Source organism: Cupressus sempervirens, chromosome 7, assembly GCF_028749045.1.
Source record: "Cupressus sempervirens isolate cs-2001-9-10 chromosome 7, ASM2874904v1, whole genome shotgun sequence".
NCBI lineage: Eukaryota > Viridiplantae > Streptophyta > Pinopsida > Cupressales > Cupressaceae > Cupressus > Cupressus sempervirens.
This window is the reverse complement of record NC_143124.1, coordinates 316,647,622-316,719,710: the sequence shown is the minus strand read 5'-3', so window position 1 is coordinate 316,719,710 and position 72,089 is coordinate 316,647,622.

Here is a 72,089-nt window from a genome sequence, read left to right as displayed (position 1 = left end):
AATGTTTAGGCAAAGTATGTTGCAACAAAAAATAATTGTAATCAAGTAATATGGATGAAGGAAATGCTAAAGGATGTTAGAACTATGTTTGAAGAATCTATTATAATTTACTTTGATAATAGAAGTATAGTGAGTATGTCTAAGCATCATGCATTGCATTCTAAGACTAAGCTTATATCTATTAAGTATCATGTGTTGAGAGAGAAATCTATTGAAAAGGAAACCAGATTGGAGTATGTAACTACTGAAGATTAGATTCTAGATATCTCTATAAAGCTTTCTCCTAAGGATACTTTTGAGTACTTGAGAAGTGAGCTTGGGATTATGACTATGCCTGCTTATGAGTAGATGATGTAGAGATTTCATCAACCCATTGGCATAGAGTACTATTGTTAGCCTAGAGTGAATGTTGATGCTTCCCATATGGGGGAGTATCTATGATGATCTAAGTCACTAATAATTCTTTGTATTTGGTATTGAATAGTTTATTTGGACACTCAAGCCGGTTGAGGACTTGGTGAAGCATATCGGAAATTGGTATTTAACAATTGGTATATTGTAACATTGAAATTGAGGTCCTTTATATTGATGTCAACCAATGAGAATATGCATGAATAAAAAATCTCCTATGTATGAGGGAGAGATATCTGGTAAGAGAGATTTAAAAAGATTAATGGAAGGAAGAAGGAATGTACACATGATATATTGTGAATTATTTAGTGTAAAGTAAACAAATGATATCTATGAAAAAGGAGTATGCACCTATATGTATATGTTGTATTTGAGATTATTTTTAGCATGTGCACAATTGATGCTAGACAATAGCATTAGCAGTACACTATTTGGTATTCTTGGAACATAGATTTGTTTTCGTATGTGTTTCCATTAATGCCAAAGGGGTAGATTGTTAGGATGAATTCTAATGATACTACTGTTGGGAATATCTCGAGCATTGGAGAGCATTGACATGTTGCATTCATGAATGTGTTTCTCATTGAAGTCAACATAGGACAGTTTCTATAAAGACAAGTTGAGGTGAAGAAATATATCTTGATAGTGTGAACAATGGTTTGATTCTCTCATGATGCAAAGTTATGGACATGTTCGACATAGTGTTTTGATGATGCAATCAAGTGCACATATTGTAAGTAGAAGATGTATGAAAGTTGTAATGAAGAGATATAGTATTGTGAGAGAAGTTCTGGATGGTTGTTGGCTATCTTAAATCTAAAATGTAATGAATAGATGTTTAGTCAAGTAGTTATAGAGAATAGTTATTTGATGACATCGGTGAACACACAAGACTTAGTATCACATTAGTAATGTTTTGTGTAGACTATGAGTAGATAGTGCTATTGTAATTATAACTATTTAATTATCATACTATAATTTGTTGGGTGATGTGATGCACTCCCCTACTCACAAGTGGTTAATTATGTGGTGTTCCATGTTCACTAACAGTCATGGCTTTTGGTGCAATGGAAAATGGGTCGTACAACTGGTATCAGAGCTTGGTTTTGGCCTGGTCATGGGTTCAAATCTCCTTGGTGCCTTCTCGACCCGCTTATGCACTTGGTATGCTCATCAAGGGGGAGATTTTTGGGTGATGCGATGCACTCCCCTACCCACAGGTGGTTAATTATGTGGTGTTCCATGTTCACTAACACTACGGATTTTGGTGCAATGGCAAATGGGCCCTACAAAATTAATTGGGAAAGCCTCAAGGCCAACTCAAGGAATTATTATGAAGATACAGTATAAATGAAAGATGTTTTCCTTGATTATAAAGTGTGTGTTCATGTATTGTGATCATTTTGAAGTGCAAAGTATGAGAAGGAAAAGAATTCTTACCGAATGCATTTAAGTGATCCAAGGGATTATTGGATGTGAGATTTGTGATCTAGTTATAATATTTAAAGGAATAGAGGTTTGGTTTTAAGGATAGAGAAAGAGGAAGAAATAGTATAGTACATGTCTATTATTTTACAAGTAATAATATAGTGATTATTTAAACAATGGGTTCATTGGGATTTCCCTTAAATCTATTTGGGTAGTGGGTCGAGCTATCTTCTACAACTCCTAACAGTATTGGCACAACTCCTAACAAGGTTGAATTCTTGTAATGGGGATTCAAAGTCTTATAAAAAGTACTTATATGTACTAAATGCATTCATAAACTCCTAATAGGGTTCATCCTCTAACAAGGAATATTTATATTAGTACATCATCTTGTGGGTACCATCCCAACAATGGTTTTCCCTCTAATAAAGGGTTTCCCTAGTTAACATATCTTGTGTTATTGTCCATGTGTATCTTATTATGGTTTTAGTTTAAATATTATTTATATTGTTAAGTTTGTTTAAGGTTGATAGTTGTGATATGCGTTGGATAAATGATTCACCCCCTCCCTCTTGGTTTTATCAGTGGACTGTATATTGTAACTATGCTAACTAGAGTATAGATTATTGTTGCATCAACCAAACTACTTTAAAGATATAAAAAATTGATGCAAATAAGATAGAGCTCATTTCATATGAATTAGAACATCAGGTACAATATGCAATCACTATGTCAAGTCTTTGGCATTTGATGTCAAAGAGGGAGAGAATCCTATAATATATTCATTAAGGAAGAATTAGAGATAGCAATCTACAAGAGGGAGAACATGATCTGATGGATTTTTATGATAAGATGGCATAGGGATAATCTTAGAGGGAGTTCTCATGGATGGATGGAGAATTAGAATAAAACTAAGATATTATAAAATCTTACAAATCATCCTAATTTCTCTAAGTTTTCTTTTCTTAATGACATCTTGTGTTTCCATCAATGTCAAAGAGGAACATAATTTATATAAATTATTCAATTGTATATTGTTGTTGATGTTAAAAAAATGTTATACTCTAACTAAGTACTACTAGTTTGAACCAAGTTTAGAAGATTCTATGATCAGTTAAGCATAAGTTTAGAAGAAGTGAAGTTCTGGGAGTTTAATACAAATTGAGTCAAGTTAGTTACCAAGGAACTTAGTTGTAACTGATTTACCCAATTTTAGTTGACCTACTATATATTACTTTAATCTATTACTTGGTTTATGCAAGCTGACTCAATGGATTTTATTTAATTATTTGAAAGGGTATTCAAGCCGACTTGAAATTGGGTTTCATATATATTGAAGGTCCAGATTTGGTTTGAGAAATGAGAAACTAGAGAAAAAGATAAGACATGAATAGAGAAGGATATCTCATTAAGAGAAGAGTATTGAAGGAACTGCAAAGATTATTCCAATCTGAATCTAAAATTTAGTTGCTTCATTAATCAGGCAAATCATTTTTACTCTCTAACAATTGTATCAATGAAGTAATCTCTTAATAGATCTGAATTAATAGTCATAATGTAAATCTTCTAACTAGGTGAAATTTCTAGATTGAAGTTTCTTAAGAAATCTAACAAGGCAATGCATAATAAGATGATTTGATTAATGTAATAGGGTCACCTAACAGTGTTTTTTGTAACCTTTAACAATGTTGGCTCCTAACAAGGCTCACTTCAAAAGAGTGCAAAGTCGTAACTAGTTGCATTGGTGGTTTTCCCAAATTGGGTTTGAACATGTTAAATCTTGGTGTCTCATGTGTTCATGTTATTTTCTTATTGCTTTATCTTTTTACAGCTAAGTTTTAGATTAAAGTAAAAGGAGCATCTGAAGGGACCCAAAACCCTTTAAAAAAAAACAAAAGATTAGCATTAAGTTCTACCAATTTTTACAAGAACCTGAAACCTAGAGTTAAGGGGGAAAAAAATCATTTTTTACGAGGATGTAAAATTGAAAGTTTAAACCAAACACACCTAAGTTTTATAAGGACCTAGAACTTACACTTTAAATAAAAGTTGGAAAATAAAAATAGAACTATCAATGCCACATGGATCAACAAATAGAATATGAGAAACCATGACCAAAAACTAAAACAAATCTTTAATGATCTTCTCCACCTCCTTACCCGCTTCTACAATACTCGGAATAATATCAACTATGGTAGAATCTTGAACCTTAGGAGCTTCAATAATATTTTTCCTCATGCTCTACCTATTTCTCTTGCTAGGCCCTCCTCAACTCCTCAACCCTATAGTATCTAGAGACATGATTTATTAATTTCTTTTCTTGCCCAAACTAGCCACTATTGTACACAAACTAAAAGTAACCTGCTCCATTCTATGCCTATTATCATTAATTAGTTAAAATATTTCCAAATCATAATCCTTAAATTTGTTAGGGATGTTTCCATCTTGTTTTTCTAGGTGAGCTCTCATAGCATAGTCATGGTCCAACTATTTCTAAATAACCCCATCTTTTTTCTTAAGCATAATGATTTCATTGTAGAGCCACGAGTATGCTTGTAAGGATGCCTCCACTTTTAGCTTAGCATTATGAAAGAAATATAGCTTCACATGGTGAGAATCATCCCTAAACCCTTCATCTATGCTAATAACAGTGTTAATGGTATTGTTATTGACCTAGATATTGGCATTTGTGTCTTGCTCCTCATTAAGCTCCTCTTTCTTCTCCTTACATGGGTTGTACTCTATCATGACAAGGACTTTACCATCATTATTATTTTCTATGTCCATGTCCATTTTCTCCTCACTATAATTCCTTTTGGGAGGGAAAGGTGATCACTTTGTTTGCCTTGATCATCTCTTAAAGCTTGAGAGACCCTGCATTAATTTTAGTTTTCCTATCTTTAATATCCTCCACATAATCCTTACTAATTGGCATGCCCTTGATCCAAGAGTAACCTTCCAAGTTCAAGTTGAGGTCCCTCATTTTGGTTTTATTATCATCCTCGGTAGAATTTTGAGAATCCATCACTTCATCTATATTTTCTTTTTAATATCTCATTTGCTACCCATTTTGGTACTCTTACTATCACTAGTGTCTTCCTTAGTTTTAGCCTTTTACTTTGGGTGACCTTCATTACTAGACACTTTCTACTTCTTCTCCACAATTAGAGAGAGTTTAGAAACCTTTATTTTGTAATACTTATCAATAACTAAAATTAAGCCCTCATGGAGCATAGGTCATGACTACTTCTTCCTATGTGCTTGGAGACATTGAATCAAAGAGTACTTCAAGTAAAATGGGAAAGATATTCTATATTTATACCTAAAATGATTTAGAAACATAAAATGAATTTTTTGTGCTCTCTTGGCTCTACCATCAAGCATAAAATAATCACGAATTAATGATTAAATATCTCTCTAGATTACCTTAATCTGGCAAAAATCATAGAAATCACCATTCTTCTCTAACTTTTTGTCATATTTGTTAATTTTAGGGAATTTTTTGAAGGTTTCATTCAAAATACTAGTTTCCTTATTGAATTTGAGATCCTCCATCGGAATATCCATAATCTTAGTAATGAATTTGTCCAAGAACTTCACAATGACCCCATGCAACATAACCCTATCTTCAATCCAATTTTTGAAGGACTCTATAATATAGGGGTTATACCCTTGAGATTTCTCAATATATCCCATACATTCAAATTCACCTTTAACCATTCTTTGCAATTATTTGACTCTTGCATTCTTGGTTCCCCTCCCATCTCATATTCAGCTATGGACCTGCAATTAGTTTAATAAATGGTAACCAAAAGGAAAAGTAAAGTTTTATTGATCTCCAAGAAACCTTTAACCTTGCATGCATACCAAGTACATCCATCATTATACAAAGGTACCAAATAGAGATACTAAAAATATCTTCCATAAACCCATCACTTCCCTAAATAAATTCCTTGATCTTGCATATATTTCCATCATTAGCATGTGTCATATCATAATTAACAATTACCATCAACTCCACTTTCTTGCTTAGGTCATCTTGCCAACTAAACTTTGTTTTCCTATAGGCCACTTGATTTACAAAATAATTAGTAGCTTTGTTGCCCTCTGAAAAAAATGAGAAATACAAACATTATCAAATTTATTCATAAGGTCTTTTATTTCCATTATACTTCCCTTAATACTCCATGTTATTTCACTCTTTTTAATCATAATGTTAATACTATTAACAGAGCATCCTTCTAACAAAAGATTATGAAAACTAGATTCCATTGCCATCCTCATAGTGAACAAAGCAATAATCACCTTTAATTTATGACTAGTAGACTTGTCAATAGGTATTCTAATAAAATCCAAAACTCTACTATAGTGGACTCTTGAAACACCTCCACATATAGCTTTTCCATATTCCCTTTAGTTGAACCATCAAAATTACCTTTAATCCATTCCATATGTGAAAATAGCCACTTTATATTATATCTTTGATCCTACTATATTGTTCTAGTGCCTTTAGCATTCATAAGATTACTTATTTGAATCTCATCAAAAAAAGTTTCTTTGAGATTTGAAGTTATCTTTAATAAATATGATAATATTTTGGTCTGCAACCTAATCATGAGTCTCCTTAAAATTCTATTATTCCTCTCATTCTAGATACCCCACTAGAGATGAGGGAGACAAATCTTCCAAAGAAAAACAATATCAACATCCTTAGTTGGACATTTCCAGCCCTAAAAACATTGATCAATGTCACTATGTTGAACACAAGCTAAATTCTAATAGTTAAGGAGGTGACTGCATACATTATGGCTAAAACTATAGTTTTGAAAAGGTGCTTCCTATTTTCAAAGTCCATATAGACTACATGTGTTGACCAAGTAAACCCCTCTCTTTTGCAAGTTAACTAGAGTTAAAATTTTGTTTTGGAGCAATACCCAAAAAAAATATTGATTTTAGAAGAAAGCCCTTTAATCCATGATGTAGCCCACATACGAGTATTTCCTTTTTTCTTTGATCTGAAAGAAAAAAAGTCCTTGAAACATCATCTTGGTTCAACCCCTAAGACAAAAATGTATTATTTTTTATGGTAAACGTTAACAACATTCAAGGACAACTAGATGCTGGGAAAACCTTGACTAATCAAAGCAATATTAACCCATTTACTATGAACTCAATAATTCTCCACAAATTTACCATAACCCTATTTACACCTATCAACAAAAGTGCTATTATCAAAATCCTCAATGAAAGGATGATCAAAAATTTATTTATCATCCAATAACTAGATCTTGCTCCCATTACCAACTTTCTATTTACATCCTTTATTTAAAATATGTTTAGTTTCCTAAACCACATTCTAGATAATAGAAGAAGAAGGAACAATAGGGTAGGAAAGAAAATTAGAAATGGAATGAGCCTCATAAATTTATATGTGTTTCTAGATACAACTTCATTCCATGTTCACTATTATGATAGACTTTCAAACCTTATTTAGCCAATAATGCTTTGTTCATACTTCCAACAGATGTTATGCCCAATCCACCTTCTAGGTTTGGTTTACAAATATTTTCCCAAGAAATGAAAGCCATTCTCTTATTTTCCATTGTTTCAAACCAAAGGAAATTCATTTGAATTTTATCAATAGAATAAAAAAAATTTGCTAGGATACTAAAGATTCTCAAAGCATGTATATGAATAATCTAAAGAAGAGCTTTGAGGAGAATGACTTTACCATCATGACTTAGCATATTTCCTTTCCACCCTATCAGTTTCTTATTGAATTTATTACCAAGATCCTCCCAAAAAATCTCTGAAGGGCTCAACCCCAAGGGTAATCCAAGATAAGTACATTGGAAATATCCTATAGAGAAACAAAGGATATTAGCAATCATCACCTATCTAAATATTGGAGTGTTAATAAAAAATAAAGAGCTCTTGATCTAATTAATTAGTTGTCTAATTGTAGAGGAGTAAAGGTTAAGTTCCTTTTTAAGATTCCTTGCCTCTCTAACATCAACTTTTTTAAGGAAAATGGTATCATCCACATTTTTTTTTTTTGTGATCAAATAAGAGGATAAGATGAGGGTCTCAAACCTTGAATTTACCCTTTTGAAAAATACTTCCCAATATATCTCCTCAAAAAATCAACTATCATTGTAAAAATAATCAAAGATGAGTGATCACCTTGTCTCATTCCCTTAGATGGTTTAAAAAATTTAGTAGAGCTCAAATTGACAAGAATAATAACCAATGTTGTATAAACCATTTGGATAATAAACTTAATTGCATTGACACTAAAGCCAAAAGACATTAGGATCTTGTGGAGAAAAGAATATTGAACTCTATCATTAGCTTTGGCTATATCGACTTTCTTAATAAAACCTTAATTGTTAGAAAGCGAGAAGAAGTGTATTTTCATAAACATAAATTATAGAGTTAAGGATTTTTCTACTAGGAATAAAACTGTTATGTTTCTCACAAATCAAGATAGGAAGGATATTCAAGAATATAAAGGTAAGGACTTTTGAGAGGATTTTATAAATCAAGTTGCAAAGACTAATAAGTTTGAACTAGTCTAGTGAATTGGCTCCAATCTTTTCTGCAACTAAGTTACTAAAGGTTAATACACATCATTATCTGAGTATTCCTTTATTAACATAGTTATATTGAATATCTAGTTCTAACCAAGTTGTGAACAAGTTTGTATTAGTATTGAATATATTTGGAATTATTTTAGTGGTAACTGATTCACCCCTCCCCTCTTAGTTACTCTTCTTATATTTCCAATAGTAAAAAATGTTAGGATGACATGTCTAGTCCTATAGTTTAGTACAATTAGTATGAAACAAGTTATGGATTAATTAAAAATAAAGTTAGCGTATAGGACATAACAGAGTGTAACAAGGAAAAGATAATTATGAGTTAAGTAATCATTTTGTTCATGAAATAATTACCTAAATAATTGGGTTTGATATCCTAGATATTAACTCTAACTAAGAAAGAGCTATTTTTTTAAATTTTTCCAAGGGCGTGAAAGCTTGAAGACTGACCCAAATTTCTTATAAAGTCTAAAGGTATAATCAAAAGATTTTGATATTGGATTTTATGGAAAAATTGCGAGTGATATGAGAGATTGTTTGAAATTTTTATATATGATATGTAGTCTATATGTGATGTGAATTCTAATATATCATCATAGGTATGCAAAGATAAACAAGTATTATATTAGATATTGAAGATATCATTAGCAAGGAAGAATGTTATCTATGTATCTATTTGTATCAAATAACTATATGGGATATTGCATGTTTGGGTAGTGGACTTAGCTTGCATACATTTTGTAATTGTACATAAAAATTCTTAATAGGTTTAAGGATTTTAACAATGTTTAGTCCTCTAAAAAGGACCAAGACACTATCTGCATGTAACACACTCCTAATAGGGTCAATATTCTTACCTAGATAGTTTTGATTAGTGGATCATTTTGTGGGTACCATTCCTATTGGGATTTTCACTTGGCTATGGTTTCCCTAGTTAAGAAAATATGGTGTTATATGTTCTCCTTGTATATGGATATGTTTACTATTCAACATTATTAGTTTACTTCCATATGTAAGTTATAAGGCAATTAATAATATCCAATTTTTGGCTAAATTTTCTAGAATATCAATTCATCCCCCTCCCCTTGCCTAGACACCTCTTAGTATTCCCTTTTCTAACATTAATATCCTTAAGAAACTACATAATAGTGTGGCTAAAGATGTGAAATCTTGTTGGAAAGGTGGAAACATAGCTTGAGAACTTGCTTGGTAAGCTAGAACCAACCGTGTAAAATTATGAATTATGAAAAGATATAGAGAGAGAAGGTGAGTCAGATCTAATCTGATTCCAAATTTCATTGATACAAATCTCACCCTTATGTAGGAAATTAGGTTGTGGTGTGGACTTATGACTACTACAATACCCCAAAATGAGACCATGAGAGGGATGTACACCTTTATATGAACATGCACAAAAATATGAACAATGCACACAAAAGATCACAACTAGGTCTCTTAGTAAAATACTACTAAATACTAGGAATTTGCATGAAATAGGAACCTATATACTCAAAGGGGAATAAAAAAGTCCCTAAAATTTTGAAAGAATTAAAATTGACGGGTTAGGACAACCCAATGTATGCCAAATGGCCCAAATAGAAAACTTGACTTTTAGTCCTAGTAGCCTTGATTAGCCCTACCAAAGAGGAAATGAGGACTTGATATGAAATTAATCAAAAAGACCTAGAAAAAAAGGTTGATATCTAGATACCCTTTTTAAATATGCTTTAGACTACTAGGTTTTAGACTCCCAAATAATTAGAAGACAACAAAACCAAAAATGTGGCAATTAGTCCTATTACACCTAATTGATTGGGTTTGTGAAGGAAGTAAAAATTGGGCTATTGATTAGGCTTGGACATAAACTAAGAAACTAGGAGGGATATATGAGAGATTCTGATCTACCATCAGATAGGTTTTATCTATTCCCAAAGTTCCTATGACACTTCAATGCCTATTGTCCTAAACTAAACACATGGACATGTTTGGCCTAGGACTAGGTTACAAAATTAGGAAACTTAATCCACATTTTTCATACTTTTGGAATCTTGTAGTACACCCTCCTAACCTTCATTTTGTTGAGTGGCATGAAATTCCCATGTTCAAAAACCATGTTAGGGCATCTTTTCCAAGACTTGTCAATGAAATAAATGTTTTGGTGCACCGCAGGAAGAATGTTAAATAAATTTTAATGTTGCTCACTTTAATCCTTCAAATTAATTTCATTGTAATTAAAAACATCATTTTCTCCTCCCAATCCATACCTATCCATATGCACATGTTGTAATATAATTACAAGGAAAATTGTGAGATTTTATTGATTTCAAATGTAAAATTACATATTCTATTTTCCACCCACCTAAAAGGGCTATTTGAAGACCTCCCCCAAATAATTCAACTAATTTTCAAAGATTGTAACCATTGGTAGATAATTAAGAAAAAATTGTCAACTTTTTGCAAAAGTTATCAAATAACTTTTGTTGTAAAGTGCCATGTTTTGCATTTTTTGTAAAATGCATATTATAACCACACTAAGACCTTCCTTTAGTTTCTTGTTGGCTTAAAACATTTTAAGAAGCCTAGAAACACACATACCCTTTCCTAGGACTCATATGTTTCCAATGACCATATTCAAACCCCATGGTTTATATAGAACACCAATGGTGATTAGGCCTTACAAGTAGCCTTATTTGAAACTAGAAAACTACTTCTACTAATTAAAAATGACTCTTAGGAATAAGTAACCAAGAGTAAAACTCATGAGGAGTTTGATGTAGTGGATTCCTTACAGAGTGTAGGAATAGGTGCTCTTGTACCAATCATCTTCAAAGGTTGTCTAATCTTGTTACAAAGCTTTTCTCATCTCTCCTACTTGAACTAGAAATCAACCCTACATTATTTTCCTAAAAAAAATCAGAAAATATATTTATGTGACAAAGAATTCAATAGGTGGAGATAACCCAAAATTTCTACTAGAAACTTTCCAAAATTCACACTAAGTTATTTTCAAGGTAAGAAAACACTACTAGGAGGATCTCTACCAAATTTGAGAACAACCCAAATAACTATTTGCTCATAAACTAAATTTTAATGTACATGCCAAAACCAAATATATTTTTTTTATAATGGCCATATTTTACAAAACTTAAAATATCTCATACTCATTAATATCTATTCACATTTTGCATGCAAAATATTTTGACATGAGTCCAACAAAATATGGTACTTGTATCTTTCAATAAAAAAATGTCTCCTATGCATCCATTAAAAATCTAAAAGTTTTGAGGATGAAAGAGGTTATTTTCAAAATTTAAAATATTTCATCTTATGATAAATTTAAAACTTTGTATTATTTTTCAAGTTTACTTGAAACTTCTCCTCCTAACTCATGTTTGAATAAATGAAATTTTAAATCATTTAGAGATTCCCTCAAAAGTAGTTGGTCTAATCTTGATTGACCACCCTATGGGCACATCATGTCATCACTAGATTGGTAAGATCTACCTAGATTTCTATCCTATCACCATGCCACAAAAGCATTAAGCATGACCAACATGTTATTTATCAGAATTTCATATCTTTAGAGGATGATTGGAGATTGGGCATCGAATCATCGTGAACCTAAAACTAACCTCTAGTTGTAAGTGCAACATTGAAACTACTAATTTTTAAATGCTCATGACAATAGAAAATTCTTGTCTAACATGAGAATAGCCTTGTGACCATTTGGAATAGCCATGATCTAATTTTTGTGATGTTGTGTTGATTGTGCACACAAATTAACAACTCCTTTGAATGAGATCACCATTTGCCTCATAAAATTGTGTGGTTATTATATCTGTCCATCCTACCTATTGGGTTTCCTCATAATTTATGAAAAATTTCACTTCTTGGTTGGTCTATCAAAACCCTTCCTTATAATCATGAGCAAGGCACACATGCACATAGAGGTTCCTTTTTTTCCAAAACCCCAACCAACTTTGAGATTCATGATAATGATTTTTTGTACTTAACACCTCCAAAATATCCCTACCTCTAGAAACCTTTGGGTAATTCACTTTGATAAAATGCACACACTCCTACATGCTAAGAAGAAAATGGTTTTCCCATTTATTTCATGCCCAAAAAGTGCTAAATAAAATTTCAATCTTCATAAACAAATACATAACTTTTCCACATTTAGATCTGGTATGATTACTATAATCATGCACCACCGTTGCATTTTATCAAACACTTTGGCCTACTAATACCACAAAATACTCAAATGTATACTTCATGTACAGAGAAAAATGCTTCTCCCTATTCAGGAACTCTCCCACTAACATAGAGTATATAACACATTAACTCATGATTAAAGTCCTAGATCATAGATTAGGCATTCCATATGATGGATAAAAGACTAGATCAATTCATTTTACCTATGTATTCATATAAAGAATAGTCATAAGTTTTATATGTACTTAGTCAATGATTTTTTCCAAGGCCTACAATGGGATTCTAATTACATCATCTTTTAATTGTGCATAGTATTTCGGACCTTGGCTATCATTCATGAGTATTCCCGATTTTGAGTAACCCATTTGTGCATGGTATCACAAGTGTCCAAATTTTACCTATACTACTGATCAAACATATGGATGTTTACTTGTATCTAGAATACTTTACTTCTAGTGATAAATGTACCTCATTTTGTCAAACCAAAAAATCATATAACAAGTTCGTATAACATGTCTCCATGAACAAGTTACAATTCTACTAGTTCAAGTAATCAACCACTATAGAGTATTGCCCCTTGTCTATTAATGGTAACTTGTTTTTCTTACATATGTATCAACTAAGATGTGTATATTTTGTTGGGAAACAATAAAAGAGACCCTTTTATTTTGGCCAATTTTTTAGCTCCTAATAATGGAATCCTAAAAGTTAAAACATTTTCCAAAATTCATGATGACTTTGGATGCAACATCACAATAATGGGAATGCACAATCGCTTCTTGGGTTTGAGTTTCATTGCTTTGATAAGGAGATAATAATATAATATCATATCACGAAGGTTTTAGAGTGTAGTTTAGCAGGATAAGACAACATTGAAGGCATCTCATGATTGCCAAGCATCTCACATTAGTTGTGAAAATATTCTAAATATTATTTTTTTAAATGTGAATCTTAATTTATTCCAAGATCTTGTGATAGGAACCACCTATAGTAATCTAATGAAAATCTCACAAAATATTATTTGATGAGAGATATTTTAGATGTCAATCTAAAAGGAAATATGATTGTTAAAATATACCTCAATAAATTTAACCCTCGGGGCTTGCCTTTATATGTTAAATTCCTCTCTTTACTTATTTTGTCCTATAAAACTGCACATGTTTCTTTGATCTTGAATGATAATATGTGCATTTTTAAAAAAATTTAATGATTGCGAGTATTATAACCATTTTTAAACATCTTCAAACCTCACAATTCCCTAGTATTCTTATGCAATCAATTAGTCCCCATAGTAGGTCCCACTAGAAAAAAATTAAAACTCAAAAGCTAAACTCTCAAACTAATCTATTAGTTTACTAAACCATAAACATATTGAACTTGATCAAAGTTAAGCATTAATTGGTTACCTAGAATATAAATTCATTTCAAAAATATTACTTATATCTAGACTAAAAGGAAGTGGCCTCTTGGTGGACTTTTAAAAATAACCAAAATAGGTGACAAGGCCTTGCCACCTTATAGACTTGATCTAATCCATAATAATTCAACCTAGAAATTCTTACTTCATGATAATATTCCACTCAAAATATTATAATCTTGGAAGTTACCTCTCTTAAAAAAATCCCATAACAACTTGTTAGAAACAATAATTTGCATATGGATTTGAATTTACAAATGAGTCAAACAATATCTTGAGAATCTAGAACTTAAGTAATTAAAATAATTTTATTTGAAGATTACTCAAGTAAATTACTAGCTCATGAAAAATAGATGGGCATGATTGGTAAGCATATAAATTGGGCTTTTAAAATTTATAGAATTGAAAATGGAAAAGCTCAAATTGTTACAAACATAATGGATCTAGGAAAGTTCTCAAACTGATTGGTGAAAACATTCAAATTCGAATGGTTAGACTATTTTTATTGTACAATCCAAGAAAATTATAATTTTTGGCTCATCTTTCACTGATTCAATTTTATGACATCTCAAACATGCCTTTTGATCATTCTATAGATCTGTTTATCATTAAAAGTTTAAAAATTACAAATGGAATCATGTTTGAAAACTAGTGAAATAGATTTGTCATAAGCTCAAATTTCAAATATAAAATGTCTTTGACCCTTATAATACAATGTTGAAGGTATGCTCATAATTTAGACAACAATATTTATTTTATACTTGTTGAAAAGTATAATTGGAAGAATTGTTATGTTGTCATTAATGTCAAACCTTATTGGTAAGAAAGTTTTCTATTTGATTTGACTATCATACCTAGATGATTGATCAAGGGGATTTCAAAATAAGTACATAAAAAATTACGTAGAGGAAAGGTTGAGTTATGAGAAACTACAATGTGTACTTGATTAGTTTGACATTGAGAAGATAATATGATTGTTTAATCTTGCTACAAGTATAGAATATGGTTGTACTAAAGCCTAAAAGAAGTAATGAAACAATGACCAAATATGTAGGCTTGACCAATAAAAGTAGCATAAGATTAAGGAGCTTGAATTTTATGGCAATTGATGCTAGTATTGACCAAGCACCATTATAGATAGAGAAAATATAGTGTTGATCAAGTATCAGTAGTAATCAACACTAGTACAAAAATAATAATATGTGACTAAAAAACTACTAAAATTTGTATATATGTGACTAAACTTAGTCACATGACTAATATCAGTTAATATCTAATCATTTATAATAGTAATAAATTTACTACTAAGTAATTTTAGTCATTTATTTGATCACTAATTTTGATCATTAGTTTGGTGGTATATTTAGTAGTATATATAGTATTATATTTAGTAATTGATTTATTAGTTGATCTTAATAGTATATTTAATCACATGGGTAGTCACATATTTAGAAGTATATTTTATCACATAATTAGTAGTATATTCTATAGCTGATTTAGTCACATATTTAGTGGCATATCTAATAGCATATCTAGTAGTATATTTGATCAAATACTTAGTAGCATATCTAATAGTGTGTTTTTTCATAATGAGGCACAATGGAGTCAAACCACCATCCATCTTCTTGTAAAATAGGTGCTCTTATATTGATGCAGAAGCATCCTAGGCTTGCTTGAAATCCTACATGTTTGGAGAAATTTTTGTTAAGTGTTGAGGATCATTGAGCTTGAATTTTGGTGGATTTATTCTTTCATGGTTAGGGATGTATTGGAGACACATTGGGGAACCTTTCCTCATGATTGCATAGAGATTGGATGGATTGAGTTTAAGTTTCAACTATTTTTACCTTGCTGGTGGACCTATATTTTTCAGGTTCTGGAAAACTATTGCAAGCTATATAACTAATTTTTCATAATCAATGAGAGGCTACACACTTTAGGGATTGAATAAGGCCTATATTAATTCATTGATTCCAAGGAAAAAGTTCTAGTTCCTCATAAGTTGGGAGATATGGAAATTCTTATGGAGTATTTATTTCTGGCAGTTTTGTGCGACAATTTTCTGTGCTTAACTTTTGGAATGGATGCACACTTGTCCTTAAAGAATCAGCCTTTTCACATTTAAGAGGTTGCAAAGGACCTAAATTTATATCTATGGTTTGAATCATGAATTCTAATTCAATTGGATCTAGGAGATATCATGATTTTACTCAAATATTAATTTCTAGACATCTAATTGTTGTTGCAAGTTGACTTGTGGCCCTTCATGTATTTAGTTTTAAGTTTTATTTAATTTTTAATTTTGAGGCCAACTTGTGGGTTATAGCGGTATAATTAGGGGTCTTGTGGAGTATTATTTTCATTTAGTTGGGACGGAATGAAGGATAGATGCAAATTTGGAGAGCTAGAGTTGCAACTTAGGAAATAAAGGATCTCTTGGTTGACCTGAGGGTACAAGTGTGGATACTTCTTGATATTCTTATCTAGTTGTGTATCTAAACTAGTTCAGAGTAGTTTTTAAAGTTGGATCTTGTAGAACTGATTTTGTAATTGGTATTTGTATTTGGCCCTAACCTAGAAGGCCTTATAGCCATGTATATTGTATGTAATTAGTTATATTTTATGAACAACTTATTGTTATTTGGTATCAGATCTTGCATTATTTCTTCTTGCTATTGTGTTTCCAATGTTTTTTTCCTGAGTGTATTGATAGATCGCTAAAGCTGAGGTAGTTTACATTGGGATTTGCAAAGAGGGTTGATCTTGTGGTTGATTGATCTTCTAGATTGGTGCATTTGTTTCTTAGGGTTTCCTAAGATTTTGGAAGATGCCTCCAAGAATATTGGACCCTAGGGAAATTAATCATCTCAGTGATGCTATTGAAGAATAGATCTTAGAAAAGGTTAAAGAAGATTTTAGATCTCAGATGGAGGAGGTTAAAGCTAGTTTCAATTCTTAGATAACATTGATGAAGAGTGACATTGTTACTAAAATTGTAAGTGCTTTAGGTTGCATACCTAGGCATGTGGGTACTAAAGGTAGTTGTGAGGAAGTTGTCAAAGAATTTGAAGTTTTTGGATCAAGTAGTGAGGATAGAACTGATTGTGTGGAAAGATCTATTTGAATTAGGGCTGGTTAGTTTGCTTGACTTGGATCTCAATTGAAGTTGAACCATAAGATGGAAGTTTCTAATTTCTTGGGTACTTTGAATCCTAAAGTCCTAATTGATTGGATTGGAAAATTAGAAGAATACTTTGAACTTGAAGATATTGAGGATCCACTCAAATTAAGGTGTGCACAAACTAAGCCAAAGGGACATGCTACTCTTTGGTGGAAAGAACTAGAAAAAGAAAGAGAAGAGTAAGGTGAAATGAAGATCACTAGATGGAGGTTGATGGTGACTAACTTGAAGGATAAGTTCATTTCTACTAATTATGAACTTTAGTTTTAAAGAATTTGTGTAATCTAAAAGAGAAGAATATGACTATGAAGGATTATGCTAAGAAGTTCTACAAGTTGACTATTTGGTTTGGGCATATAGAATTGTCAAAGGAGAAGGTAGCATGGTACACTAATGGTTAAATAAGATTAAATATTCAAGATGAGGTTGGTATACTAAATATTTCTTCAGTTGAGGATTCTTATTAGTATTCTTTGAGAGGAGATGAGAAGCTAAAGAGGAAGAATCAAGGTAGTTCTTGAGGGAAGGAGAAGCAAGATAGTTCAGCCCAAGCAAAACACAAAGTAGAAGGTGAACCAAAACCTATTGAACAAACATAAAGGACAAGTGGAGTTGGGTTCAAAGGTAATTGTTTCAAGTATATTCAAGAAGGGCGTAGATCTTTTGAATGTCCAACTAGGAGGATTACTATTATTGTGAATGAGGTTATAGTCTAGGATATTCAAGCTAACCAAGGAGAGAGTTTGATGACTTGGTGAGTATTGGTTTGTGAGAGGAAACTAGATTCCTATCAGAGAACTAGTTTGCTTAGGACTTGTTGTAAGTTAGGTGATAAAGTCTACAAGTTGATTATAGATGGTGGTAGTATGGATAACCTTGTTGCTAAGGAGATTTTTTAGAAACATGGTTTGAAGAGAATCAGACAACCTTATTCTTAGAGGATTGGCTAGTTGTATGGTGAGCATGCTTTATAAGTGAGGGAGCAATGCCTTGCTGATTTCTATATTGGGTAGTATAAGAATCAAGTGTTGTGTGATATTGTGGATATGAATAGTTGTCATGTATTACATGGTAGACCTTGGTAGTTTGGTTGCAATGTTGTGCATGATTGCATTAGGAGTATGTTTACTATTGAGAAAGGCGGTAGAAAGTTTACCCTGATTCCTTTGCCAAATGAAGAGCTTGGTAGGAGGAACCTGAGTATTGGCACCTAAATTAAGTTGGTAGATTTTGAGAAGGTTGGAGATAAACATGGAAAGAAAACCTATGGAACACATATGGTGGATATGAAGAAGAAGAAGAAAAACAAGGGAAAGAGTGAACAAGTTGAAGACTTGGAGGAAATGTATGTGAAGAACCAATTTGGGACTCATGTGTTGAATCTAAAAAGATGTTCTTCTAGTTACTAGAAAATTTTTTTGAACCTAGGGTGTCTAATGTAGGAGCATCCTAGGCTTGCCTACAATCTTTCATGTTTGGAGAATTTTAGTGGAGGAGCATCAAGCTTGGATTTTGGTGGAGTTATGATTTCATCGATAGGGATGTGTGGGAGACAGATTTGGGAACCTTTCCTCATGATTACATAGACATTGGATGGATTTAGTTCAAGTTTGAACTATCTTTACCTTGTTGTTGGAACTATATTTTTCTGGTTTCTAGGTTCTTATTGTAGGGTATTTAGTTAATTTTGAGGAATGAGTAAGAGGATGTGCAATTCAATAATTTAAAAGAGACTAGATTAATTCCTTGTATCCAAAGAAATTTTTCTAATTCCTTATAAGTTGGGAGATATGGCAATTCTCCTTGAGTATCAATTTTTGGCAGTTTTGTGTGATAGTTTTTTGTACTTAACTTTTAGTATGGATGCACACTTATTCTTAAGGAAAAAACCTTTGCATATTTAAGGAGTTTTAGAGGACCCAAATTTCTACCTGCAGTTTGAAGCACAATTTCTAATTCAATTGGATCTAGATGATAACAGAATCTTTCTTGTATATCAAGTTATGGACATTTAATTACTATTGCAGGCTAACTTGTGGCCCTTTATGTATTTGATGTTAAGTTTTATTTAATTTTTAATTGCTAAAAAAACTTTTGGCTTAGATTGGCATAAATAGAGGTCTTGTGGATTCTTTTATTCATTTCTTTGGGATGGAATGAAGGATAGATGTGAATTTGAAGAGCTAGAGCTATGACTTAGGAACTAGAGGATCTCTTGGTGGACCTGAGGGTACAAGTGTGGATTTTTCGTGATGTTCTTATCCAGTTGTGCATCTAGACTAGCTAGGAGTAGTTTTGTAAGTTGGATCTTTTTTGATCTTGTAGAACTAATTTTGTAATTATTTTTTTTGTTTGGCCCTAACCCAAAAGGCCTTACAATCGAGCATATTGCATCTAATTAGTTATATTTTATGGATAAATTATTGTAATTTGGTATCAGATCTTGTATTTTTTCTTGTTGTTGTTGTATTTCTACTATGTGGTTACATAAGTATTGTTAGAATTATTTAGAATAATAGAGAGGGGGGAGGGGGGGGGGGGGGTGAATCAGTTATCCAAGGTCCAATGATGTCCAATAAAATTTTTTCTGCAAATTCTTAATGGCACATAACTAAAATTATCATGCATGCAATTAAACATTTAAACAACCATGAAAAACAAACATGCATCACATCATAATTCTAAGTATTTGATAACCCAAAAATCCTCCAAGAATAAGAAGGTAAAACTGGAGTGGGGATGATACCCACAAAATAACTACGCAATTAATTTCAACCACTTTTGATGGTCTACCCTATTAAAGGTTACAACACATTGTTAAATGTGACCTTGTTAAAGGATTTAATAAGATTCAACTTGGAATTTCACCCTGTTAAAGGATTTAAATAGAGTTGTTAGGCTCACCCAAGTCTTATGGGATTTGTAATCACCTTCTTAAAATAAATTTTCATCCCTGTCTAAGGATCTCCTATCCTCATCCTAAGGATCTCTTATCCTTCTCCTAAGGATCTCTTTATCCTTCTCCTGTGGATCTCTTTGTCCTTCTCCCAGGGATATTATATTCTTTTCCTGAGACTTATCCACTTAGCTGTTAAGCTAACCTAGCAATGTAGGGTTTTCAATATCTAATGCAATGGTAAGAAAGTATTAGAAGGGTTTTGACTTGATATAGATTTGAAACCCTCACTGTGTAGATTTCATATCACTCTTCAATTCCTTTCTTTGCTAGGCTTCTCTTCCTTACAGTGTGGATAGCTTGTTCACTCTTCAAGATCTGTCTCCTTGAGTTCTTCCACTTGTTATGCCAATGCACTCTCTGGTCAGTTGATCAACTTAGAGTCTTCATGCTCTATTCTTAATCCTCCTGGCTTCTTCACATGATCACACTTATGACCAATTCCCTCTCATGCATGCACATTTGATCTCTGACCTATAACTCCTTATAAAAAAATTATGTTCTTGATTTCCCACTCAAATCTCCCTTTTCCAACTTTAGGGTTTCAATGGATTAGGTAGGATACAATGTATCTATCCCATATCTTGTTTCTATCTAGAAACTTCATGATAAATCCATTAGCATTCACTTTGGATTGGTTTGCATGGATTACGTAGAATTATGTGACATCTACTCATCATTCATAACTTCCAACTACTTCACAAAATTTGATGTAACAACCTTATCACTGCTAATCTAGCAAATCTTGTCTTAAAAAATAATGCAGCAACTCAACATTATTGGTTTACTGATGCTCGACACCTTCTATGTTACTCAGCTTCTTAATGTTAGTTATTGGTGCTTGACACCTAAAGCATTTTGGCTTTTCTCAGCACTTGAAAAATTACATGGAATCCATTATCTTTTTCTGCTACTCAATAGCTGAAGGATTTTGTGTTACTCAGCATGTGAGTAATCACTCGGCTTATACTAAAGTTGAACTTTCTCAGCTTCAATTGAGAATCTATTCGGGTCTAAATAACTTGCTTGGCTCTTTCTAATGAACTTTGTTAATCCTTACATCTTTGATATGTCTTAGTGTGTCCACTTTCTATGTCTTAGAGTATGTCGTCAATACACTCTTTCATTAATGGCTTAGCTGATCCTTAGACTTCATTACATCATCATAACTTTAACCTTTCTCTAGGTACTCTAATTACATCTTATTGAATGCCACCTCCTTGTCAATCAACCAATTGATTTTATTTGAATCAGTAAAGCAATTTCCATTCCTACAAGTAGCAAGTTTGACATCAATGACAAAAAAATGATTGAAAACATTCTTTACTAGTTCCATTATCCTTCATTCTTGATCTTTTCAATCATTTTCAACAATCTCCCTCTTTGGCATTGATGGCAAACTAAATTGATCAAATGATTAAGCTAATAAACTTAGTTACCACCAAAATCTGAATCCTTTGTTCTGCTTTTCCCTTTGTATTGTTGCATCCTTACTCTATTTTCCTGATCCTTCATAGGTTCTTGCTAAATCTTATTTCTTCTAAATCTCCCTCTTTCTTATACATCTTTCATATGTATCTCCCTCTTACTTTATATTGATCAGTTTCTCATATATCTCCCTCTTTGACATAAATTCCAAAGATGTAGCATCTTTAACATGCTGAATAGAGGCTTTGCATCTTCATTTTTTTCTCCCTCTATCACCATGCTTGTGACTAATCTGGAGTTTATGCTCCTGTTGTCATCCTCTACATCACACTTTTGATATTTCAATGATCTACTCCTAGTGATGCAGGGCAGCTTCTATGTTGCTTTAGACTTCATGAGATAGGGGCATTACCCCCAACTTGCCTCTAAGATATTCATATGCATCATTGGGCAATGGTTTGGTGAAGATATCTATAGTTTGTTCCTTTGTGTGAATGTACTCCATCTTCACTTGTTTTTTTTCCACCAATTCTCCAACATAGTGATACTTGATTGCAATATGCTTGGTTTCTACATGCATTACTGGATTCTTGGATATGTTTATAGCACTTGTATTATCACAATACATTATCATAGATTTAGTTACTTCTTCTTTCAATCCTTTTAATAGATGTTTAAGCCACACAATATTTGTGCAATTGACTGCTACTACCATGTATTCTGCTTCTACAGTGGATTGAGATGTGCATGTTTGTTTCTTGCTAGTCCAAGTAACTAACCTTTTACCTAAGAATAATGCTCCTCCACTTGTGTTTTTTCTATCATCAATGTTTCCTCCCCAATCTGCATCTGTGTATGCATTGAGCTCAAACTTCTTATTCTTTTTTTAATATAGGCGAAAATCATTAGTTCTTTTGACATACCTCATTATCCTTTTTACTGCCATGAGATGATTTTCTCTAAGATTGGCAGAGAATCTAGCCACTATACCAACTACTAGTGCTATGTCTAGTTTGCTATGTACAACATATTGTACCTTTCTAATCATGGATCTGTACATTGTTTGATTGACTTTAGTTCATTCATCACTTTTAGATAGCTTATGTCCTATTGCCATTACTGTGCTGACTGGTTTGGAGTCTTCCAATCTAAACTTCTTGAGTATCTCCTTGATGTATTTTGATTGTGTCACAAATATACCATGTTTTAGTTGATGTACCTATAATCCTACAATGAATTTGATTCTCAAAACATAGACATTTCAAACTCATGTTTCACTTTGTCAGCAAAACTCTTGCAAAGCACTTCCTTTCCTCCAAAAACTATATCATCCACAAATATTTTAGATACAAGAATATCCTTAACTTCTTCCAATTTGATGTACATGTTGTTGTTATCATCAATTCTTTCAAATCCTATTTGCACCAAATACTTGTGAAGTCTCTCCAACCAAGCTCTAGGGGCTTGCTTTAATCCATATAGAGCCTTATGTAGTTTACATACCTTATTTTTGCTCTTTTCATCAACAAAACCTTCTGGTTTCTCTATGTAGACTTCCTCTTCAAGTATACCATTCAAAAATGTGGACTTAATATCCATTTGATAGACTTTAAATCCTTTGAAGGTTGCATATGCCAGTAAGGTCCTTACTCCTTCCATTCTGGCAACTAGAGAAAAATTTTCTCCATAATCTAGTCCTTCTTCTTGTGCATACCCTTTACAAACTAGTCTTGCCTTGTTCCTTGTGATTTCACCATTCTCATCTAACTTATTTCTGAACACCAACTTGGTTCCAATCACATTGTTGTCAGCTGGTCTTGAGACACTAAGGTCCATGTCTTGTTCTTCTCAATTTGTTCTATTTCTTCTTTCATAGCACTATACTAGTCATCATCTGTTATGGCTTCACTTAATATTTTTGGTTCCATTTTTCTTAGTAGACATGTTTCATTTCTAAGTCTATTCCTTTTTATTGGTCCTACCTCTTTGTTTCAAATAATTTTATCTATAGGATGATGTCTTTTCACATACTTTGCAAATACAGGTTCTTTCCTTGTTTGCATATTGTCTCTTTCAGAATCTATATCCTCATGCATATTTTCATCAGGTATTTGTTCATTTTCTTCTTGTTGGCTATTCTTAGAATCTAAATGAAAATTTTTTGTATTCTATGGCTCGGCTTCTAAATGTGTCTATTGTTTGGCATTCACTGTCTATGACTTAGCAGATACTAGATTTTGTTGTTGATGATCATTCTGAGTTGCAACTCCACCATCATTAGGTATACCTTCATAAAATTATACAAAGGTCTTGTATTCCTCTACTTTCTTGGTGTTTCCAATACTTTGAACTTCTACAAGCTCATCAAATTTCACATTTGTGCTTTCTACTACTTTGCTAGTGTTAACATTTAAGCACTTATAAGCTTTGCTTCTAGTAGAATAACCAAGAAATGTGCCTTCCTCACTCTTTGCACAAACTTTCCATTTCTAGACCCTTTATATATATAGCATTTGTATCCAAATATTTTGAAATTTTTTCCATTAGGATAATACCCATACCATAATTCAAAAGGTGTTGCATTTGTACCTTTCTTGACTTGAACTCTATTGAGTGTGTAGACTGCAATACTTACAGCTTCTCTCTAGTACTTGAGTGCAACATTTTTCTCCATCATTAAGGTCCTAGCATAGTCAATAAATAATCTATTCCTTCACTCTACTATACCATTCTGAGGTGGAGTTTTGGGTGCTGATGTCTTCCTTTTGATTCCTCTTTCATTATAGAACTCTTCAAATTCTCTTGATGTGAATTCACCTCCTCTATCAGATCTGAGAAATTTTAGGCTCTATCTAGTTTCTTTCTTCACTCTAGCCAAGTACCATTTGAACATTTGGAATGCATCTGATTTTTGTTTTAGGAACATGACTATCATCATCCTTGAATAGTCATCTATGAATAGCATTATGTATTAGTCGCCTTTGTAGCTTTTTACTTCTATAGAAGTATAAATCTTGCTTTTGAAAGTTGACTTCATCATCTTCCCTAGTTAGCATTGTTTACACATGATATTATTAGGTTTCTTCAATTTTGGTAGTCCTCTAACTTTGTTCATCTTGCTAATGCTTATCAAATTGTCAAAATTTATATGGCATAGCCTCTTGTGCCATAACCATATATCATTAGGTTGAACAATAAGACAAGAAGCATCTTCCATGTCTATATAAAACAAGTTACTCCTAGTCTAATCACCTTTTCCTATTAGACTTCCTTGAGAATCATAAATCTTAGCAATTCCTTTTTCAAATTCAACCTTACATCTTATGTTGCCTAGCTGTGAGACACTTAACAAGTTATAATTTAGGCCTTCAACATAGTATGCATTATCACATGATATGTTTTCAGTAAGATTGATAGTACCTTTCCCTTTGATCTAACATGGTGCATTATTACCAAATCAAACACTATTTCCTTCATATTGAATAAAGGTAATGAACTTACTTTTTTCTCTAGTCATTTGATGAAAGCATCCACTGTCTATGATCCATCTATCATTCTTGTTCATGCAAGTTACCAGGGCAGTTGCTTCTTCTTCATCTAATTCATCCTTCATAGCCACATAGACTACTTCATCATCATTTTTGTCAAAGTCTTCTTCAACAATGTAGCATATTTTGCCTTTACCTTTGTAGTCCTTGTTTTCCTCTTTCTTGTTCTTGAAGTTGCCTCCATCCTTGTAATTTTTATTTTGTGTGCATCTGGTTGCAATGTGACCAACTTCATTACAATTGAAACAAATGATTGGTAGCTTACCTTTGAATTTTCCTCTTCCTCTATGAAATTTTCTTACTAGTAATGCCTCCAATTGGTCTACACCATCTTCAGCAGTGCTGCTGTCACTAGATACATACTTTTCTTTTCCATTCTTTTTCTTTTTTTACACCTCATCATTGTCTTTTATCTGCATCTTAGCTTTGAATGCAGGTTCAATTTTTTCTAGCTTGTAGTTATCAAAGCTAGATAACTCAAAGGCAGTGAGTCTTCCAATTATTCCTTCAAATGTCACTGTGTTACCTGGTACACACCTTAGTTCTTGGATGGATCATACTCTTATAGCATAGATGGGAAGCAAAGTTCTCAATTATTTTTTGCATACTATTTCTTCTGCATATTGTCCTCCCAGGCTTCTTATGGCACTGACTACTTCCTTCATCCTTGCACTGTATTGAGTAGTATTCTCTCATTCTTCCATTTTCATATCATCAAATTTTCCTCTTAGGCTTTCTCTTTTAGCTCTCTTGACATTGTCATCTCCTCCATAGATTCTTGATAATGTATTCCACATCTAATGTGAATTATCACATCCTTTGATGTCATCATACTTGACATAGCTTATTGTTGAAGCAATATCTAACATTTCTTGATTGTGCTCCTTCTTCTTGCTCATATCATCTAGAGTGAGGGGTCCTATAGGGTCTACATGATCAACTACAATTGAGGTTTTTGCATAGACACCTATTGATGCAAGGTGTAGCTTCATCAAACTTTACCACGCAACAAAGTTGTCTTTGTTTAGCTTGGGAACTTCTCTCTTCGACATCTCGATCTTTTTGCTACCAGTACCCTAAAACAAATCAAAAGTGTGCTCTGATACCAATTTTTAGAATTATTTAGAATAACTAAGAGAGGGGGGGGTGAATCAGTTATCAAAGGTCCAATGATGTCTAATAAATTTTTTTCTACAAATCCTTAATGGAACATAACTGAAATTATCATGCATGCAATCAAACATTTAAACAACCATGAACAATAAACATGCATCACACCATAACACTAAGGATTTGATAACCTAGAAACCCTCCAAGAATAAGAAGGTAAAATTGGAGTGGGGATGATACCCACAAAATAACTGCGCAATTAATTTCAACCACTTCTGATGGTTTTCCCTGTTAAAGGCTACAACACATTGTTAAATGTGACCTTGTTAAAGGATTTAAGAATATTTAACTTTGAATGTCACCTTGTTAAAGGATTTACATAGAGCTATTAGGCTCACCCAAGTCTTATGGGATTTGTAGTCACTTTCTCAAAAGAATCTTTCACCCCTCTCTAAGGATCTTCTATCCTCCTCCTAAGGATCTCTTTATCCTTCTCTTGAGGATCTCTTTATCCTATTCCTATGGGTATTGTATTCTTTTCCTGAAGCTTATCCACTTATCTATTAAGCTAACCTAGCAATGTAGGGTTTCCAATATCTAATACAATGGTAAGAAAGTATTAGAAGGGTTTTGACCTGATACAGATTTGCATCCCTAACTATGTAGATTTCATATCACTCTTCACTTCCTTTCTTTGCTAGGCTTCTCTTCCTTGCAGTGCTGATAGCTTGTTCACTCTTCAAGATCTGTCTCCTTGAGTTCTTCCAGTCATTATGCTAATGCAATCTTTGGTCACTTGATCAACTCAGAGTCTTGATGCTCTATTCTTACTCCTCTTGGCTTCTTTGCATGATCACACTTATGACCAATTCCCTCTCATGTACGCACATTTGATCTCTGACCTGTAACTCCTTATAAAAAAGTTATGTTCTTGATTTCCCACTCAAATCTCCCTTTCCAACTTTAGGGTTTGAATGGATTAGGTAGGATACAATGTATCTATCCCATATCTTGTTTCTATCTAGAAAATTCATGATAAATCCATTAGCATTCACTTTGGATTGATTTGCATGGATTACATAGAATTCTGTGACATCTACTCATCATTCATAACTTCCAACTACTTCACAAAATTTGATGTGACAACCTTAATACTACTAATCTAGCAAATCTTGTCTTAACAAATAATGCAGCAACTTGGTATTATTGGTTTACTAATGCTCGACACCTTCTATGCTACTCGGCTTCTTAATGTTATTTACTAGGGCTCAACACCTGAAGCATTTTGGCTTTGCTCGGCACTTGAAAACTTACTTGGCATCCATTATCTTTTTGTACTACTCAACACCTAAATGATTTTGTGTTATTTTTCATCTAAGTAATCACTTGGCTTATACTAAAGTTGAACTTGCTTGGCTTCAACTGAGAATTTGTTCGGCTCTAACTAGCTTGCTCAGCTCTTTCTAATGAACTTAGTTAATCCTTACATCTTTGATATGTCTTAGCGTGTCCATCCTCTATGTATTAGAGTATGGCATCAATACACTCTTTCATCAATGGCTTAACTGATCCTTATACTTCATTACATTATCATAACTTCAACCTTTCTCTAGGTACTCTAGTTACATCTTATTGATTGCCACCTCCTTGTCAATCAACCAATTGATAGTATTTGGATCACTAAAGCAATTGTCATTCCTGCAAGTAGAAAGTTTTACATCAATGAAAACAAAATGATTGAAAACATTCTTTACCACTTCCATTATCCTTCATTCATGATCTTTTCAGTCATTTTCAACAACTAGAGGCTACCTTGTTCTCTGTCACCTATTGAGCTAGTACCCTTTCAAGAATGAGCATACAATGTGTAATGTTCTACATTGTCTTGGTTCTTATCTTTTGAGTTAATTATAATCATCTCTATAGTGATAAAATACCATCCACCTACTTTTAAAATAGGTTCTCTTCTATTGAGCTAGCACCCTTTAAAGAATGATCATACAATGTGTAATGTTCTACATTGTCTTGTTTCTTATCTTTTGAGTTAATTACAATCATCTTTTTAGTGATTGATACCTAGTTTCTATATATAATTAGTGTACATTTATCTTTATTTTTCTTATATGGAAGTATAATTTATTATTGTACTTAGAATAGTTAAATTTCCTCTATCTACATGATGTATATTTCTCTTTAAGTTCTACATAATATGGTTAGAAATATCAATCAATATATTAATAAAACATCACTATTGACAAAAAATGTTTAAACATCTAATCATGACTCAAATTTTTTATTAATCAATACTTGATTATAATACTATTCATTTTTCTCTAATGTTCAACCTTTAGACCTAATTCTACCTACTAATGATGACTCTTTTTTTGAGAAATCAATATTTCTTTAACAAAATCTCATTAACCTTTTGTTATTCAACTACCACATTCTCTGATCACATTGAAGATGTACAGTCACATACTATAGATAAAAAAATTCAAATGGTAAAATATAAGAACTGGCCTATACACATCACATGACATTTCTTTATCATACACAACCTCCATAGCCATCTTACACTATCTTGTCAAATGCTTGTATAATTGAATTAAATCCCTTTCAGGTCTTTGAAAGATTTCTTCCTAAATAGACCTTGTCAGAACTATAGCTCTCGATCTTTAATCTAAAATGTATAAAAAAATTGCATCCAAAGACTTTTCAGAACCTCTTGCTAAAGATTGAAGATGGTTTATTCTATATGGGATATATTTTTATGGCATCTATATTTATTTATCTTATATGTATCTCACATAGTTATTTTGATTTATGTGCTCTTAATGCTAACAAATCTCCACAATCTATGAAATATCTAGCTATTATTTTTCAATGCCATTATGTGAATTTTTTTATCTCAACATTTCAAATAAAAATATAGCATTTTTCATTGGGATAAAAGTGTAACCAAGGAGAATGAAAAAAGAAATAACTAGATTTATATACTTTGTACATGTGTGTGTGTGTGTGTGTCTGTGTGTGTGTCTCTGTGTCTATGTGTGTGTTTCTTTCTTAAGTTTGGTTTCTAGATGTGCCCAAACTTGCCAAAAAAAAAAAAGTATAGGTATACCCAAATTCTCATGCCTAGACTCATAATTTAGTTCTAGTTTTTTAGTAGTGACTTCCATTGTATTCTTTTGAATATGATTCTTCTATACTATTTATGCTCCCAACACATAGTTTGTTTTCTTTAAAAATAATGTTTCAATATAAAGAAAAACCCTCATAACTACATAAGAAAATATAATAACTCATGCTAACAATAATTTCTTGACATTTTGAGAAATAGACTTTAAAATCATATTTAAACCATATTGCATTCAACGAAGTAGGCTTACCTTCTCAATATTTTTCAATGTAACCATTGGAAGATTGGCAAGATTTGAAGATTGGTTTTATGATGAAATGTTACATTCATGACTAAGTTTTTCATTGATGTCAACATAGCTTGTTTGATGTATTTTGTGGTATTTGACAAAAGAACACCGGAAATATCAAGTTAATACAACCAACTAGTTGAGCATGATAATTACTCGAGGTTATGGGAGATACTTTAGAGTATTTGGTATATGATATTAATGTCAAAAGTAGAAAGGATAAGTTTACAAGAAGCAATGTAATTTTTGGTAATCTCTATTCAAGGGTAGAGTTTACAGAAGCATGTTCTAGAAAACTTGTTATATCTCTTAGTAGAGTTGATATCTTGAGGACCAAAGTTAAAGACATGAAGAAGACATGTTGAGGATGACATGGACAAGCTTTCTCATCATAATATTGCATGTACAAAAAGCTATTCAAGTTGCAGGGTAGAAGATTTGTGTTATCATTAAGTCTAATATGTTCTTAATGTGGTCCTATAATAATTAATTTATAATGACTAATAGCCAACTCAAGAATTGCTTTATGATCTCAGTAAAAAGGAAGGACTTTTTTTATTTATCATGGTATGGTGATATGTGAATTGTGAATGTTCAAATAGTAGCACAGAGTATGAAATGTGATGTTGAGCAGAGAAGTGCAAAAGTTAAGAAAAATTTGTTGTCGAGGTTTCTCTGAATGGTCTAAGGTTTGATATTTGGATCTAAGGTTTGTGACCTAGTCTACAAGGTCTAAAAGTTATTGGTTTGCTTGATAGGATAGAGGAAAGTAGAGAGGAAAGAAGAAGATAAAAATAAACTACTTGTTTGAGTACAGAGCTCTTCTTGTAGTTGAAATTGCATGTTTGGCCAGTGGGCTATTCTTGCATACATTTTACCACAACTCCTAATAGGGTTGGAATCTCCTAGTAGGGATTCATTTCACTAAATATTGTAATAGACTCCTAATAGGGTCTATAATAGAACAAGGAATATTGATATTAGTACATCATTCAGTAGGCATCATTCCCATAGGGGTTTTCCCTCTTATCAAGGGTTTCCCTAGTAAACATATCTAGTGTAATTGTCTATGTGCATCTTTTTATAGTTCTTATTTAATTTTATTGAGTGGTTTATTTTTTTTAACAAAGATAAGTGTTTTAATTATTGGATAACTGATTCACCCCCCTAGTTATCTTAGTGGACTATTGTTTCTAAAAATTGGTATTAGAGCATCAAGTCCTTCAAGAAAAAGTTTAACAACTTTGGGAGATCCATGGCGGGCATGTTCAATAAAGATAGTCTGAAGTTTGATGGAACAAACTATGACAACTGCATATAAAAGATGAAGACACATTTGTTGTATATGGGTCTAGGATATTGGATCTTGACAAAATTAGCAAAGAAAATCATTGAAGAAAAGTATTTGGAAACTTGCACTGAGGTAGAAAGAGATCTTTTCATGTGTGACATGAGAGCTACACAAGCACTATTAAATACACTTCTTGAAATTGAGTACAATCAGGTAAAATCAATTCCTACTTTATGTTTGATTTGGAAAGCTTTAAGAAATAGTTTTGAAGGTGATGCACATTCTAAGAAGTTGTAGAAACAAAGCTAGATTTGTTCATTTCAAGATGCTAAGATGGTGGAAGATGAATCTGTAAGAACATATATATGTAGGATATCAAAAATTACTATAGACCTTATTTAAGCTCAAGAATGAAGCAAAGAAGATGATGAGGTTATATGGAAGATATTGAAGACTCTAACATCACCATTCATTCAAGCCATTAGTTTAGATGATATAGTTATTGATATCATGTATCAAATATTTCAATAAGGAGAAATTTTTTGGAATACTTGAAGCAGTTGAGAATGAACTCAGGTAGTTTGGAGAATTGACTAGAATAGACACAACTTTTAGTGCCTTGAATATTCAACCTTACCTATGAAGGAGCATAAGTTCTAGAGGATTTTCTTATGTTAGCAATAGATCTAAAGAAGATAGAAATATTGATGAAGCAATAACTCTTTTGGTAAGAGGAGAAAATGGAGATAAGAAAATCTTATAAGTGTTGGACTTGTGATGGATATGGTCATTATACATCTAAGTGTCCTAAAAGGGATGAAAATTATAAGGGAATTTATAAGTATAAAAAAGGTAGAGATTGTTTGTATGCAAATGAAGATAATGATTTTGATGATCAAGCATTAAGTGTCAGTGATGATAAAATTGGATTTGTGTCAATTAAGGAGGAAATTCTAGAGAAAGTAGCTTTTGGATCACAACTTGAGAAGAAATCTAATTGGATAATTGATAGTGTTTTTTCCCATCATATGACTAGGGATATGAACAAGTTTATTGACTTCAGAAGTCAAGATGGAGGAATTGTCAAAGTTTGAAATAATGTAACATGCCAAGTAAAAGGTATTGGATCTAATATCCTGATGGTAAAACTAATACTGAGGATGTATAATTTTTTGATGGTTTAAAGCACAATATTTTGAGTGTTGGAAAACTAGCAAACATAGTTTATCAGTTGTAGTTTGCAAAATAGACATTCATGATCAAAGATAAAGATGGAAAGATAATTGGAATAGGAACCAGATCTAGAGGTAATGCACTTGAGTTGAATCCCACTAAAATGACATGTTCTATTGTAAAGGTAGATGATAGTTGGCTATGGTATAAGAGATTATATCATATAAACATTGATAGTATTGTGAGGACTAGTAAAATGTTTGTTGTTAGAGATTTTTTAGAGATTGTAAAACCTACTAACACAATTTGCAAGGAGTGTATTTTGGGAAAGCATAACAAAAGCTCTTTTCCTAGCAACAACTTTACCACTACAAAAGAGTTGGAGATTGTACACACAGATCTTAATGGTCCTACAAAGACTAGAGGATTCTATGGTGAAAGGTATTTTATGATTCTTGTTGATGATTTTTCTACAATGATGTGGGTTGAATTTCTTAAAGAGAAATTTGAGGCATTTGAAAAGTTTAATGTATTCAAGAATAGAGTTGAGAATGAATCTAGAGTAAAGATTAAATGTTTAAGATCAGATAAAGGAGGACAATTTACTTCAAATGAGTTTAACATATTTTGTGAAGAAAATGGAATTAAGAGATAGCTATTAGCTCCAAGAACCCCTAAATAAAATGACATTGCAAAAAGAAGGAACAAGTCTATAAGAGAAGTAGCTAGAGCTATGTTAGAAGAAAATGATGCATCCAAGACATTTTAGAGAGAAGTGGTGAATACAATAGTCTATGCTATGAACATAGTTCAAGTCAAGTAGGATACAAACAAGACACATTATGAACTATGGTTTGGTTAGTCACCTACAGTTAAGTAGTTCATAATATTTGGAAGTAAGTGTTATATTTTGGGAGATGATGACATTGGTAAGTTCAATGCTAGAAGTGATGAAGCTATGTTTCTTGGTTATTCATTTAAATGAAAGGCTTATAGATGTTATAATTAGAGAACTAAGAGTATTATAGAAAGTGCTAATGTAATAATTGATGACAAGTTTAGAGTACAATATAGAATAATTGATTACAATTTAGATGATGATGTTGTTACTAAGACAAGGAAAGATGAGATATTTCTTGAGACTAAAAATGATTTGCAGAATGAATGAGAGCAAAGGTAGGAACAAATCTCAGAACCTTTAATAGAGCAAAGAGTCAAGATAACAACTCCTACTTTAGGAAAGAATATGGTAAAGAATCACCCATCCAAATAGATCATTGGAAGCAAAGACAAAGGTGTGATGAAAAGAAGTAGAGTTAATGAAGAACTATTTTTGATATCTCAAGTTGAATAGAAGAATGTAGATGAAGCATGTAAAGATGATTACTAGAAACAATCTATGAAAGAGGAACTAGATCAAATAGTAAAGAATGAGATATGGAAATTGGATCCTGACTTGAAGATGAGAATGCGATAGGAACCAAATGGGTACTCAAGAGCAAGATGAATGAGAAAGGAAAATTTGTAAGAAACAAAGAAAGATTGGTATGTAAAAGGTTATTCATAGCAAGAAGGAATAGACCATGAGGAGACTTATGCTCCAGTGGCTAGAATAGAAGCTATAAGATTATTCTTAACCTATGTAGCACAAATGAAATTAAAAGTATTCATAGTTTCATAACATGGTCCATCATCTAACAAGGAATATTTATATTAGTACATCATCATGTGGGTATTATCCCCACTAAGGTTTCCTCTCTAATCAAGGGCTTCCTTGGTTAACATATCTAGTGTTATTGTGTATGAGCATCTTATTTTGATTTTAGTTTGTATCGCTTGTATGGTTAAGATTGTTTAATATTGATAATTATGATATTAGTTAGATAACCGATTCAGACACCCCCCACCCCCCCTCCCCCCCCCCCACTCCCCAATTTATATCAGTGGACTATATAATACAAAATTGGTATCAGAGCCTCAGGTCCATGAAGGATGAGCTTAACAACTTTGGGAGATCAATGGAAAGTATTTTTAGAAAGGATAGCCCTAGATTTGAAGGGGCCAACTATGATAGCTAGAAGGAGAAGATGAAGATAATCATTGAAGAAGAAAACCTTGAAGGATGTAGTAACAAAGAGAGAGATATATTCATGTGTAACATGAAAGAAAGAAAAGCTCTACTAATAGCTCTTCTAGAGAATGAATACACTTAGGTAGAGTTGTTTGTAATATCTTATGAAATTTGGAAGGTATTAGAATCTATTTTTGAAGGTGATGATCATGCAAAGATAATGAGATTAATGAATTGGATATGCACATTTCAAGATGCTAAAGTGATGGTAGATGAATCTGAAAGAAGTTATTTTGGAAGAGTATGAAAAATTATTGCAAGAATTATGTCTCATGGTGGAACCAAGAAGATGATGAAGTTATATGGATGATCTTGAAAATTTGGCACCACCATTGAAGCCAGTAGCTTAGATGATTCAACTATTAATGCCTTTCACGAAGGATTTCACAAAGGAACCATTTTTTAGAATATGAGAATCAGAAAAAGTAGATGTGAGATAGTCTAAAGAACTAGAAAAAGTCAAAATAGCTTGTAGTACCCTAAAAATTTGACCTAATTTTGACAAGGAGTACAAGAACTCCTAGTTATTTTGTTGGTACTAGTAGATCTGATGAAGACAAGAAGATTGAGGAAGGAATAGATCTTCTTGTGAGAAGAGAAAAATATGGTAAGAAAATAATTAAATTTTAAACTTTCAATGAATATGGTTATTATGAATCTAAATGTCCTAAAAGACAAAAAAGTATAATAAAAAAGTTGAAGTCTAGAAGAGATAGAGATACTAACTATTTGTATGCAAATGAAGCTGAAGAATCTGATGAAAAAGGTCAAAGTGAAAGTGATGGTAAATTAGGATTTTTGAGTATCAAAAAAGATGATCTTTAGAGAGAAATTAGATAAGAAAGATCTCTAGTTTCCCAAGTGGAAAATAAATCTTATTGGATAATTAAGAATGGGTGTTTACATCACATGACTAGTGATATGACTAAGTTTTTTAAGTTCAAGAATCATGATGGAGGTATTGTTAGAGTTGGTAACAATGGAGCCTATTATATAATAGGGATTGGATCCATTACTCTTGATGGTAAAAGAAATCTTGATGATGTTTATTTTGTTGATGGATTGAAGTATAACTAGTTGAGTGTTGGGTAGTTGGTGGAAAAGGGTTATCTATTGTGATTCACTGAGAAGACCTGCATTATCAAATTTAGAGATGCTAAGATGATTTGAACTAGCACTAGATCTAGAGGTAATGAATTTTAGTTGAATCCAACTTAAATGACATGTTTAGTAGCTAAAGTGGATAACAGTTGGTTGTGGCATAGAAGTTTCCATCATAGAAAGTTTGATAATATTGTGAAGGTTAGTAATGCTTTTGTAGTTAGAGACTTGCCTAAGATTACAAAGCCTAGTAATTTTGTGTGCAAGGAATGTATTTATGCTAACCAAAAGAAATGATGATTTCCTAACAAGAAGTTCACTACTAAAGAGAAACTAGATTTCACACACACATATTTCTGAGTGATCCTTCTAGACCAAGAGTATTTTGTAGGTATTTCATGATTTTTGTTGATGATTTTAGTAGAATGATATGAGTAGAAATTGTTAAAGATAATATGAAGATTTTGAGAATTTTAAGATATTTAACAATAGAGTTGAGAATAAATCTATTGTTAAGATAAAGTGTTTGAGATTTGATAGAGGAGGAGAATTCAGCTCTAGAGATCTTAACATACTATGTGAAGAGAGTGAAATCAAAAGTCATCTATCTACATGTAGAACACCTAAGAAAAATGTGATTGATGAAAGATGGAATAAATATGTAGTAGAAGAAGCAAGAGTGATGTTGTTTAAGTATGATGTTTCTAAGACATTTTCAAGAGAAGTAGTCAATATAGGAGTATATACTCTAAATATAGTACATATCAGAAAAGGTATGAGCAAGACACTTTATGAACTATGGTTTGGTTATTCACCATTAGTTAAGTATTTTAGAATATTTGGGAGAAAATTTTAGATTGAGAGAGATGATGACATTGATAAGTTTGATCCAAGATGTGATGAAGGTGTGTTTCTTGGTTGTTCATTGAAAAGAAAAGCTGAGAGATGTTTCAACTATAGAAATAAGATAATAGTTCAATCCACAAATGTAAGGAATGCTGAAAAGTATTGAACTAAAGAAAATGTGGTAGATTATAATTTAGGTGAACAAGAAGATAATTTTGGAATTGTTAGAGAGAATGCTCAAGTTTTCTTTGAGACTAACAATTATTTGCAAAATGATGTGCTAATTTTTTAGCACATAAGAGAATAAAGATTTAAATCAAAAAAAGATATAAGAGTTGAGATATCAAATCCTACCCCTAATAAGAATTTGACAAGGAATCACCCTCCTGAATATATAATTAGAAGCAAAGACAAAGGTGTGATGACAATGAACAAAAAAAAATGAGGAGATATGTCTGATATCTCAAGTTGACACTAAGAGTGTAGATGAAGCAATTAAAGATTATTATTAGATTCAATAAATAAAGGAAGAAATTCATTAGATAGTGAAGAATGATATATGGGATTTTGTTTTGACCTAAGGAAAAGAATGTGATTGGAACCAAATGGGTATTTAGAAAAAAGATGAATGCACAAGGAAAAGTTGTAAGCAAAAAGGATAGACTTGTAGGCAAGGGATATTCACAGCAATAAGACATAGAATATGAAGAAACATATGTACCTATAGGTAGAATGGAAGCAAATAAGAGGTTCAAGTTTTATTAAATGGATTATAAATCTATCTTTCTGAATGGAGAACTTAAAGAAGAGATATATATTAAGAAGTGTAATTGTTTTCCTTTATTAGAAGATAAAGATATTTTATGAAGATTAAAGAATTATATGGTTTGAAGTAAGAACCCAGAACCTAGTATGCAAGGTTGGACAATTACTTGGCAAACCTTGGAATTGCTAAAGGTTTGATAGACAATAACTTGTATTTGGAAGAAGATGAAAATAGTTTGTTGATTATTGTAATATTTCTTGATGACATCATTTTTGGAGATAATGATGAAGCAAGTGATATGTTTGCTAAAGAAAGGAAGAATGAATTTGAAATGAGCATTATATGAGAAATGAATTTTTTCCTAGGATTGCAAATTATTTAAAATAGTGATGTCATTTTTATTTCATAACCTTACTTGAAAGAGCTATTGAAATGATTTGGTTTGGAAAATTGTAAACTAGTTGGTACACCTATGATAAGTAGTCACAAGTTATCCAAAAAAGATGATACACCTATAGTAGAGAAGAAGAAGTACATATTAATGATTAGAGGTTTGCAAAATTTGACTCATAATAGACCAAATATAGAAAATATAGTTGGGATTATAGCTAGATGTCAACCTGATCCTAAGGAATATCATTTTGTATTAGTGAAGAGAATATTTAGATATTTGAAAGGGACATCTAACTATGGAATTTGGTTTGATAGATCAATTAATTTCACTCTGTGTGCATATACTAATGTAGATTGGGAAGTATGGATAATTGAAAGAGTGCCAGTGGTGAGGCATTCTTTCTTGGAGGAAGATTGGTTTCTTGGTTAAGAAAGACGTACGATTGTATTTTGTAGAGTGTTTTTTAGGAAAAGTATGTTCCAACAATAAATAATTTTAATCAAGTTATGTGGATGAAGTAGATGCTGAAGGATATTAGAATTGAGTTTGAAGAATCTATTATCACTTACTATGATAATAGAAGTACAATGAGTATGTCTAGGAATCATGTATTGAATTCAAAGACTAAGCTTATATCTATTAATTATCATGTGCTAAGAGAGAAAGCTACTAAAAAAGAGATCAAATTGGAGTACATAACTACTAAATATTAGATTCTAGATATCTCTATGAAGCCTTTCCCTAAAGATACTTTTGAGTACTCGAGAAGTAAGCTTGAGGTTATGACTATACCTACTTATGAGTAGATGATGTAGAGAGTTCATCAACCCATTTGTATTGAGTAGTATTGTTAGCCTAGCCTGAATGTTGATGCTTCCCATATGGGGGAGTATATGTGATGGTCTAAGTGACTGAGGACTCTTTGTGTTTGGTATTGAATAGTTTATTTGGACACTCAAGATGGTCGATGACTTGGTGAAGCATATTGCCAATTGGTATTTAACAATTGGTATGTTGTAACATTGAGATTGAGGTCCTTTATATTGATGTCAATCAATGAGAATATGCATGAATAACAAATCTCCTATGTATGAGGGAGAGATATCTTTTAAGAAACATTTAGAAAGATTAGTGGAAGGAAGAAGAAGGAACCTAAACATGATATATTGTGAATTATTTAGTCTAAAGTAAACAAATTATATCTAAGAAAAAGGATTATGCACCTATATGAATATGTTGTATTTGAGATTATTTTTAGCATATGGACAATTGATGCTAGTCAATAGCATTAGTATTACACTATTTGGTATTCTTGGAACTTAGATTTTTTTTTTGTCTATGTTCCCATCAGTGCTAAAGGGGGATATTGTTAGCATGATTTCTAATGATACTACTTTTGGGATTAATGTGTTTTTCATTGAAGTCAACATAGCATAGTTTCTATAAAGACTAGGTGAGGAGAAGACATAGATCTTGATAGTACAAATAATTGTTTGATTCTTTCATGATGCATAGTTCTAGACATGTTCGACATAGTATTTTGATGATGCAATCAAGTGTGCAGATTCTAAGTAGAATAAGTACAAAAGTTGTAATGAAGAGATAGAGTATTGTGAAAGTAGTTCTTGATGGTTGTTGGAAATCTTAAATCTCAAATGTAATGAAGAGATGTGTAGTCAAGTAGTTATGGAGGATAGTTAGCTAATGACATTGGTAAGTATACAAGACCTAGTATCACACGTGTAAAATTTTGTATAGATTGTGAGTTGAGAGTGCTACTGTAATTGTGACTAATTAATTATATTATTATAATTAATTGGGAAAGCCTCAAGGCCAACTCAAGGAATTATTATGAAGATACAGTATAAATGAAAGATATTTTCCTTGATTGTAAAGTATGTGTTCATATATTTAGATCATTTTGAAGTGCAAAGTGTGAGAAGGAAAAGATTTCTTACTAAATGCGTGTAAGTGATCCAAGGGATTGTTGAATGTGAGATTTGTGATCTGGTTATAAGATTTAAAGGAGTACACGTTTGGATTTTAGGATAGAGAAAGAGGAAGAAAAAACATAGTATATGTCTATTATTTTTCAAGGAATAATATAGAGATCATTTAGACAATGGGTTCATGGGGCTTTCCCTTGAATCTATTTGGGCAGTGAGTCAAGTGTTCTTCTACAACTCCTAATAGTGTTGACACAACTACTAACAAGTTTGAATTCTCCTAACATGGATTCAAAGTCTCATAATAGGGACTCATATGTACTAGATGTATTCTTGAACTCCTAATAGGGTCCATCCTCTAACAAGGAATATTTATATTAATATATCATCTTGTTGGTACCATCCTCACAAGGATTTTCCCTCTAATAAAGGGTTTCCCTAGTTAATAAATCTAGTATTATTGTGTATGTATATCTTATCATGGTTTTAGTTTATATTATTCATATGGTTAAGTTTGTTTAAGGTTGACAATTGTGATATTAGTTGGATAACTAATTAACCCCCTCTCTCTCAGTTATATTAGTGGCATATATATTCTAACTATACTAACTAGAGTACAAATTATTGATACATTAACCAAACTACTTTGAAGATCTATCAAGTTGATGCAAATAACATAGAGATCATTGAATATGAATCAATACATGAGGTACATTATATAGTTAGTATGTCAAGTCTTTGGCATTTGATGTAAAGGAGGGAAAGAATCATGTAATATATTCATTAAGGAAGGGATTGATGTAATCAAAGAAGAATGAGAGATAGCAATCTACAATACAGAGAACATGATCTACTAGAGTCTAATAATAAGATGATAGAGGGATAATCTTAGAGAGAGTTCTCATTGATGGAGAATTAGAAAAAAACTAAGGATATTATAAAATCTTAAAAATTATCCTAATTTCTCTAAGTTTTCTTTTCTTAATGGCATGTGTTTCAACCAATGCCAAAGAGGGAGATTATTTATAACAATTATTCAATTGTATATTATTATTGATGTTTCAAAAATGTTATACTCTAATTGAGTAATCCTAGTTTCAACCAAGTTTAGAGGACTCCAGTATCAATTGAGCATAAGTTAAGAAAAAGCGATGTTGAAGGAGTTAGTTGCAAATTGAGTCAAGTCCAAGGAACTCAGTGGTAACTAAGTGACCCAGTTATTGTTTACCTACTATAGATTACTTTAATCTATTACTTGGTTTATGCAAGCAAACTTAGTGGATTTTATTTTTTTACTTGAAAGGGTATTTAATCGTACTTGACATTGGGTTTCATATATATGAAATGTTAATATTTGGTTTGAAAAGTGAGAATATGGAGAAGAAGATAAGACATGAATAGAGAATGATATCTAATTAAGAGAAGAGTATAGAAGAAGCTGCAAAGATTATTCCAATCTGAATCTAAAATTTAGTTGCTTCATTAATCAGGCCAATCATTTTTACTTTCTAACAATTGCAACAATTAGCAATCCCTTAATAGATCTAACTTATTAGTGATTTTGTAAATCTTCTAACTAGGTAAAATTTCTAGATTGAATTTTCTTAAGACATCTAACAAGGCCATGCCTAATAGGGTGATTTGAATAATGTAATAGGATTACACCTAATAGTGTGTTTTGTAACCTTTAACAACATTGGCTCCTAACAAGGCTCACTTTAGAAGAGTGAAAAGTTGTAACTACTTACATTGGTGTTTTTTTCTAAATTGGGTTTGAACATGTTAAATATCCATGTCTCATGTCTTCATGCTATTTTCTTGTTGCTTTATATTTTTGCAACTACATTTTAGATTTAGTTAAAAAGATATTTTGAAGGGACTCAAAACCTTTTAAAAAAAGAAAAAGATTAGCATTATGTTCTACCATGCTTTACAAGGACCTAAAACCTAGAGTAAAGGGGAAAAAAACCATGTTTTATAAGGACCTAAAATCAAAAGTTTAAACCAAACACACCTAGGTTTTACAAGGACCTGAAACCTATAGTTAAATAAAAGTTGGAAAATAAAAATAGAACTATCAATGCCACACAGGCGAGCAACTAGCATATGAGAAACAACGACCAACAACTACAACAACTCTTTAATGATCTTCTCCACCACCATACCTACTTCTATAATTCTTAGGAAAATATCAACTATGGTAGAATCATTAACCTCTGGAGCTTTAGTAATCTTTTTCCTCGTACTCTACCTAGTTGTCTTGCTAGGTACTCCTCAAATCCTCACCACTATAGTATCTAGATGTTAGAATCTGATAAGATTAATTAACCAAAAAACTAGTGCAAAGAATAAATATCTAAACTATGGATGCAAATGATACAAAATCAAAATAGCATCATAGAGTTAGTCTCCAAGAGAGTAATGCAAATGCTGGAAGCAAAATAGCATTAAGAGGATGCAAAAACAAGAGATCCAAATACAAGCCAGGTAGTATGATTATATAGGCTAGGAAGAGGGAGGAGGTGGCAACACCAACCAATGAGGAGCAACCATCTATCGGACTAAAGATAGCAAAGTATCTTCCCAAGATAGCTAATGGATTCTCACATGTAGGAAGGTGACACCTCACAACCATTCACCTAATAAGATATGCTTTATTAACCTAAGCGTGATTATTAAAAGTGTAGGAAAAGCCTAGAAAAATAGGAAAAATAAAAAACTACAATAAAACCCCCCCATAAGCGAAGCTTAGGTGGATGCTAACCTAGCAAAGCTATGAAAGTATGAAAATGGGTCCCGACAACAAGGCCTGATCAAGTACCCAATACAAGAAAAAGAACTAGATGAAGGAAACTAAGCCTCCAATCTAGGAAATGTGCCAAAGAGAGGAACAAAAAAGAGCATGAAGCATCTTCGAAGCTTGAAGCTGCAAACACTGTCAGAAGAAACTGCCAGAACCCCCATTGAAATAGTGCATGACCAGGTAGAGAAGACAAAGTTTGAAATGCTATTCAATCAAAGAGGTGACCTCCAAAGGTAGGAATGAATGAGTTTCTATATAGTAGATGACCCATCTCACTGAAATGCATAGGTGCCTAGCCATTGCATCTGCCTAGTAAATAGGAACAAAAAATGAATACGTAAATCACTCAACTGAACCAAAGAAGCAATAGAGCCAATAGGTGAACCCCCCCATAATGCTGAACAGGGAGAGGGGTGAGAGGAACACGGAAATGCAATGCCAAAAACATCTACAAGAAGAAGAATCAGGAACACCAATAGTGCAATAGAAGTACAAGCACAGGATAAAGGGCGGTGTCACTCACACACTGTATGGGCTAATTTCATGGAAGAAAAATTCACTTGACAAAGGTGGATGAGCACAAAATGGCAAAACATCATGACCCCCCATGGCACTTTATAACTGAGTGCGAGTACAAACAAACACAAGGTGTACAAGATCACAAATATGCAAAAGCAAGCACTTTATCTTAGTGCCTTTACAGAAAAAGGAATGCAATTGAATACAAGCATACAATTCTCAGAAGCCAGAAAGAAGAGTGAGCCAAAAGAACAGAAGAAGAGATTCTAGGACCTGTAGAATCCAAGTAATCTGCCAGAGTGCGAAAGTGCAAAACTTGAAGGAGAAAGAACCTGGAGCAAAATTTTGATAAAAGACCTTTGCAACTGAATAACTCATAGAACCAACTTTCCAACGATATCTGGCGAGCCCAGAAAAGAGTCTGAATGAGCGAGATATGGCTCCTAGAAGGAAAAATAGAACATTTGGCTTTGACTACAAAAACAAGCAACTAGACTGTAGAAAAGATTAAAAAAACCTATACCATCATCTCCATCTTAGAACCAGCTTTCTAACGCATTTTTTGAATTGAAAAAATACGTCCGTATGCTCAAGTTACGAAAGAAAAACTAACACGGCCTCCTCATGAAGAGCATATGATAAAAGTGAAACTTGGGCACAATAATCAAGGAAAAAAATAGCACCACTGCGATCTACTCACAAAATCATGCACTTTCAAAAAAAGAATCGCCTCGATACGAGGTCGTATGAGAAAGTTATGATCGTTCGAAGTTTCCAAAATGAGAACTGTGCATAGTCACAGCTGAGAATCTGTAATTTCTAAAGAATTCATGCATGCAAAAAAATAAAAAAACTCCACTAGTGGATAGAGCACAAAAAAATAGCCAAGTTCATAACAAGAATCATCAAAATCGAAGTCCGTATGAGCAAGAATGAGACATTTGAAAACTGCGTTCAAATCTGCGACTGCCAACGGAGAGGGGTATGGCTGTAGCTTTGCATGCTCGATTCTACAAAATATACAGCTTTCATGATAAATCTAAAAGATACCCAAATGGTTTTTCAGGGCTGCAAACAAAAACCAGAACGCATTTTTCTTGCTGATGTATAGAAGATGTTGTTGTAGTGTAAATCAGATGCCTTTAATAGTAAAAGATGGATCCAAAAATCAAAAAATGACCCCAGCAACCAAAATATGACATGAAAATGCTGGATCAGCTTCCTAAGTCCATCAATGGCATGCTGGAACCTGCAATAGTAATTGAAAACTCCAAATATGCAAGTTGGTTGTCAGATTTGAGATTGAAACTCCAGAGAAAAATCATTTAGCTCTCCTATTCCTCCACCTTATGCATCCCCACTCGGGTCACAAGCCCACATTACCGAGCTTGACTCTGATACCATGTTAGAATCTGATAAGATTAATAACTCGGAAAACTAGTGCAAAGAGTAAATATCTAAACTATGAATGCAAATGATACAAAATCAAAATAGCATCATAGAGTTAGTCTCCAAGAGAGTAATGCAAATGTTGGAAGCAAAATAGCATTAAGAGGATGCAAAAACAAGAGATCCAAATACAAGCCAGGTAGCATGATTATATAGGCTAGGAAGAGGGAGGAGGTGGCAACACCAACAAATGAGGAGCAACCATCTATCAGACTAAAGATAGCAAACTATCTTCCCAAGATAGCTAATGGATTCTCACATGTAGGAAGGTGACACCTCAAAGCCATTCACCTAATAAGACATGCTTTATTAACCTAAGCGAGATTATTAAAAGTGTAGGAAAAACCTAGCAAAATAGGAAAAATTAAAAACTACACTAACACTAGAGACATGATCCATTCATTGCTTTTCTTGCTCAAACTGCTCATACCTATTATCATTAACTAGTTGATAGATTTCCAACTCATAACCCTTTAGTTTGTCAGGGATGTTTCCATCTTATTTTTCTAGTTGATCTCTCATACCATAGTCTTGGTCCAGCTCTTTCTGAATAACCCCAACTTTTTTCTTAAGCACCATGATTTCATTGTAGAGCCATGAGTAATCTTGCAAGGACACCTCCACTTTTATCTTAGCATTATGAAGGAAAGATAGCTTTACATGGTGAGAATCATCCTTGAACCCATCATCTATCCTAATCTAAGTTTCAATGGTATTTTTATTAACCTGGATGTTGGTATTTGTGTCCTGCTTCTCATTAAGCTCCTCTTTCCTTTCCTTACTTGGGTTGTACTATATCATGACAAGGACTTTACCATCATTATTCTTTTCTATGTCCATTTCCATTTTCTCCTCATTGGAATTCCTTTTGGGAGGGGAAAGGTGATCACTTTGTTTTCTTTGATCATCCCTTAAAGCTTGAGAGACCATACATTAATTTAAGTTTACCTATCTTTACTATCCTCCACATGATCCTTACTAATTGGCATGCCCTTGCTCCAAGACTAACCTCCTAGGTTCAAGTTGAGGTCCCCCATTTTGGTTTTATTATCATCCTTAGTAGAATTCTTGAAATATATCACTCCCTCTATTTTTTTCTTTTTAATCTCTCATTTGCTACCAATTTTGGTACTCTTACTATCACTAGTTTCTTCCTCACTTTTAGCCTTTTTCTTTGGGTGGGGTTCATTACTAGACACTTTTCACTTCTTTTCAATAATCATAGAGGGATTAACAACCCTACTTTTGTAGTACTTATCAATAAGTAAAATTAAGCCCTCATGGAGCATATGGTGTGACTAATTATTCCTATGGGCTTGGAGACTTTGAATCATAGAGTACTTCAAGTAAAATGGAAAAGAGATTCTATATTTATGCCTAAAATGATTTAGGAACATAAAATGAAAATTTTGGACTCCCTTGGCTCTACCATCAAGGATAAAATACTCATGAATGCATGATTAAATATCCCTCTAGATTACCATAATTTGGCTCAGATCATAGAAATCACAATTCTTCTGCAACTTTTTCTCATCTTTGTCAATTTTAGGGAATTTTTTGAATTCTACATTTAAAATATTGGTTTCCTTACTAAATTTGAGATCTTCCATTCAAATACCCATAATCTCAGTCATGAATTCCTCCAAAAGCATCACAGTGACACCATGCAATATAACCCTATCTTCAATCAAATTTTTGAAGGACTCTATAATGTGGGCCTTATACCCTTGAAATTTCTCAATATATCCAATACATTCAAATTCAGCTTGAACCATTCTTTGTAATTATTTGACTCTTGCATTCTTGGTTCCTCTCCCATCTCATACTAAGCTATGGACCTATAAGAAGTGTAATAAATGGTAGCCAAAAGGAAAACTAAAATGTTATTGATCTCCAAGAAACCTTTAACCTTGCATGCTTACCAAGTACATCCATCATTATACAAAGGTACCAACTAGAGATAGTTAGAAATTCTACCATAAACCCATTACTTCCCTAAATAAATTCCTCATTCTTGCATATCTTTCCATCATTAGCATTTGTCATATCATAATTAGCAATTACCATTGACTCCACTTCCTTGCTTAGGTCATCTTGACAACTCAAATTTGTTTCCCTATAGACTACACTTGATTTGTAGTCCAGTTAGTAGCTTTGTTGCCCTCCCAAAAAAATGAGAAATACAAACATTATCAAATTTATCCATAAGGTCTTTTATTTCCATTATACTTCCCTCAATACTTCATGTTATCTCACTCTTGTTAATCATAATGTTAATAATGTTAAGAGAGCATCCTCTTAACCAAAGATTCTAAAAACCAAATTCCATTGCCATCCTCATAGTGAACAAAGCAATAGGTACCTTTTCTTTATGACTAGTAGACTTGTCAATAGGTATTCTAATAGCATCCAAAATCCTACTGTAGTGGTCTCTCGAAACACCTTCACATATAGCTTTTCCCAAATTCAGACCTTTAGTTGAACCATCAAAATTACCTTTAATCAATCCCATATGTGGAGATATCCACTTTACATAATATCTTTGATCCTTTTATATTGTTCTAGTGCATTTAGCATTCATAGGATTACTTATTTGAATCTCATAAAACATTTTTCTCTGAAATTTGAAGTTATCTTTCATAGATTTGATAATATTTTTGCCTAAAACCCAATCATGAGTCTTCTTATTTCTAAAAATTCTATTATTCCTCTAATTCTAGATACCCCACCAAAGATGAGGAAGATAAATCTTCCAAAGAAAACTAATATCAACATCCTTAGTTGGGCATTTCCATCCCTAAAAATATTGATCAATGTCATTATGTTGAACCCAAGCTAAATTCAAATAGTTAAGGAGGTGACTCCATACATTATGGCTAAAACTTATGTTTAAGAAAGGTGCTTCATATTTTCCAAGTCCATGTAGGCAACACATGTTGACCAACTAGACCCTTCTCTTTTGCAAGTTATCTAGAGTTAAAATTTTGTTTTGGAGCAATGTCTAGAAAAAGATATTGATTTTAGGAGTAAGCCCTTTAATCCATTGTATAGGCCACATAGGAGTATTTCCTTTTTCCTTTGATCTAAAAACAAATAAGACCTTGAATCATCTTCTTGGTTCAATCCCTAAAACCAAAATATATTCTTTTTGATGGTAAAAGTTAACAACAATCAAGGCCAACTAGATGTTGGAAAAACCTTGACTAATCATAGTAATATTAACCTATTTACTATGAACCCAATAATTTTTCACGAATTTACCATAACCCTATTTACACCTATCAACAAAAGTCCTATGATCAAAATCCTCAATAAAAGGATGATCCAAAAGCCATTTATCATCCCATAACCTGATCTTGCTCTCATTACCAACTTTCCATTTACATCCTTTATTTAAAATGTGTTTAGATCCCTGAACTACATTCAAGATTGTAGAAGAAGAAGGAACAATAGGGTAGGAAAGAAAATTTAAAAAGCAAGGAGCCTCATAAAGGTACTTGTGTTTCTAGATACAACTTCATTCCTTGTTCACTATCATGATAGACTTTCCAACCTTATTTAGCTAATAAAGCTTTTTTCATACTTCTAATAGATCTTATACCCAATCCACCTTCTAGTTTTTGTTTACAAATCTTTTCCCAAGTAATGAAAGCCATTCTCTTCTTTTCTATTGTTCCAAACTAAAGAAAATTCCTTTGGATTTTATCAATAGCATCAAAAATTTTTGCTAGGATACTAAAGATTCTCAAAGCATGCATAGGAATACTCTAAAGAAGAGCTTTGAGGAGAGTGACTTTACCAACTTGACATAACACATTTCCTTTCAACCTTGTCATTTTCTTATTGAATCTCTTACCAAGGTCCTCCCAAAAGTCTCTAAAGGACTCAACCCCAAGGGTAATCCAAGATCAATACACAAGAAATATCCTATAGAGAACCAAAGAATATTAGAAATCTTTCCCTATCTAGAAATTAGAGTGTTAATAAAAGATAAAGAGCTCTTGGTCTAATTAATTAGTTGTCTAGTTGCATAGGAGTAAAGGTTAAGTGCCTTTTTATTGAATTTCTTACCAAGGTCCTCCCAAAAATCTCTAAAGGAATGAACCCCAAGGGTAATCCAAGATCAGTATATGGGAAATATCCTATAGAGAACCAAAAAGTATTAGTAATATTTCCCTATCTAAAAATTAGAGTGTTAATAAAAGATAAAATGCTCTTGTTCTAATTAATTAGTCATCTAGTTGCATAGGAGTAAAGGTTAAGTGCCTTTTTAAGATTCTTTGGCTCTCTAACATCAACTTTTGGAAGGAAAATGTTATCATCCACAAATATTTTTTGTGTGAAAAAATAAGAGGATAAGATGAGGGTCTCAAACCTTTGGTTTCCCCTTTTCAAACCTACTTCACAATATATCTCCCCAAACATTCAACCATCATTGTAAAAATAATTAGAGATGAGTGATCCCCTTGTCTCATTCTTCTAGATGGTTTAGAAAATTTATTAGAGATCACATTAACAAGCATAATAATTGAAGTTGTAGAAAAAATATTTATAATAAGCTTAATCACATTGACACTAAAGCCAAAATGCATTAGGATCTTATGGAGAAAAGACAATTAAACTCTATCATAAGCTTTGGCTATATTAACTTTCATAATAAAACCTTGATTGATAGAAAGTGAAAAGGAATGGATTTTCATAGACATAAATTATAGAGTTAAGGATATGTCTACTAGGAATAAAACTATTGTGTTTCTCATGGATTAAGATAGGAAGGATATTCAACAATCACAAAGTAAGGACTTCTAAGATGACTTTACAAATCAAGTTGCAAAGACTAATAAGTATGAACTAGTCTAGCGAATCAGCTCCAATCTTTTCTGCAACTAAGTTACTAAAGGTTAATACACATCATTATCTAAGTATTCATTTATTAACATAGTTATAGTGAATATCTAGTTCTAAGCAAGTTGTGAGAAAGTTTTTATTGATATTTAAGGGATTTGGAATTATTTTAGTGGTAATTGATTCACCCCTCCCCTTTTAGTTAGTTTTCTTATATTTCCAATAGTATAAAGTGTTAGGATGACATGTCTAATCATATAGGTCAGTACAATTAGTATGAAACAAGTTATGGACTAATTACAAATAAAGGTTGTCTATAGGACATAATAGACCATAATGATGAAAGGATAATTATGAGTTAAGGAATAATTTTGTTCATCAAATAATTTCTTAAATAATTGGGTATGATATCCTAGATATTAAACCTAACTAAGAAAGAGTTTTTTTTGTATTTTTCCAAGGGTGTGAAAGCTTGAAGGCCCACACAAATTTTTTATAAAGTGTAAAGGTATAATGGAAAGATTATGATATAGTATTTTGTGAAAAAGTTCAAGTGATATGTGAGATTATGTGAAATTTGCATATATGATATGAAATCTATATGTGATGTGAATTTTTATGTATCATCAAAGGTATGAAAAGAACAATAAGTGTTATATCATATATCATTGATATCATCAGCAAGAAAGAATTCTTTGTATGTATCGATTTGTATCTGATAACTATATGGTATCTTTCATGTTTTAGGCTCAACTTGCATACATCTTGTAATTGTACATAACAACTCTTAATAGGGTTGAGGCTTTTAATAATGCCTAGTCCTCTAACAAGGACTAAGACACTATCTTCATATAACACACTCTTAATAGGGAAAATATCCTTACCTAGATACTTTTGGTTAGTGGATAATTTTGTGGGTAACATTCGTTTCCAGATTTTCCCTTGGCTATGGTTTCCCTAGTTAACAAAATATGGTGTTATAAGTGTTTAAATTTAGTCAAGTTTCTTATTAGTGACAAAATTATTTAGATTTTATATGGCTATCGAGCTTATTGAATAGTCTACAGTTTTTTCCATGCATTTTAGTAGCCATTGAGCACTATAGTTCTTATCAAGCATTTCATTGGTTACCAAGTGAATTTAGTCAGTATGAAGTCTAACAGTTTAATCCAAGCATTCTAGGGGTTATCGAGTTTTGCAATTTCTACCAAGCTAGTAGTTCATGTAAAGCAAAGCTAGTGTTAACCAAGCTATATGGAGATTAGCATTTACCGAGTGCAGTCATGGTAAACAAGTAATTTAGTTTATACCAAGTTGCAAAATATCTACCGAGTCACCAGTGTAGACCATGTTCAAAACTAAATTCAAGTGATTAGTATGAACTGATCTTCTACTTCTACTAAGTGCATGATGATGCTGAGTAATGACAATGGATGTCGAGTATAAAAAATTCACCAAGTTAGTCTTTAGAACCTGAGTATCTAGATATGGGCCAACTTTGTAATATTGGTGTTAACTTGTATGATGGCTGACTTGGTAATTATGTAAATTGGATTGGTATATATGTATTGTAGTGTATCATATCCAAGTGTGACAATAATGTGAAAAAGAAGCAAGAAAATACAAATTTGGAGTAGACAAAGTATATTGTAAGTCCATATTAGAAAAGAAGTAGCAAAAGAAAAATCCATCACATAAAGGTGATCAATACTTCAAGGAATATCTATCAGAAATTTAGTTGTAAGTCAGAGATCCACTTCTTCATCCTAATAGGTGAACCAAACCAAATCCTTTAACAAGGTAGACTTAACAATCTTTTCTCAAATCTATCAACCAAGTGCATACTTCATTGTGTGTTTGTAAAACCTCTACCAAGGTGAACCTAGTAGTCCTAATTGCTCCTAGTAGGGTAGATCATCAGAAGTGATCAATGCAAGCCTTAAGTAGCCAACTTTATGCTATACTATTGAAGTTTTGTGGTTATCATCCCTATCTCGGTTTTACTTTCTATTTGGAAGGTTTCTAGGTCACCAAATCATTTTGTTCAAGTGTTATAAATTTTTTATGTTTCTCATGCATGCAAGTAGATCATATTTGATGAACTAAATGGCAATTGGATTATTGCAGTTAAGATCTAAATCTTATAAAGTTTTTTAGGTTATTGATTCACCCGTCCCCTCTTAGTAATATAGCTTGTCTTGAATATTTCCAACAATTGGTATTAGAGCTTTTTCATTCTTAGGAGAAATTTTAATAGCTTGAGCAAAGATCAAGGATATGGAGATATTCAAACTTGATAAGGCGATTGACATTGAAAAGTTGGATCTAGAAATTGCCATTGCACAACTCAAGAAAGCTAAGAAGGAACTTTCCTAATCACTTGAAGAAAAAATTGAAGATTTTTTCCCTTCAAGTAGTTCAAATGAAGCAAATGATGCAATCAAAGAACTCCTAGAGAAGAATGGCTCACTAGAAGAAGTAAGAAAGCTCAAAAGAGAACAAGAAGTTCAATTAGTAAGACTATGTGAAATCTTGGAATGGAGGAACAAGATGAAAGAATAAATGGATGGAAGAAACAATGAAATTTAGAACCAATCCCTTCAACATGTAGATCTTATGGATCAAATCTCCAATGCAAATGAGGAAATCATGAGCCAAAGACATCTTAATGAAAGATGAAGAAATTTCTGAATTTGGAAAGACAAATCAATGAAAGAATAAGAAATGAGCTGAGATCTAAAAAGAAAATTAGTGAAAGATTGAAAATGACCTAAACATTGAAAAATCAAATCAATGAAAGAATGATGAAATCTCAATCAGACATGAATCAATTAAATCAACTGAATGAGTAGAATCTCTATAGAAAAAAGGGTAAATTAGGAATTGGATATAAAGAAGAAGGTGAATCCTTTGAACAAGGTGCTCAAAGGAATCAAAGACCTACTCACAATCACTGTGGTAATATAGGTCATACATCAAACAAATGTTGGAGTAATAGTAAAGAAAAATTCAATGGTAAATGCTACAATTTCATTTAGCATGGTCACAAGGCTAATGAATGCAAAGAGTAACCAAAATTTGAAGGCAAGTGTCACAAATGCAAGAAACAAGGTCACAAGGCATCAGATTGCAGAACTAAGTCATTCAATCCAATAGAACAAATTGTTAAAGAAATATTTAGTTGGGACTACAACACTTCGTGTAGATGTCATTATTGTGAAGAATTAGGACACAATGGCATGAATTGTGTTAAACATCACATGCGAAGAAAAGATACCACTAAAAGATGTTTCACTTGTACCAAACTTCATCATCTAGCTAAAAATTGAATGAATATAGGAATAATTGAAGATGAAAAGAAGAGAAAAGTAGATAACATCAAAAAGTAGATGAGGCAACAATGGATTCCTAAATCTACCAAACATTCTAGTTCAAGCAATGATGGTCATGTCACTCAAGAAGTGGGTGACTCCACCATTTCCAATTAAGTTCTTAAAGAAGAACTAGAATTGGATTCTCAAGATCACATCCAAATAGTTCCAATTGAGAGGAACAAAAGATCCAAATTAGTATTCAAGATACAAAATGATGATCAAGTGAGATTGGTATTAGTTATCATTGAGTTGACTTCACTACCAAGCAAAGTTGGGATTAACAAGAACATGTTTGATTACCAAGTTATGAAGCCTTTATCAAGCAATTTGAATAGATAGTGGATGACAGCCTATGAAGCATGATGTCATCATAGCTACCTTTGCACCAAGCATTAATGGAAAAATGTTAACAAAAAGAAGGAAATCAAATTCATTTTCATCGAGAAATCTAAGTGTTATTGTGAAGAAGGAAATTGCAAAGTGACCAAGTGACTTTGAGCAGAATTTATAGCTAAGTTCTTCAAAGTTTTCATAGCTCACCAAGTAGCCATGACATCAAGTAGAAAAGAAAAAGTAAGGAAAGGGTTAGAGATGTTGGTCCAAGGATTAGAATGGTAAGCACCTGATTTCAAACTTGTGCCGATAGTTGCTGAAACCCTCAACCCAAATAGAGTGCAGGCATAAGTTCCTCCAAAGATACTTCTCATTAATGACATTCAAACTCAATTTTAAGTGTATAATTTAGGAAATTGGAATCCTAGAAATGGATTATTCCCTAGGTGAATTGTGTGTGAATGGGATTCTTAAACATGAGCATAAACATTTGGAAGATAAGGGTTTAACCCATATTCCTCACCTGCCCCAAAGTTTTCAAATAAAATGGAATAGATACATCCTTGGTTGAGTTCACAACGGTCAGTTATGGCTTGATCAACTAGTCATGATCACCAAGAAGATGATTTATCACATTACTAGTATTCCCATGCTCACCAAGGCCAAAGTGATGAAAACCCTAGGTTAGGTGGAGTTGGAAAAGACAACCCTAGCTAAGTGGGACAACAAAGGCATGAAGATTAGTGGTGTAACTAATGTGGAACTAAAATTAAGTATACACATGATAGCCCACAAGATTTATAGTTGAAGCCATCTCAATAGTGTTTCATGTGAAGCTATTGACTTGGCATAAAAAAAGTTGTGAAGAAAAATCTATCACATGACCTTGTAGATCTGTTGTTAAAGCAATTCAAAAAGACAATGGAAAGTATTAGAACTTCCAAGAACAACCCTTGAAAATTTAGTTCTTTGTTGACTTGCTTATTTTTCTATGTTCAGAAGTTTTTCCCTTCAAAAGGCATAGTAGTATGGAGAAAAGATGTGCTAGTATTATATTAGATTAATGAATACATTTTTGAAATGGGAGAGAATTTTATTAACATTATGGATAACTAATTTGATGTCTTCAAGAAGAAAATGAATAATAGATTAAAGATACCCAAGAAATTGGTAGAAGATTACAAAGATGATGTTTTCTTCATGGAAGGCTATGAAAATTTTTACATTCAAGTAGTAAAGCCTAGAATTGTATGGGTAAAGTGTCTTCCCTATGATGTAAACATTGATGAAGTAAAAGAGATCATTGAATAACTAATTAATGAACCTATTGATCCAAAGTCACCACACTTTATAACATATGAAGAGGCAAAGGAAAGGATAGAGCTAGAGATAAAGCTCCCACAAGCAGTTAAAAAATACAAGAGGAGGATAGAAAAATTAAAATCAAGCATACCTCTTATGTTAAATGAGGGCAAAGGAGAAGATATAGATGAAGAGGTAGAGGATGATTTTGAAAAGAAAGGAGAACCCTTGAAGAAGAAAGGAAAGGTGATCACCAACAAGCCACCTAAACCATCTACTGTAGTCTTCACAAGGAGGTCTAGGAAGAAAGGTAGTGATATAATCTTTAGCAAACCTCCTCCCATCTTCCAAGAAAAATTGAAAAAAATGGAAGAAGGTGCAGGTATAACCAACTTCAAATCCCTGGAGTATGAAACCAAGACAGAGGTAGGAAAGAAATAGGATGAAGAATTGGTATTAACCAAAATGGGAAAATGGAAGTATTTGCCATATCAAATAGCCTCCCAAATCTCTAATGAATTATTAAAGAAAATTAAGCCAAGATGGGACTTTGCAATGCAAACATAAAAATATAGTTATGCACAAAACCTGAGCAAATTGCTACCTAGCATGATAGATGTTGAGGTAAAAGAGTCTATAAAGAAAAATGAAGATAAGATGACTCTTAGATTTAATACTTGATTAATTTTGATCAAGGATATAGAGCATGTGGTTAAGAATGACACAAGTGTGTGGAAGAATGTTTATCATTTGTATAAACAAAGTGACTTCCCAATAGATGTTAAGGATGATGATAGTGATGGTGAGGAAGAAGAAACTTATACTGAGCCCACACATTTTGACAATGAGAAAGTTGAAGAAGATAAAGAGGAAGGAGCTACCAAGGATGAGAAAGAAGATGATGAGGAGACTGACCCTATGAAGATAGTAGCCACAATCATTTCCTCACTTTGTTACTCTCCAAGAAAACCAATAGCTACATCAAGCTCAGAGATAGCTTTAGCAAGTTTGATTATGACCACAATAGATAAATCAAATGTCTAATCACTCTTCATTTCCACATAGCTCAGCACATCACTGATAGAAGTGTCTACCATTTCATATATAGAGCTACAACATCCCTCTTCCCCAGCCACTAAGTTAGCATCATCCCTCTTCGAAACATATGATGAGGCAAAGGCCAGAATTGAGCTTGAAATCAAGCTACCCCAAGCTATAAGAATAAGCAAGAGGAAGATAGCTAAGTTGAAAACTACTACTAAGAGAAGGAAAAGGTGAGGATGACGAAGATGATGAAGAAGAAGAAGGAGGCAAAGAAAAAGAAGAACTTGAATTTGGAAAAGAAGAGGAACCAACAAAGAAGAAAGGAAAGGTGATTATCACCAAACCTAAGAAGAATCCTACTATAGTATTCTCTAGAAGAACCATAAAAGGCAAGCAAGAACCTATACTGGTTAGGCCTCAACTCACATTTGAGGAAAGGCTTAAACAATTGGAAGAGGGAGCTAGCATCACAAATGTCAAGGCATTGAAATTTGAAACAAGAACTAATGCTAAGAAAATAGAGATTGAGGAACTAGTACTCAATAAGATGGGTAAATGGAAATACTTCGTGGACTAGCTCACCCCTCAAATGTCCAAAGAGTTGTTCGAGAGATTGCAACCAAGATGGGAATCAGCCACCCAAACGGCCAAAGACATATATGAGCAATCCTTGAGGAATCTTCTACCGAGTCTTACTGAAGTAGAATTAAAGGTAGCAATGAAGAAACATGAAGGTAAAATGATGATTAGATTTTATAAATGTTTGATTTTAATTAAAGACATTGAGCATGTTGTAAATGATGCAAAAAATATGTGGAAGAACATCTATCATCTAAAAAAGCCTAGTCATGATCCTGTTGAAATCAAGGATGATGATAGCAGTGACAGTGGTGATTTTGATAGCACTCCATCAATCATAGTTACTCCAGGAGAGCTATGTGCACTAATGGTAGAAAAAAAGAAAGAATAAAAGGAGGAAGAAGCACATGAGGAAGGAAAAGATGAAGAGGATCTAGTTAAAATTGTAGGAGAAGTGATTGCATCCCTTCCTCACTCTCCACCAAAGACTATTACATCCACTATGGAGATAGCTTCTACAAGTGAGATTGTGAGCACAGTTACCACATCAATTTCTTAATCTTCACCACCCACCACCCAACTCCAAGTATCTAAACCAGATGTGCCAAGCACTTCATCTACCAAGTTGTCTCTCACTTCTTTAGCCAGCGAGTCAGCCTCATTAATAGTAAGTTCCACAATTTTGTTTTCATCAATTCCAATAAGTTCTACAGTTTTTTTTTCATTAGCATCATCTATATCCACTTTAACTCCAATTAGTTCAGTTTCTATTATGGGTACTTTACTGTAAATGATACCATTTTTGGGAAGTGTTTCAATTTTTTATCCAATTAGCACTTCTATTGGCATTCAATCCTCAAGTCCTATCCCAATTTTCACTGCTAGCCCTTCTATCTCCACTATTGTGTATGTTCCTAAGGTCAAACCAATCATCACAGAAGTCAAAAAAATTCATCCATTAAAACTTTTGATCACTAGAAAGGAATTGGAGGAAAGATTGACTTAGACACAGAAATAGTGATTCCTAAGATTGACTATGACAATGCTACCATTGAAGAGATAATGGTAGCAAGTCAACTCATAGAGATGAAAGCTATGCAAAAATAGTTAAGATCAGAAAGGGATAAGGAATATAGAATAATTGAATATGCCAAAAATATAATTATAGATGCTATAAATGTTGAAGTAGATTCTACTCAATGCATTTTGATTCAGTTAGAAGAGGTTGTATAGAAATTTAATGAAGATTCTTCTGGACAAGAGAAACTAATTGAAAAAGCGGAAAAGAAATTTGATAATAAGGTTCTAGAGCATATTGCTCAAAAGATAGCAATAAAGCAAGTTGAATTGTCAACATTTTTGGGAAATTTTGAAAATTCTTTTAATAATGCAGCATCACTTTTTGCTAAACTTTGTGATGTTTTTGGTTTTACCAAAGAAATAATGGATAAGTTAAATAAGATTGACATTGATATGCAATCTAGTGTATCCAAGCTAAAGGTGGACTCCTCCTTCACAACCTCCCATCACACCAAAATCAGATATTTGGCAGATGTTCAAGCTAAACTATTGAGAGAGGAAGCAAGGATCTGGTCTACACTCATAGACATCCAACACATGATCCTTCTTATCATGGACACAATGTAGAAACATCTTGCTCATTGAAAAATATTGGTCCAAGATTAGAACTTCTTAGTGGCTGATCACTTGATCCAATTATCAACATAAGTTCAAATTGCTCTCTCCACCTGTCAAATTTTATAGCAGACTTGGGATAGTACTTTTGCAACCATCCTTAATGTACATCAAGAATTCCTATCTCACTTTGGTGTAGCCATATAAATTGTATATATGTAGTTCTTTAGCATTATTGTCAAAAAGGGGGAGAGATTCAACATAATAAGTGAGGAGAGTTATCACTATGAGTGATAGGGGGAGTTAGCACTCAACAGAGTTAGCATGTGTACATAAGAATCTTTATATATACATTATAAGTCATCAAGAAGATATATAGAAATCTCTATGTCGTAGTTCTACAAAGATCAATTTTGAAAAAAAAAAAATTAGTGAGTCAGGTTATGTACATATATTTTGGCTCATAAGTGTTTTGTCACTAATGCCAAAGGGGGAGGCTGTTGGCATTAAGTTATTATTGCCATTAGTGACAACACTTACTCAATTCTAAATGATTACCAAGTGCATCACTCAGTCTATAGTCTTTACCAAGCATTCAGTGGTTACCTTGTAGGTTCATCACTTAAGTAGTTCATATCGAGCATTCATGAAGCTACCGAGTGGGTGTGCATCCCAGTAGTATCTACCGAGCTTTATAGTTTACACTGAGCTTCAAAGTTTACACCAAGCTTCATAGTTTACACCAAGCATCTCAGTATCTACCAAGTAGTCCCCACTATGTCATGGGAGTCCAGTGTTTATTGAGTGATGGAAGTGTAATTTTTATCGAGTGATTGAAGTATAATGTTTAATGAGTGATGACGGTACAATGTTTACCAAGTAATGGAAGTATAGTGTTTACCGAGTGAAATCAAAGTAAATGAAGGATCCATTTTTTACCGAGTGACACTATATCTACCGAGTCTCCAATGGTTACCGAGTTCCAAGCTACATTATGTGGTTAGTATGGACTGAGCCTCTACTTCTACTGAGTGCATGACAATGCCGAGTAATGCAGTGGATGCCAAGTATTAGAAGGTCACCAAGTTAGCTTGAAGAACCTGAGTTTTCTACTATTTGGCCAACTCAGTAATATTTTGTTCACTTGTGTTTTCGCTGACCTTGCAATTGTAATTATTGGAATGGTATATATGTAATGTACTATATCATTTGCAAAAAAAAGAGATTTGAATGAATGGGCATGAAAAGCTTTGAATGAAAGCGAATCAACAGCAGAGTAGAGTATTCAACAAGGTCTACAAGGAGCAGTAAAGATTCATTAGTCACAAGAGGTGATCTATATTTTAAGGATCTAATCAAGTTGTAAGTAGATCCTCTATTTTATTCTAATAGGTGAATAAATTTTGTAAATCCTTTAACAGAGTAGACTCAACAATCTTTTCTATAAATCTCCTAACAGACTGCATACTTTAGTGTATATTTGTAAATCCTCTAACAAGGTGGACCTAGCAATCCTTTGTGCTCCTAATAGGATAGATCACCATAAGTGATCAATGTAAGCCTTAAGAAGCCAACTTCATACTACAGTAATGAAGTTTTGTGGGTATCATCCCCACCCGAGTTTTACTTTCTATTTGGAAGGTTTCTGGGTCACCAAATCACTATGTACATGTGTTATAAATGTCTTTTCTCTCATATATTTAGTAAATTAGTAGAATGAATGGTGAATAGTATATATGGTTAAAGTGATGAATTGTTTTAAAAATTTTAAGGTTACTGATTCACCCCTCCCCTCTCAGTAATCTATCATATCTTGAATATTTCCAACACTTATCACTCATTCTTAAGGTACATTTTGATTTTCTTTTCTAGTCTCCCCATGTAAATAAGTTATGAATAAATCTTTGGCATTATTGTCAAAAAGGGGGAGAGACACTTAATGTGCTATATATAGGGAGAGATACTTGTTATGCTATGTATATTGAATGGTAGAGAATCCTGCAAAGGAAGAAACTATATATAGCACATAATTTGTAGATATAGTATAATTTATATAGTTACAAAGAATTTTTTTGAAAAATCTCAAAAATAGTATACCATACCAAGCTAGTATCACATTGTGATGTCCACAAGTTTTGGTTGATAAGTGTTTTTGTCAATAATGCCAAAGGGGGAGATTGTTGACATGTAGTCAAGTTTTTTATTAGTGAAAATGCTTATTTAGATTTTGTATGGCTACCAAGCTTATTGAATAGTCTACAGTGTTTTCCATGCATTTCAGTAGACACTAAGCACTTTAGATCCTACCAAGCATTTCAGTAGTTACCAAGTGAATTCAATTAGTATAAAGTCTAATAGTTCAACCTGAGCATTCTATGGGTTACCATGTTTTGCTTTATCTATAAAGCTAGTAGTTAATTTAAAGAAAAGCCATTGTTAACTGAGCTATATGGAGATTAGCATTTACCTAGTGCAGTCATGGTAAACAAGTAATTTAGTTTACACCTAGTTACACAGTATCTACCGAGTGAGTAGCGTAGACTGAGTTCAAGACTACATTGAAGTGATTAGTATGAATTGAGCTTCTACTTCTATCGGGTGCCTGATGATTCCAATTAATGATAGTGGATGTTGAGTGTCAAAACAACACCAAGTTAGTCTTTAGAGCCTGAGTATCTACATATGGGCCAACTTTGTAATATTGGTGTTACCTTGTATGATGGCCAACTTTGTAATTGTGTTAATTGGATTGATATATATGTAATTTATTGTATCATATCCAAGTGTGAGAATAATGTGTAAAAGATGCATGCAAATGTAAATCAATAGTAGACAAAGAATATTGTAAGGCCATATAACAGAAGGAGTAGCAACAAAAAAATACATCACATAGAGGTGATCAGTACTTCAAGGAATCTCTATCAACAATTTATTTGTAATTCAGAGATCCATTACTTCATCCTAATAGGTGAACTAGTCCAAATCGTTTAACAAGGTAGACTTAATAGTCTTTTCTCAAATCTCTTTACTTAGTGCATATTTCATTGTATGTTTTTAAAACCTCTACCAAGGTAGACCTAGTTGTACTAATTGCTCCTAACAGGGAAGATCATCAGAAGTGATCAATGTAAGCCTTAACTGGCCAACTTTATGTTACAGTATTGAAATTTTGTGGGTATTATCCCCACCCCAGTTTTACATTCTATTTGGATAGTTTCTAGTGTTGGAAGTAATCAAGACTGGCTAGGTTATTAAGAGGGGAGGAGTGAATTAGTAACCTGAAAAACATTAAATCAATTCAGTACTTAACAGTGTAAATCATTCACCATTCATTCATCTATGTGCATGAGAAAGGTAAACATTCATAACACATGAGGATAGTATTTTGGTGACCCAAAAACCTTCCAAATAGAAATTAAAATTGGGGAATGATACCCACAAAACTTAACTACTGCTGTATAAAGTTGGCCTATTAGGTCTTACATTAACCACTTCTAATGATCTTCCCTATTAAGAACAATTTGGATTGCTAGATCCACCCTGTTATAGGTTTTACAAATATACGAATGAAGTATGCACTCTGTTAAGAGATTTATAAAAAGACTTTTAAGTCTACCCTATTAAAGGATTTGGAAAAATGATTCAACTATTAGGATGAAATACTAGATCTAAATTACAACTTAATTTTTGATTAAATCCTTAAAGTATAGATCACCTCTTGTGATTGATATATCTTTACTGCTCCTTGTAGACCTTCCCGAATAATCTACTCTACTAGTAATTTGCATTCACTCTTCTCAAAAAATTACACATCTATTCCTTGATACTCTCATTCATACATTGCAAATGATACAATACATTACATATATACCATTCCAATATTTACAAATACAAGTTGATCGGCTAAAACACAAGTAAACAAAATATTACTGAGTCGGCCAAATAGTAGAAAACTTGAGCTCTTCAAGCTAACTTAGAAAACTTCTAATACATGACGTCCACTACATTACTCGACATCATCATGCATTCAATAGAAGTAGAAGCTCAGTCCATACTAGTCACACAATGGAGCTTGGAACTTGATAACCATTGCAGACTTGGTAGATATAGTGTTACTTGGTATATAATGAATCCTTTGTTTACCTTGCTTTCACTCCGTAAATGCTACAAATCCATCATTCAGTAGATACTGACTTTTCATCTCACAAATTGATGAATTGGTAGAGACTAAGAAGCTTGGTGACCACTACCTACTTAGTGAACACTGTAAGCTCAGTAAACACTGCTAGACTACATACTCATTCGATAGCTTCAAGAATGCTCGGTTTGAACTGCTTAAGTGATGAACTTACTCGGCAACCACTAAATTCTTGATATAAATTGTAGACTAAGTGATGAGCTTGGTGAGCATATAGAATTGAATAAGTGTTGTCACTAATGAAAAATATAACATAATGCCAACAATCTCCCCCTTTGGCATTAGTGACAAAAACACTTATTAGCCTTATGTACAGTGACATATTTATTTTTTCTTTTTCAAAATTGATCTTTGTAAAGTCGTTGTATATACATATGTTACATATCTCCCCCATACATATGGCATAATATATACATAGCTTTTCATCCTTTTTATTTTGTACATAAATCAATCTATTTTCTCCCTTATTTTCTCCACAAATCTCTTACTCCCATGTCTCTTACTCCCTCTTTTTGACAATAATGCAAAAAAGATATGCAAAATATTCAAATAGAGACACCAAAATGTGAGAAAATTTTGGATTGTACCTTGAGAATAAGCACTTGAACTTCTGTAGAAAGTTCAATCATATGAACTACTATGGAAAAATTGTTATCCAGGACCAATGTTTTTTAATATGCAATGCATTTCTACATTAAGTCTATAACTAGAAGGATCATATTTTGTATATCAATTAGCATGGACCTAATTTTGGCTTCCTCTCTTAGCAATTCTGCCTGCAAATTTGACACAAATCTCACCTTTGTGTGATGTGATGAGCTTGAACTAGGTTCAAGCTGTAGCCTTTGAGTACTTGCCTTGATATCTACATCAATCTTGCTCAATTTTTCTTTTATCTCCTTAGTAAATTCAGTAACATCACAAAGCTTGCAAAAAAGTGATATTACATTGGTGAAATATTGTTCAAGATTTCTCAAAATTGAAGATAAATCTACTTGGTTTATAGCAATGTGCTAAGCAATGTACTCAAGCACCTTATTATCAAACTTCTTCTCTGGCTTCTCAATAAGCTTTTCTTGGCTAGAGGTATCTTCATTAAACTTATTTACAACTTCTTCTAACTCTAATAAAATGTGTTCTAATGAGTCCACATCAACACCTATAGCCTTAGTTATTATATTTTTAGCATTCTCAATTATAGTAAACTCTCTAACTCTTTCAACTCTTAATTGTTTCTGCCTTACTTTTTGCTCCAAAAGTTGACTGACTAGTATCATTTCATCAGTTGTGGCAGTGCCTAGATCCAATTTAGGAATTTTAATTTCCTTGTCCAAATCAATGTCTTCATTAGTTTCTTTACTAGTAAAAAAAAGTTTTAAAGGAGTCCTTGGGTTTACTTTTGAGCTCACTTACTTGAACTTAGAAATGGAAACAATAGTATAAATTGTTGAACTTGTAGTAAAAACTTGAATGGGTCTAGTTGAAGGAAAACTAAAAGAAGTGCTAACTGTATCTGAAACTAATGTGCTATCCAAAAATGAAGTAAAAATAGGTGGAGAAAAAACTAGAGTACTTACAACTAGAGAGCTGATTGAAATAGAAGCTTGTGCTATCAAAGTTGTAGTAAACAAAACTGTGGAACATACTTGTAAACTTACTATACATGTTGTTGTAGAAGTTGACACAATTGAAGAACTAATTGCTTCAGACACTACTGAAGTTGTAGATGGCTTGGGAGCTAATGAAGAGGGTTGTAGCTTGGTAGATGAAGTGATAAACACTTCCATTGTAGATACCTCAAGATATGAGGTAGAAAATAATGATTTTGTAGATGATATATCTGAGGTGGTTGCAATCATTCCTACTGAAACTATCTCCAACCCCGATGATGTAGCAGTTTTAGGTGGAGAATGAGGAAGGGAAGCTATGACTTGTGCTACTATTTTCATTGGATCATCTTCTTCATATTATTCCTCTTTCTCTTCATCATCAACCTTTAGTGCTTGATAATGTTCAACATCAATAGTAACACATGGAGTGTTATCCTCTTCTTCATCATTACTATCATCATCATCATCCTTGATTTCCACTGGGTCATCACTGGGATTATGCAGATGATAGATGTTCTTCCACATGTTTGTTGTATCTATAACAATATTCTCAATGTCTTTGATCAAAATCAAACATGTATGGAATCTAATCATCATTTTACCTTCATTGTTTTTCATTGTTGTCTTGACTTCTACATCTGTAAGATTAGGCAGTAGCTTTCTCAAAGATTGTTCATTTTTATCTTTTGCTATCTACATAGCTAATTCCCACCTTGGTTGAAATCTTGCCAACAATTCTTTTGAAATCTATGGAGCAATCTAATTAGGGGAATATTTCCATTCTCCCATTTTATTCAGTACCAACTCCTCAATTTGCACCTTTTCAACATCAGTCCTAGTCTCAAACTTTAGGGCCTTGAAGTTTGTGATGCGTACTCCTTCCATATATTTTAACCTTTCTTGAAAGGTAAGTGAGGGCTTCACAAGCACAACTTCACTATCTCCTTTTCCTTTTCCTTTTGATCTTCTTATGAAAATAGTTGTGGAGGCCTTGGGAGGTTTGGTAATGATTACCGTTCCTTTCTTCTTTGTTGGCTCTACCTCCTTCTTAGATTCCTATTATTCTCCTCCTCCTCCTCCTCCTCCTCCTTCTTCATCCTATCCTTTACCCTTAGTAAGCATAAGAGGGCTAGTGGTAGTTTTCAGCTTAGCTATCTTCCTCTTTCCTTTTCTGATTGCCTAGGGTAGCTTGATTTCAAGCTCAATTTTGGCTTTGGCCTCATCATATGTACCAAAAATTGCTACATTAGGATCAACTAGTTCATTTACTAGTGCTTCAATGATATTTTTAGTTTCATTAATATTGACCTCATATGGAAGAGGTTTTACCCATGCAACCTGGGGCTTGACTGCCTAAATATACACTCTATCACAATCAAGCATAAAACATAAATCATCTTTGTAATCCTCAAAAAGCTTAGGAGGAATCCTAAACTTGTTGTTCACCATTTCCTTGAAATCCTTGAAGTAATTATCCATAATGCCATCAAAATTTATACCATTTATGCAATAAATTCATTTATTTAATACAAAATAGGAACATCATTTCTCCATACTATAGAACCTTTGGATGGGAAAAAATTTTGTACATAAAAGAAAAAGATATGTCAACAAAGAACCTAATTTGCAAGAATTGTTCTTTCATATCCTAATACTATCCATATTTTTATTCAATTATTTTAGTAATAACTTTGACAAGTCAAGTTCCATATTTTTCTTCAAAAATTTAAATGCTAAATCCATTACCTCACATGGCACATTGTTCAAATGATTAGAGTTGTAAATTTTGTGGGTAATGATGTGAATACCAAATCTCAATTCAATGTCAGAAACATTACTAATCTTTAGATCTCTACTATCCCACTTGGCTAGGGTTTACTTTTGGAGTTCATCCCAACCTAGGGTTTTTGTAGTTTTGCCTTTTCTCAATATGGGAAGACTCGTAATCTTATGAATCATTTTCTTGGTGATTAACACTAGCTGCACTAACCATAATTGTCCATTATGTACATGACTGAGAATGTACCTAATCCACTTAATCTAAAAGCTCCTTGGCATGTGTGTGATATGACTCAACCCTTTGGTCTCTAGGTGCTTATGCTTGGGTTTTAACGAACCATCAACACACATTTCTTCTAAGGCACTATCCATCTCTAGGGTTCCAATTTCCTAAATAGAACATTTAAAATGAGTGTGAATGTCCTTAATAAGAAGTACCTTGGGTGGAATTTTGGATTGAGCTCCATTAGGTTCTAGTGACTTTGCAATTGCTAGAGCTAACTTGAAGTTAGGCACTTTCCACTGTACATCTTTAACCAACATTTTGAATCTTCTTTTTGCCTTCCTATTGCTACTACTCTTGGATGCCATGGTTACTTGGTAAATGATAGAAATTTTTTGAACAAATTCTTTGCCACAAATTTTATCAAAATTTCCTAGATGCACATAGAATCGCTTAGCTCTGTGTATACTAAAGTCACGGTGAAAAATAAAGTCAAATTTTGCCCTTTTGATGAAAATTTCTTCATTAATGCTAGGTAACATAATGACATAGTGCATGACAGACTATCATCCACTCACTAGCTTGGTAGAAACTTGTGACTCAGTGATTAAACAAAACTTTCTTTATTCCCAACCTAGCTTGGTTGAGTCTGTGGCTAACCTTGCTCGGTAAGACCTAATCTCATCTGATCCATTTGTATCTAAAATACTAATTTGGATCCTTCACTTTCTTCCATTTGAACTACTCAAGATATAACTTGAAGACTGTTGGACTACACATTCATTCAATAGCTTCAAGAATGCTTGATGTGAACTACTTAAGTGATGAACTTACTTGGCAACCACTGAATGCTTAGTATAAACTGTTGACTAAGTGATGAGCTTGATGAACTTATAGAATCAAATAAGTTTTGTCACTAATGAAAAATATAACATATTGCCAACATCTGGGTCACCAAATCATTGTGTTCAAGCGTTATATATATTTTATGTTTCTCATGCATGCAAGTAGATCAAATTTGATGAACTAAATGGTAATTGGATTATTACAATTAAGATCTAAATTTGATAAAGCTTTTGAGGTTATTGATTCACCCCTCCCCTCTTAGTAACCTAGCTAGTCTTGAATATTTCCAAAAATAATTTCTCTTTGTATATGGATATGTTTACTATTCAACATTGTTAGTTTACTTCCATATGTAAGTTATAAGGAAATTAATAATATCCAATTTTTGGCTAAGGTTTCTAGAATATTGATTCACTCCCCCTACCACCCACACACCTTTTAGTATTCCCAATTTCTAACATTAATATCCTTAAGAAACTACTTAACAATGTGGTTAAAGATGTGAAATCTTGTTGGAAAGGTAGAAGCATAGCTTGGAAACTTGCTTCGTAAGTTGGAACCAACTGTGTACTATGATGAAGAATAAGAAGATATAGAAAGAGAAAGTGAGTCAAATATAATCTGATTCCAAATATCATTGATGGAGAGTTCTCCCTTATGTAGGAAATTAGGTTATGGCATGTCCTTATGGATACTACAATATCCCAAAATGGGAACATTAGAGGGCTCTACACCTTTATATGAACTTCCACAAAAATATGAACTAGGCACACAAAAGAGCACAACTAGGTCTCTTAGAAAAATACTACTAAATACTAGGAATTTGCGTGAAATGGGAACCTATATGCTCAAAGGGGAATGGAAAGGTTCCTAAAAAGTGAAAAGGATTCAAATTGATGGGCTAAGACAACCCAACATATGCCTAATCACCCAAACAAAAAAACTGACTTTTAGGCCTAGCAGCCTTGATTAGCCCTACCAAAGAGGAAATGAGGACTTCGTATGAAATTAATACAAAAGACCTAGAATTTTTTTGGATATCTAGATACCCTTTTAAAATATGCTTTAGACTGCTAGGTTTTAGACCTCCAAATGATCAAAAGACCCCAAACCAAAAATGTGGCAATTAGTCCTATTACACCTAATTGATTAGGTTTTTTAACGAAGTAAAAACTAGGCTATAAGTTGGGCTTAAACATAAGATAAGAAACTAGGAGGGATATATGAGAGATTATGATCAACCATTAGATAGGTTTGATCTATTCCCAAAGCACCTCTGACACTTCAATGCCTATTGTCCTGAACTAAACACATAGAGATGTTTGGCGTAGGACTAGGTTGCAAAATTAGGAAACTTAATCCCCATCTTCCATATTTCTAGAATCATATAGTACACCCTCCTAACATTCATTTTCTTGAGTGGCATGAAATTCCCATGGTGGAAAGCCAATTTAGGGCATTTTTTCTAAGACTTGTCAATGAAATAAGGGTTTTGGTGTACCCCAGTAAGAATGCTAAATAAAATTTGATGTTGATTAGTTCAATCCTTCAAACTAATTTCATCCTAATTAAGAAAATCATTTTCTCTTACCAATCCATACCTATCCATACACACACATGTTGCAATATAATTACAAGGAAATTTTTGAGATTTTATTGATTTCAAATGCAAAATTACACATTCTATCTTCCACGCACCTGAAAGGGCAATTTGAAGACCTCCCCCAAATAATCTAACTATTTTTCAAAGGTTATGACCATTGGGAGCTAATTATAAAAAAATTATCAAATAACTTTTGTTATAAAGTGTCATGTTTTGCATTTTTTTAAATGCATATTATAACCACACTAAGACCTTCCTTTAGTGCCCTAGGATCCTAAAACATGGTAAGAAGCCTATAAAAACACCTACCCTATCCTAGGACTCATATGTTGCCAATGACTATAGTCAAACCCCATGGTTTATATAGAACACCAATGGTGATTAGGTCTTATAAATAGGATTATTTAAAAGTAGAAAACAACTTCTACTAATTACAAATGAATCTTAATTAGGAATAAATAACCATGAGTAAAACTCATGAGGAGTTTGATGTAGTTGACTCCCTGGACAATGTAGGAATAGATGCTCCTGCACCAGTCATCTTTCAAAGTCCATTTGATGTCATTATAAAGCTTCTCTCATCTCTCCTACTTCAACTAGAAATTAACCCTACATCATTTTCCTGAACAAAATCATAAAATATATTTAAATGACAAAGAATCCAATAGGTGGAGATAAGCCAAATTTTCTACTAGAAACTTTCCAAAATCAACACTAAGTTATTTTCAAGGTAAGACAACACTACTAGGAAGATCTCTACCAAATTCGAGAACAACCCAAATAACTATTTGCTCCTAAACTGAATTTTAATGTTCATGCCGAAACTAGAAATAGTTTCTTTATAATGGCCATGTTTTACAAAACTTGAGATATATCATACTCATTAATACCTATACACATTTGGCATGCAAAATATTTTGACATGATTCCAAAAAAATATGGTACTTCTATCTTCTGATTAAAAAATGCCTCCTATGCATCCATTAAAAATCTACAAGTTTTGAGGATGAAAGGGGTTGTTTTCAAAATTTAAAATATTTCATTTTATGATAAATTTAATACTTAGTAATATTTTTCAATTATACTTGCAACTTCTCCTCCTAACTCATGTTGGAATAAATAAAATTTTAAATCATTTAGAGATTCCCTCCAAAGTAGTTGGTCTAATCTAGATTGACCACCCTATGGGTGCATCATGTCATCACTAGATTGGTCAAATGTACCTAAATTTTAATCCTATCACCATGCCACAAAAGCATTAAGCATGACCAATGGGCTATTTCTAACAATTTTATATCTTCAAAGGATGATTGGAGATTTGGCATCAAATAATTGTGAACCTAAACTTAACCACTTGTCGTAAGTGCAACATTGAAACTACTAATTTGTAAATGCTCATCACAATAGAAAAGTCCTATCTAACCAAAGAATAGCCTTGCAACCATTTGGAATAGCCATGATCTAATTGTTGTGATGTTGTGTTATTTGTGCACACAAATTAACTACTCCTTTGAATGAGATCATCATTTGCCTCATAAAATTACGTGGTTACAATATGTGTCCATCGTACCTATTGGGTTTCCTCCTACTTTATGAAAAATGTCACTTCTTGGTTTGTCTATCAAAACCCTTCCTTATATTCATGACCAAGGCACACATTCACATATAGACTCCTTCTTTTCCAAAATCCCAACCAACATTGAGATTGATCATAATGATTTTTTGTACTTAACTCCTTCAAAGTATCCCTACCTCTAGAAAATGTTGGGTAATTCACTTTTATAAAATGGACACAATCATACGTGCTAAGAAGAAAATCCTTTTCCCATTTATTTCATGCCCAAAAAGTACTAGATAAAATTTCAATCTTCATAAAAAAATACATAACTTTTGCACTTTAGAATCTAGTAGAATTAGTGTAATCATGCACCACCGTTGCATTTTATCAAACACTTTGGTCTAATACTACCAAAAAATACTCAAATGTATACTTCATGTTCTAATAAAAATTCTTCTACCTATTCAGGCATTGTCCTACTGACATAGAACATATAACACATTAACTCATAAGTAAAGTCCTAGATCATAGATGAGGCATTCCATATGATGGATTAAAAACTAGATCTATGCATTTTCCCTATGTATTGATATAAAGAATATTCATAAATTTTATAGGTACTTAGTCAGTGATTTTGTCCAAGTCCTACAATGGGATTCTCGTTACATCCTCTTGTAATTGTGCATAGTATTTGGGAGCTTGACTACCATTTATGAGCATGCCCCATTTTGAATCACCCATTTGTGCATGGTATCAAAAGTGTCCAAATTTTACCTAAACTAGTGATCAAACCTATAGATGTTTACTTGTATCTAGAATGCTTTACTTCTAGTGATAAATGTGCCTCATTTTGTCAAACCAAAAAATATATATAATGAGTCAATATAACATCTCTCCATGAACAAGTTGCAATTCTAATAGTTCAAATAATAAACCAGTATAGAGTATTGCCCCTTGTCTATTAATGGTAAATTTTTTTCTTAGATATGTATCAACTAAGATGTGTATATTTTGTGGGGAAACAATAAAGGACACCCTTTTATTTTGGCCAATTTTGCAGCTCCTAATAGTGGAACTCCTAATAGTTAAAACATCTGTCAAAAGTCATGATGAATTTGCATTCAACATCATGGCAACGGGAATGCACAATCACTTCTTGGGTTTGGATTTCATTCCTTTGATAATGTGATAGTAATATAATATCTTATCAAGAAGGTTTTAGAGTGTAGTTTAACTAGACAAGACAATGTTGAAGGCATCTCATGATTGCCAAGCATTTCGCGTCGGTTGTACAAATATTCTAGATACAAGTCTTTAAAGTGGAAATCTTAATTTCCTCCCAGCTCTTGTGATAGGAACCACCTATATTAATCTCATGAAAATCTCACAAAATATTATTTGAAGAGAGATATTTTAGATGTCAATCTAAAAGAAAATATGATTATTAAAATATACCACAATAAATGTAACCCTTAGGGCTAGCCTTTATATGTTAAATTCCTCCCTTTACTTATTATTTCATATAAAATTCCATGTGTTTCTTTGATCTTGAATGATAATATGTGTATCCTTAAAGAAAAATTAATGATCAAGAGTATTATAAAAAATTTTAAACATCTTCAAACCTCACAATCCCCTAGTATTTTAATGCAATCATTTAGTCCTCATAGTAGGTTCCACTAGAGAAAAATTAAAACTCAAAAACCTGAACTCTCAAACTAATCTATTAGTTTATTAAACATCACCATACTGAACTTGATCAAAGTTAAGCAATATCTTACTTATATCCAAACTAAAAGGAAGTAGCCTCTTGGTAGACTTTTAGAAATGTCCAAAATAAGTGATCAGGCCTTACCACCTTATAGACTTGATCTGAACCATCATAATTCAACCTACAAATTCTTACTTCATGATGATAGTCCACTTAAATTATTGTAATCTTGGAAGCTACCTATCTTAAGAAAATCCCACAAAAAACTTGTTAGAAATAATAATTTGCATATGGATTTGAATTTAAAAATTAGTTAAACAATAGTTTGAGAATTTAGAACTTAAGGAATTAAAACAATTTTATATGAAGATTATTCAAGTACATTTTTGTCTCTTGACAAATAGATGGACATGATTGGTAAGCACACAAAGTGGGCTATTAAAATTTATATAAGTGAACATGGAAAAACTTAGATTGTTGCAAACATAATGGATCTGGGAGAGTTCTCAAACTAATTGGTAAAAACTTTCAAATTAGAATTGTTAGAATATTTTTGTTGTATAATCCAAGAGAATTATAATTTTTGGCTCATCTTTCACTTATTCAATGTGATGACATCTCAAACATGTATTTTGATAATTCTATAGATATGATTATCAGTAAAACTTTAAAAATTCCAAATGGAATCTGTTGGCACTCAAAATTGCATTCCCATTTTGAGCATCCATTTGAAATTTTGAGAAAGTTAAGCTCTATGAATGCCCATAATTGAATGTGCACTCAGCTGTCCTTTTAAGATCCTTGAGATCCTAAATCTATCTTCTACCTCATTTAATATGCAGAACTCAGTCAAGAACCTATTACAGTATACAAATCCACCACATCCTTCGAAATCCTTTAGCCATCTCTCATTTTCTTGCTCAAGGCATGCCTTTTAAACCTTAGACAAACTTGAAATAATGTTTAGATTAAATCTTCTTTAAGTTTAAGGTAATCAGGGTTTACACCTTTTTAAATCCAAAAGGTTGTTGTTCAAATTGACCATGCATTCCCACATTTTCAAAATGTGAGGAACTTACAAACTGTGGGCAAGCGCATAAGCGACGTCTGTCCCTTATGAAGATGCAAGGAGATTTCATATGAGAAAAGAGGACAAGTTATGAGCATCGTCGATCTATGTGAGATCGACAAATGAGGCATACCCGCATTTTCAAGATGAAAGGCAAATAAATATTGTGGGCATGCCACTTTGTGACACGTGGCACAGTGGGACCAAAGTGTGAAGAAGTAACGATCTCATGGGCTTCCA